The 72,089-nt window shown below is 44.8% G+C and overlaps 2 protein-coding genes across 2 annotated transcripts; one reads left to right on the top strand and one right to left on the bottom strand.

Annotated features, from left to right (window-relative positions):
• Nucleotides 1–23,371: 23,371 nt before the first annotated feature.
• Nucleotides 23,372–24,707, bottom strand: LOC115322869. Its single transcript, XM_040214440.3, has 5 exons — nt 24,416–24,707; nt 24,227–24,283; nt 23,749–23,862; nt 23,549–23,662; nt 23,372–23,454 (listed from the first exon to the last, which is right to left on the bottom strand). Exons 1-5 carry the CDS (start codon nt 24,507–24,509, stop codon nt 23,372–23,374), a joined length of 462 nt encoding a protein of 153 aa, XP_040070374.1. The 5' UTR covers nt 24,510–24,707.
• Nucleotides 24,708–33,461: 8,754 nt separating this feature from the next.
• Nucleotides 33,462–64,083, top strand: LOC115325294 (enteropeptidase-like). Its single transcript, XM_040214439.1, has 7 exons — nt 33,462–33,522; nt 38,778–39,003; nt 52,782–52,992; nt 53,058–53,193; nt 54,533–54,535; nt 59,950–60,197; nt 63,781–64,083. Exons 1-7 carry the CDS (start codon nt 33,462–33,464, stop codon nt 64,081–64,083), a joined length of 1,188 nt encoding a protein of 395 aa, XP_040070373.1.
• The last annotated feature ends 8,006 nt before the right edge of the window (nt 64,084–72,089 follow it).

Below are 72,089 nucleotides of genomic sequence, written 5' to 3'. Positions count from 1 at the left end.
ACATTGCTCCTAAGATTACATCGTCTTTTGTAATCGTAGAAAATGCGTGTGGCAAGATTTGTGTTGTTGGCTAAGTTGTGTGTTAAAGTCGTGATCTTAAAGACGGCGTACTTCATCTTTTTTCTTTTTTTTTATGCATTCTACCCTGCAAGCTTATCCTGAAAAAAAAAATAAAGCTATAAGCTATAGAAAACTTCCTGTCTATTTTCCGTTACGCCAGTGAGTGGCAGCGCGTCCCCTTCTTTTTAGAAGCACCGTGGAAACAGCTGCCGGGGGCGGAGAAGCGATCGCCATGCTGACGCCCCGCTGCGCTTGTTGCAAGTGGAGGAAGGACTATGTACGCGCGGCGCAGAGCGGTCGTTCCGGTCGTTCCGGTCGCTCCGGTCACAACGGACGCAGTCGTAGATAACGCGCTCGTTGCAGATGTCTCGAGAAGGCCTAATATTGACGGGGCACGATGCAATTTAGTCAGTAGTCAACTCGTTTCCGCTTGTTTTTTTTTTTGTTTTTTTTCTGTCGGCATTTCGCTCGTGTGGAGGAGAAGTGGATCGGCTTCGCCTTCATGTCGAGGAGAAAAAAGCGAATTACCATATCGTTGAACAAATGACCATATGCTGAAGCCTTATTGCGTAAAAGGCGCGGTAGTATCGAACTGCCAGTGGTCTAAGTTAACCATCAGACCTCTTCTGGGGCGTGCCGAATTCCCTTCGTTGATTTGGCACCTAAAGCTCACAAATTTGACATGGGACGAGTAGCTCCATCTCGCGGCATGAGGAATAATTGGTCTGCGCCTCGGGATCTCGGAGACCGCAGCTTCCACTTTTGATGGAGATGTACGACTGTGTGAAATTACATAAATAGCAATCAAAATAAAACGCCACAACAAACTCAAGTAATATTGGTTCCTGTCGACGGCCCCATTTACTGGCGCACTTGTGACAGTGTAAAAATAATGCGTTTCACTCAAATAAGACTGGAACACTAAAGGTACTCTCAGTGATTCTATTTGCTGAAACACTACATAGCGTTTTGAGATTATTAGGTCTTCATTTAATTTTGCATATATGATTTTAATTAATACATATAAACACGGCGTCTTAATTAGACACTGATGGACATCACTGGAAACCACTAAATCAGTCAATTTGAAATGTTATTGGTGCGCGTGGTACCCTTTTACTGAGTCCTCAAAATACGTTGAAATTAAAGTTGCCGGGTGGTTTTCGAGTTTCTGATATTATCCGCGTTTTCGCTTCGCCAGCTTTGCGACTCTAGCACAAGTAGTCGCTTTTGTGCACCACCGCAACTCCCACACTTTCTGAATCCTTATGGAATTTTTACTTATCTTATAGTTATCCTCGACGGTCAAAATCTTTCTACCGCTGTAATTGGAAGCGCGAGTATGTTTCTACTAATAACAAAGTTAATAATGCAAAGCCAATTAACGGCAAAATTAACTGTAACGCTCTCTGCGCCGGCTATGTTCTGGACACTAATACAGCTTCAATAACTTTTCTACGAAGGAGTAGTTTTTGTAGGCAGTTTGGCCCGTTTTTCGCAAAACAGCGAGTATATATGTCTTGCTTGTAAACCATGCACAATAGTGCAATTTTCACTGGAAGTAATAAAAGTAGGTGGCGGGCTTCACCTATGCAGATTAGAGCAACTGAGGAGCGGGCGAGGTGCAACATGCACCAAATTTGACTAGAGCGCTTGCGGGGAACCGGCCTTGGGGATCGCTGGGTTTGGTGGAGACATATATGTTTCGCGATATTTAGGTCTTACACGGAAGTTTGACGAGTAGAAAAGTTATTGAATTCTCGGGCGTTTTGTGTACCGCTTAGATATGTGTATGTGAACGATTTTTATAACACAATGACTGTTATAATGCTGCCATGTACAATTAGGCAGCATGACGACCGACGACGCAGATGGCGCTTGTTAGGAACGCGTGATACGCACGACGGCCTATGTGCGGTGAACCGCCGCCTGATGTCGTCGCATCCGTCCCGTCTTTTGTTAGTGCGAAGGTCGCTTGTACCGCCATTCTTCGAGTCAACTATACGAGAGCGTTGCGATCCTCTGCTCCGCATGTATTCTCCCCAAAGCGCGCTGCCCAGACCATGTGTTCCGGAATCAGCACCCCTATTATATTCCAACTCCAGTGCGGGGAAGTAGAGTTTTCAAATATCACATTCCTTTGAACTCTAATAGCATCCTCGATCATCCGCACCGGGGCACTGAGGTGCGCCCCTTCATCTTCGATCAAGTGCACCGGTGCGCACCGTACGTCCTCGATCAACGAAGCGCACCCTCCCGGTGCGACTTTTCGTTGCCCCAACGTGCACCAAGAAAATCGGCGCTGCGCCGGGGGGCAGTCCCATCAGGCATTGCGGCCAGGAGCGGGAATCGAGAAGATGGCGGGAGTAGCAGACGCGCAGACTATCGAGATGGCGATCTTGCAAAAACGAACACGCCTTGCAGCTGCACTGGATGATTTTCTCGGGTATTCTGACGGCGAGACGACGAGCTACTCATCATCGCCGCGATTACTGGTGATTGCTGCGGTGGCAAGGAGTGCCCGAAAAGCACGAACTTCGTGGAAAGCGGCGCGAGGCGTTTTGATGAGAGCGAGGTACGGCTATTATCTGGTGTTTCGCTTTCTTAAACTAATAATGATGGCCAACGTATACATGTGGAATTGTCACCCGCTTCGTGACCCCATCGACAATCACGTCCACGATGTTTATTTCAGTGGGGCCGTCAAATCCGCGAGTAAAAAAATAAAAGAAATTGACAGCAGACGGGCACCGTGCGCTGACCTACGCAAAATAAACGAACAAAACGCGAAGTGACGCAAGGTGCAGCTCGCCGCGGTGCACCGGCGCGGCGCAGTTTGTCCTCGATGTTGCACCGACATCGCGCTGCACGACCGAGGAGCGCTGTGCACTGTGCTGGTTTCAGGGCGATTCCGGTGCTAGTTGATCGAAGATGCTATAAGTAATAAAATATTGGGCTCATTCTCATTGCTGGAATAGCTTAACCGTTCCATTTCATTCCTCTAGTTCATAAACGTATAAACTGTCTCTTGACAGATACGTTCTGCTCCTGGCAATAGTAGGCTATAAAACACCAGACAGCAGCAAAAATATGCAAAACATGTCCCCAAAGCACTGAATCTATTATGCCAACTGGCGTCCCACAAAGAGATAGATTGAACTTGGTACCATTGTAGACATGAACTTGTAATCCAGCATAAAAAGCTCACAACAGACGGTAAACACTAAAACCACCCATTCGCATCAAAAAACGGACGACATGCCCCCTCTCCCCCCCCCCCCCCCCCCCCTCCGATATGAGAGCAGCGTGTTTACTGAATGAGGCTTTAAAAACATCTATACTACCTGTAGGGTGTGCTGCGGTCCATTGTAAGGTGTAGAGTACAGGGGCTTATAGCATCTTCGATCAACACGCACCGGAACTGCCCTAAAACCAGAACCGTTCACAGCGCTCCACGGTTGTGCAGCACGTAGTCGGTGCAACATCGAGGGACAAACGGCGCCGCGGCGTTTTTTCTTGCGTACGCCCGCGCGCGGTGTCCGTCCGCTGTCAATATTTACTGTTTTTTACTTGCAGATTTAGAGTTCACACACAAATTGACGTCGTGGACGTCATTGGGGCTGGGGTCACGGAGCGGCGGACAATCCCACGGGTATATTTTACCCGTGATTGTTGGCTCAAGAAAAAGTACAACATGATAATCACCGTACCTAAGGTGTCATCGGAATGCATTACAACGTTTTCCAGGAAGTTTATAAATATCGGGCGCTGTTTGCCGACACCGCAATCACCGATAATTGCGGCGATGGTAAGAAACAAGTCGTCCTCGCTGTCAGAAGAGCTGAGGAATTCACCGAGTGCCACTGCGAGGCGTGCTCGTTCTCGCAAGGTCGCCATCTCGATTGACTGCACGTCTGCTATTTCGCCATCTCCTCGATTCCCGCTCCTGGCCGCAGTGCCTCGTGGTACTGCACCCGGCACACCGTCGATTTTTTTTTTTGTGCACGTTGGTATAACGAGAAGCCGCACCCGGAGGGTTCGCTCCGTTGATCGAGGGCGTCCGGTGCGACGTTACTAGAACTCACTCAGTTTCGCAGCTCCCTACTTCAGGCCATGGACGCTAGGGGCGCACCTGGTGGTCGCGAGAACTAACGGCGCTGCAGTCGAGTCTTGCGCCTTCCTTCCCGCGCGTCGTCTGCTGCAGCATGCAGTTACATCTTGGTGTGCGCCATATGGTTTCATTTTTACGCTCCCTGTTCCGCTCTGCAACGAAATGCTGCATGATCAGTTATTCACGCTGCTCCATTCAGCTATAAATGATGAATTGGCAGACGCATGATTATAAAGCTTCATTGTTCATTTCGTGAAATATGCGCCCGCCACTGACTGCGGCCCGCGCCGGGTTTCGTAGCTGCACTCGTTCCTGCGGTCTTCTAATATTATTCGCGTCTATCGTTTTCTCCATTTTTTTTCTATTCGTTCAGAAAAGGTTGGCTCGCAGGTGCTCCCGCGCAGGGTTACATTTCCGCCTTTCAGCCAGCCATGCATACCTCCAGTGTCCCCACTTCTCGTTCAAATTAAACTAAACACAATCGATATGCGGCCAATTTATACAAGAACCACCGCAAGCTTGAGGAAGCTGCTCGCTGAAAACGTATTGTATGATTGGCGGACATTTCAAATGAAAAACATGGTTCTATAAAATGGTTAGCATTTCAATTGTATTCCAGGGATTGAAACAACCCGAGCAGGTGCGCTGCACCTTCATAACGAGCCGCGTGATGCAGTAGATTAAATAAGATTGGTAGCTTAGAGTTATCTACCTTTATGACGAGAATTCCTTACCTTAGAGGCAAAGTTTGATTAAAACGATAGTCCTCACCTTAGGCCCCATGCTGCATATAAATAGGACAGGCAATAGACAAAGCAAACACAGCCTTCTTTTATTGCCAAACATTAGGCTCGCAATTATCCAATATTTACACTATTGAAATACGTCTATCAATGTAGTCTCCAATCTGCATGGCATGAAGAATTGTGTAGAAATGTTAAAGCAACTTTGCCTTTTTTTTTTACATTCTTAATCTTTTCAGCAAGTTCCATTTCGCGATTGCTCTTTTTTTCTAAAAAAGTCCATACTCATAAGAATGTAGACCTTTACTAGCGTGTTTCGCTCCTTGTTGATGAGTGCCACAATCTAAAGAAGGCAATGGCGACGCCTCCAGCTTCTCCAACACATGCCAGAAAGGGTCGCCGAACACGGGACTGTCGTCAGGTGCGCGTTCCATAGTCTTCTCCACCCCTTTTACCGTGCTATAAAACCTGAGTGAGGGGTTGCGGAGACAGCTTTCTTTAAAATACTTTATTTCTGTTAGCAGACTTCCAGGTGGCCAACACTCAATGTCATCAAGGTTACCGATGAGAGTCTCTTGGCATTTTTGCATGATATTTTTCTTTCTTAACTTTCTCGTGAACATATCAACATAGGCAGTAAATAGGCATGTCCTGAACATCTCACTTGACATAATCATGCTCATCATGCCACTCAGAGGGCACGCTGATACGCTGGAGCTTTTCGAAGAGTTTTTACTCAATAGCTAATTTGACCTCCACTACAGCCTTAACTTTCTGACGCAAGGTATCCAGGAAAGAAACTAGAGCAGATTCGCATGTGCAAGAACATGAAGTTTTCTTTGATGGCAGCTCTGAGTGGTATATAAAAAGACAATAGTTTGTAGATTTGGCTATACTGGGTGATAGTAGGATAGCCTTCATCGCATCGAAGGAACGGACAAGCCAAAAGAGTCACTGTAAATAAACAACAGATGTAAGCAGGTAGAACACGGCATTAAATGCTTAATATTTCGATTCCGTTACTCATGTTACCTCGGGTGGATCCTGGTTCAGCTTGGCTGTCAGAACAAAGGTTACCGCTTTGAGGGGCTCCTCAATAAGGCCCAAGGCAGAAAGCAGTGCCACTTGCAAGGATCCTACTGTTTGGCGGGAAGCAAACAAAATCATGTCCCGGTGGGAATGCTTGCAATCTGTTTCGTTTAGCATGTGAACGTAGTCCTTGGTGACCTAGAATTTTAAAGACATGCACAGTAAAAAATTTTACAATTCTAATCATACTAGCAACAAGGGTTGAAAGGTTGATGCCGGAATATTTGGAGAATGTTTTCTGATGCCTTCAAAAGAATGTCTTGAATTTAGGGCATCGAAGAGATCATTTCTCATTTTGGTAAAGGCTTCAGTGCCTCTTGAGTCTTGAAGTTCTTTAATGTCCTACTCCCGATAAGCCTTGACTTCAAGTGCCACCGTCACTTGCGCAAACTTTTGAGGACAGTTTCTCACAAATCAAAACCCGGCTTTTGCAACGTTTGAATATGATCCGGGCAGGATGGCGTCATATAAGTATTTATTCAACTTTTGTGTTATAAAAAAATAAGTGAAAAAAACGCCCTAATTGTTTTTGTTTTAATATTAACTGCTAATACCAACTCATACTTTTGCGTTTCGGTAGCAGTAACGGTTGCTTCGACATTTATTTCTGTAAAGTAGCTTCAACTTCAGCAAACAATTTTTTTTTTTCAATCTAACATATGAAGAACCGACAAAGATAAAGAAATTAGCCGACGTCACAAGGATCTCACGTTCGGCAACGTGAAGCAATCTTCAATGATGAAGAATTTCCTCCTCTTTGTTTTGATAGTTCGGGATCATATTCAGATTTGCAATGAATGATTTTATATCTATATGATCTCCGTCGAACGTAACGGGTCTGATTTAAGGCGTCGCACGTTGTGCAGCCAGCTGTGCTCACGCCATAAGCTTGTTTCTTTGCGAAACCAAGGTTGTATTGAGAATTGCAGATGGTGCATTGTGCATTGTTTGTAACTCAAACTATTTTATTTATTTATTTATCTCTTTATTTATTTATTTATTTATTTACACATACTGCGACCTCTACGACGTTATTGTAGGAGTGGTATAAATACAGAAACAAAATAACAAAATAGCAGCCAAGCAACATAATATGGCCTTGAACATAACAGAAATTAAAGACGATTACGTCGTGTATTAGTGAAAAGATATGGCCAGAACCGCGCTAATAAAATCACCATAGGAAAGAGTACGTATTTGCCCATCAATATTATTCAAATTGCCAGTACTAGGTGAAAAAAAAAACGAATATTTAAAGCAGGTTGTTTGAGACTGAAAAAGGAGCAATAATATCACAAATGACGAGGTGACGAAACAAACAATAACCGAGGAAATTGAAACGTTTATTAAGCCGAACTTGTGCCCAAAATTAAAAGGAAACAGAAAATAACAGACAGCCACGGGCGTCGATGTCGGCGTAACAGCAGGATCGAACGCTGACGCGAGACTCCCTACGGCTCGCCACGTGGTGCCCCTTATCTACCCGCGTTAGCTTCTGGAACGATCGGGGAACAAGGTTTGGCGACTAGAAGATTCGGACCTCGAACGAGCAACAGGGTTCTCGCATTTACCAGAAAAATAAACTGAACGAATAAATGAAAGACGGCTAACTCCCAAGAATCAAACCATGAGCCTCCGCGCAAAAGTCAAGCGGTGTAACTACACGGCCATGCACGTGGTAGCTTGTAGACGCTCGTCGCATTACTCGCCTTTTTAAGAAGAGCGTCGTCTCAATGCCACGCGAAAGGAAAAAAACAGAGCAAGGCAAACATAATTATAGGAAAATCCGGAGGCTGCCAAAACACAGTCCTATCAGGCTTTGCCCGGGATCATAGTTCACAGATTTATCTTGCGTAGTACGGCCCGAAGCGCACGACCTGGACGACTTCAGGTCGTGGTGGACGACGTGATGTTGTTCTTGTTTCGTCGGGCATCACCTCGTTGTTTAGCTCCCCGAGTCGACGAAGTACCTTTTATGGTCCAAAATACCGTTTCAGCAGTTTCTCACTGAGGCCGCGGCGACAGATGGACGTTTACAACCACACCCTGTCTCCGGGCTGGAAGTGGACGTCCCTGCGATGAAGGGTTTAGCGGCCCGTGTCGACGCGTTGCTGATCTTGAATCAGGTGTCGGGCGAGCTGGGGACTTCTTCGGACCGCTGAGCGACCACCTGGGTGTCGTCAAACTCATCATCAGCTGCGTCATGGGGCAACATCGCGTCGAGCATGGATGTTACCTTCCGACCATGTACAAGCTGGAAAGGTGTAAATCAAGTGGTCTCTTGAACCGCCGTGTTGTAGGCGAACGTGGCGTAGGGCAACACCTTGTCCCATGTCTTGTGCTCTACGTCGACGTACATAGACGTAATGTCGGCGATTGTCTTGTTGAGTCGCTCAGCCCGTTGGTCTGCGGGTGGTACACAGTAGTACGACGGTGGCTGGTGTGACTGAGCCGACGGATTTCTTGGGTCAGCTGTGCCATGAACGATGATCCGCGATCTGCAATCAGCACTTCGGGAGCGCCGTGCCGGAGGACGATGGATGGTTAAAAAATTGGCGACTTCAACAGCAGTTCCTGAAGTAAGGGCTTGAGTTTCTGCGTACCGTGTGAAATAATCTGTGGCACCGATAATTTAACGGTTTTCCAGGGTCGACAGCAGAAATGGACGAAGTAGATCCATTCCGATCTGCTAGAACGGGGAAGTTGGCGGAGGAATTGGCTGCCGGAGACCTGCCGACTTCGTCGGAGGTTTCTTGCGTCGCTGGCATCGTGACATGATCGGGTGTAGAGGTGGACGGTTTGGGGGGAAGGGGGGGGGGGGGCCTGTGCAAGTAATACTTCTCAGGAATACGGGCCAGTGCCCGACTGCAACCAAGGTGTCCGGACGTCGGGTCGTCATGACATGCTTGAAAGATCTCCTAACGAAGGTCGGTCGGTATTACCAGCAGCCACTGCGAGTGGTTGTCTCCGAAGTTCTCTTAGTAGAGTACACCTTGTCAAATAGCAAAGGTAGGCAGGGCTCGTGAGAAAACGCGTGCTACGGTACTCCCGCGCCCTTCAGGTGCTCGAGTAATGAGCGGAGCTCAGGATCGTCACGTTGATATTGTTCCAGGTCGTCGGTGTTCACTGCTCCTCGGGGGCCCTCGTCGTCACCATCGTCGTCGCTGCTGCCGGAAGGTGTTTCGACAGAGGCCCTGGACAGGCAGTCGGCGTCACTGTGCTTCAGGCCTAACTTGTAGGCTACAGTTATGTTAAACTTTTGTAGTCAAAGACTCCATCGAGCTAGGGTTCCTGAAGGGTTCACAGGTTCGCAAGCCAGCAGAGCGAGTGATGGTCTTTGACTACACACTACATGGACGGGCTCCCGTACAAGTACGGGCGGAACTTCGTGATTGCCCAGACGACCGCAAGACATTCTTTTTCAGTCGTGGAGTAATTTTTCTCCGCCTTGGAAGTGTCCAACTTGCGGGAGCGATGACTCGCTGGGTGCCTTCTTGCACTTGAACCAGTACCACTCCAAGTCCTGCGTTACTGGCGTGCATGTGAATCTCGGTTTCCGCATTCTGATCAAACTGTCTAAGAACAGGAGGAGTCTGGAGTCTTCGTTTCAGCTCGTCGAATGTCTGCTGCTGCTTCTCGGCCCATTCGAACTTCTCGGCGTCCTTCGTAAGGTTTGTGAGCGGTGCGGAAATCCCTGCGAAATCCCAAACGAGGCGTCTAGAGTAGGCACAAAGTCCAAGGAATCTTTGCATGGCGCTGGAAATTCCGCGACGGCGCGAGTCTTATCGGGGTCTGGGGACGCCTTCGTTACTAACCACGTGGCCTATGAACTTCAGTTCGTCATAGGCGAACCGGCACTTTGGCGGCTTGACTGTGAGTCCCGCGATCTGTATGGCTTGGCGGAGAGCTGAGAGTCATTGGAAGTGCTCGTCGAAGTCACTTGAAAATATTACGACGTCGTCTAAGAAGACGAGATAGCCCTGCCACTTCTGCCCTGCCAGTACGGTGTCCATGACACGCTGGAAAGTTGCCTTGAACTTGTGCAGTCAATCCGGCGTGAAAAAGGCTGTCTTCTCTCGGTCCCATTCGTCGACTTCAATCTGCCAGTGGCCGCTCTTCAGGCCCATCGATGAAATATATCGAGTGTCGCAGCCGGTCTAGAGTGTCGTCGATGCGAGGGAGTGGATGGATGTGTTTCTTCGTCACCGCATTCAGCTGCCGGTAGTCCACAGAGAACCAAAGCGTTCCGTCCTTCTTCTTAACCAGTACGACTGGAGAAGCCCACGGATTTCTTGATGGCTGGATTATGTCGTAGCTCAGCAACACTTAAACTTGCTCATGGGTTACATCTCTTTCTCTTATGGAGACTCTGTACGGTAGTCGATGCAGAGGAAGCGCGTCGTCCTCGGTAACGATACGGTGCTTAGCAACAGCGGTTTGGCGTCCCTTCGACGACGTCGCAAAGCAGTCGCGGTATTCGGCGAGGAGGTTAATCAGCTGCCGTCGTTTTGGGCACAAAAGTTTAGGGTCAATGTCGAACTGCGCTGGCGATGCACTGTCTTGCTGAGGTAGCGGGGATTCTCCAGTAATCGCGGCGATTTCGACGGAGTTCCGGATCTCCTCGACGTGGCCCACAGCTGAACCTTTCGTAAGGTGTTGCGTTTCTTGTCGGAAGTGCGTCACGAGGATCATATTCCGCCCATCCCGGAGTTCAGCGATTCCTCTGACGACGCCTATTCCTCTTCCTAGAAGAAATTGAAGGTTGTCTTCAAAAAAAACTTCACCGCAGATAGCTGCGTCGGTCACGACGGGTACGAAAATACTTGATCGCGATGGCAGGTTCACGTGGTCGGCAGTGACTTGGACGGCGGCTAACGCCGTTTGGGATTTCTCCGCAGGCGGAACAAGAGTGCGCAGCGTTAATCTGTTCTCTCCGCGGTGAATGACGGCGCCGTATTAACACAAAAAGTCTGTGCCTAGTGTGATTTCTCTGGCAGAGTCTTGTAGAACGACGAATTTCACAGGGCGCGTCTCGCCGTGAATCTCGACTCGGGCAGTGCACGTTCCGACGGGTGTTATAAGGAGTCCACCGGCAGTTCGAATTTGTCATCCTCCCCAGGGAGCCATAACGTTTTGCAGGCGGCCAGAGAACCTCCCACTGAAGACAGTAGTCTGCTCCGGTGTCCATGAGTGCCGATGCGTCGTGGCCGTCGATAACAACGTTAAGTTTGTCGGGGACCGTAGCATTGGCAACGTTGCGATGCGTAGCGTCGCGAGAGTGGTATCAAGCAGCACACAGTATTGGGCCAACATTAGATTTGATGTGGAAATTAATGGCCCAACAACGGCCCAACTGAGCCATATGTTTCCCAATATTGGAATCACATTGGACAATAATGGACTGTCAAAGCCAATGGTTTTCCAATATTGGTGATACTTTGACATAGGCTGGTCAACATTGCAGTGTCAAAGCCGATAGCTTTCCAATAATGAATATAAACCGGCATAAGTTGTGCAATATGGAACTACCGGAGCCTCTGGCTTTCTGATATTGGCTATACACCGGCATAAGCTGTCCAATATTGGACTCAAAGCCAACAGCTTTCCAATATTGGATATACGCCATCAGAACCTGTACAATATTGGACTGTCAGAGCCAATGGCTTTCCGATATTGAGTATACGCTGGCTTAAGCTGGTTAATATTAAACTGTCTAAGCGAAGAGTTTTCCAATATTGGTGATGTCTTGGTATAGGCTGGTCTATATTGTACTGCCATAGCCAATGGCTTACCGATTTTTGTGTCGCCTAGGCTATAGACCTGCGACATTCCTTTTTTGCATTGCAGAGGTAGTAAAGTGGAAAAGAGTCATTTATTCGCTCGCTCGGGGCGAGAATTTTATTATGCCAACTTCATGGGGCGTACGTCACCGGTGCTTTGTAACTGCGATCACAAATACGTCCTTAGATGCCTATTCGACTATTGCAGTTTTCTGCCGGCTGCTCTTCCTTCGCATTGCGCCTTACCTCGTCGCTAACAACTTAATTCCGTTTTTTAGATTTCATTATTTTTGTCTCTTCCAATGTATTTTGTAAGTATAAGTATTTCGTACCGTTAATGCCGTATACTTTTCCGTGCCCCTGCTATGTTTGTATTTCTTTCTGCGTGCTGTTTTTTTTTATATTTAATAATTCTGTGCATATTTCGTCATTGTCGGCGCAGGTGTCAACAAACATAAAGCTGCCGCTTACGGCTCAACCGAAATAACTTCTACTCTCAGTTTTACGAGACTCTATCGCGCTATAAAGTCGTCGATTGAACTCGAATGAAATCTTGAGAGGTCTACTCCGACTGCCAGTGCACATGTCATCAGAGTAAGCAGAGCAACGACGTAGCAATCACGACACGAGATCATACTGCGCCTCGATCTGGCCGGCCGCGCTCGCTCTGCGAAAATGTGAGCGTGGGACTCTCGAGCCCCGTTAGCTTACTGAAGGCGCAAGACGTAACTTTGTCGTCGCGAATCCTTTGCCCTTGAAACGGTCGCGAAGTTGTCGCGCCCGGCGTATTCTACGCAGCGTCTTTCAAAAGCCGTTCGCGCAGCACAGCAACCTTATGCGTGCGAGCGTCGGCGATTCATCATGTGTTGAAAGTCGGAGGATGTATTGTTCGTGGTGTCTTTTATGTGTAACTCTTTCGTAATAAATTTGAAGTATAAAAACGTGAACCTAACAGTGTACAAATCATTTTAAATTTATTGATAAATATATATATATCTATATTTATTTATACACATCAACTCATGTTTACAAGCAAACCGGAGCGCCCCTAGCGGACGCCACCGGCGCTGCGCATGCGCGGTGGACGGTGGGCAAAAGCTCGCCGTCGCGCATAAACAAACCGTTGAAATGTGATGTCGGCGTCGGTGCGAGTCCCCGTGCACTTTTTTGCGTTGGAATTGTTCATTCTACGTCCTCCTAACAATGTCTGACTACTTGAACGGCTTCAGCAAAATTAACGAGGCTCGTACACCGCAAAACTTCGCGTGAATAATGTGACATACGGCGATTCATTTCACGTGGACGCCGCAGAATGGGCGCTAAAGCCTGACTGCCACGATGAGATTCTGCTCGCTATTTTCAGTCGTGACGTCGCTCGGGCAGCAAAAGCGTGGACCGTAGCTGAGATGGTGGACGTCGGTACTGAAAAACGCAAGATGAATCGGGCATTGCAAGTCGGTGATGGCCACTAGTAACAATGATCAACAGCTTGTATCTACTGTTTACACTTAGCCTACTTACCCCAGTGTTTTGAGTCTTTTGAGGCCTGCACTTCTTATCGCAATTACACTCTTAGTCCAGTTACGGCTAATGAAACGGCTACAGTCTATTTAGGCGTGACACGGTGGATTTCGGCATGACAAGAGAGTGACCCTGAAAGTAGCCATGAGAGTCCAGCGTTTCCACGTCATCTTAGACCACGTAGGCGTTACAACAGCATTTATAGACGTGACATTAAGAGCTCCTCACATCACTGGCGTTACAAGCTGTTTGTCACGCTGATAATGTAACACCGATAGAACGAGTAACGGCTAAATTCAGAGCACAAAAATAATAAACGTACAATTTCAAAGTTCGGGTCTCACCGGAGGCAGCGTGCGTTGGCAGTGCTACGAGCAGAACAAACCGACAAAGCGCCGGTCCCGGGGCCCGAGCACGGTTGACGTTGAATGTCTGGTGCGAGAGCACTCGGTTTAACGACGACTAACATGACGGAACGTGTCAAAAGGGACCTCTCCGTTATACTTTTTCAGGGGGAAGGAGGGGGCGGGGGAGTCGGCGACTCGGCGATTTTTGGACTAACCCACGGCTTCTTTTTTCGCCACGAGAAGGCGCGCAACGAAGTGTCGGACTCGGATTAGGTGCCTCGCCATTGTCTTTGTTTCCGAACTTACGGACCGGAAGGAAGAGTTGTGCTGCGATGTTCACGTCCGCAGACATTCGTGGCGTAGTGCGCGGCCATTGTCGCCATGAAGGTTGCGACTATCAGGAGTTTATGGGAGAGACTGGTGGCGCCAGTGGAAGTAGGAACGTTGCATCTCCGTTCGGCTGGTGCTGATACTGTGGTCACGCGCCTGCAAGCCATGGGCGCCTTGAGTTTTTAGGTGAGCGTTTGGCTGTTTTTAATATATACAAATTGTGCTTAAACCCGTCGAAAACTTTGAACCTCGCGGGATTAATTTGAGGCTCCGCAACATCCTTCAGAATCTCCACCTTCTTCAGAAATAGAACGCCGTTTCCTGCTTCCATTCTGTTCACCCTTAAAAAGAAAAGGCGTATGCATCTCATAAATATAAAGAACGAAATTGCCGTGATGTACCCCACTGTCACCACTAACCATGAAATTAAAACTCTTTTTTTAAACGTTTCCAATAAGCTGTTGAAACTCAGTTATTCTCGTTTTTGACTCTTGTTAATTTATTTCGAGTTGACATACGATTTTTTCATATACACTCTAAAAAAATCCCGTGCGTCAACTTTCCCGCACAACATTCGGAGAGACAATCACCGCAACTTACGGAGGCAGCTCAGCGAATCACAATGCCGAAACATATGTTTAGACAAAAAAACGCAGTCTGAGTTGTGACATTAAGCAATGCAAGCCTGTCGTTTTGCATTGCTTAATGTCACAACTCAAGCTGCGTTTCTTTTTTTTTTTTTTGTGTGTGTGTAAACATATGTTTCGGCATTGTCGTTCGCTGAGCCACCCCCGTAAGTTGCGGTAATTAGCTTTCTGATGTGTTTTGCGGGAAAGTTGACGCACGGGCTTTTTTTTAGACTGATATAGTATCTTATTTGTGCTCCGACCGCGATAAAAAAAAAAGCAATTGCAAGACACTGTGATGTCTTTTTGCTCAAGAAGCGCAAAGCACGCGGAGATAATACTTAGTCATTTGTCCCTTTGCAGTTGGCATTTTGGATTCGAAAGCGTTTACCGACATTAGCATTTTTGAACAGATTAGACATCGAATGCCGCTGTCTTATTATTCTTTATTATTTATTAATAAGTGTATTGATTGTTTTCTAGTATTCTCATATGTTGTTCACTGTGCACTAGTTCCTATTGGAACGATTTATGTACCCCCCTATGTAATACCCTCTCATGAGGGCCTTTAGGGGTATATGAATAAATAAATAAATAAATAAATTTATTCAATACTGCAACCTCATGGAGGTTTTAGCAGGGTGGACACTGTGATACAACAAAATACACCAATCTTCACGAAAAAGTATATGACAGTATAAAGACACGCTGCAAACTATGTCCCGATCACCAGGCCGTTTCACACAAGTCATTGCGATACACTTAGAGAAAAAATTTCGAAACGCCATTCAGTGGTTGAAAATATACATTACCATCACACTAACAAAAGGAAAAACAAACAGGTATAAAAGCCATATTCATCCGTGCCCTTAGTGACATGATCGCCTATCAATGGCCAAAAAGGGGAAGGAAAGAAAGTAAGAATGCGATCGTCATCAACACACAACACTTCGAAAACCTTATTTGCTTTATTGTAAGCTCGGGGAGATAAATGTGATGCTTATCTTTTATTCTTAGTCTGCTTTATCAACTTGTGATGGGAAGGTCGCCAGAGAATCACTGCCTACAACTTCTGGGCCGAGGCAGTTCCACTTATGAATTGTCCTCGGAAAGTATGATTGCGCGAAAACGTCGTTATGGCTGGAATATTCTTTCAATGAAAGCGAACGAGAGCGTCTTGTAACGCGCGTTTGGAAAAATGAAATATAGTCACTTTTATTTATTTTTAGCTGGTTATTTACTAGTAGAAAAAGAAATTTAAGTCGCCCCCGTTGACGTCTCAAACAGGCTTTTAAGATTGGCCGCTGCCATTAGGGCGCTTGGTGATACCGACCAGCTATACGAACTGTACACAAATCGTGCTTCCTTTCGCTGAATACGCTCCAGTTTATCTTTCGCTGTTGCAGTGTAAGGGTCAGAATATTGCCGCGTACTCGAGGATGGGCCGTACAAACGTTTTAAACGTGAGAAGTCTTACTTCTGAAGATGGACAGTCTCTAAGAAGTCGCCTTAAGTATCCCCCACTTTCTTAAATGCTTTCTTGGTAATATAGTCTATGTGGTGGTTCCACCTCATGTCGCTTGTAAGCATAACTCCTAAGTATTTAAATGAATCTACCTTTTTAAGTTGGGTGTCCTGTAAAACGTATGGGTTATCTAAGCGCTGTTTTGTTTAGTGAACGTCATAGTTACCGTCTTTTCAAGGTTCAGTGACATTTGCCAATTCTCACACCATTTAGAAATTCTCGCCAGGGCTGTGGTTAATAGCGCTTGGTCTTCGGTACTACGTATTTTATGGAATAGTACGCAGTCGTCCGCAAAGAGCTTAATTTGTACCGGAATATTGAGGAAAATGTCGTTAATAAAAACTAAAAAGAAAAGTGGCCCGAGGACGGATCCCTGGGGCACCCCTGAGTCGACCAAGACCGGACTTGACCGGGTCCCACCCATACACACTGACTGTTCTCTTAAGGAAAGATAATCCTGGATCCAGTCGCATAGCATGTCGTTTTTTGAAAGCATCCTCAGTTTTAAGAGCAGTTTGGAGTGTGAGACCCGGTCAAACGCCTTTGCGAGGTCTAAGAATATTACGTCGACTTGGCCTCGCCTATTGAGTACTTCTGTAATGTAATGGACTGTTTTTAGTAACTGTGTACTTGTCGATAAATCCTGTCGGAACCCGTGCTGTCTATTGTCAAATAATTTGTTGCTTTCAATAAAATATGCGATGAGTTTGAAAATGACGAGTTCCAGGATTTTTCCAGACACACACAAAAGCGATATCGGTCTGTAGTTCGTTACAAGCTGGCCATCTCCTGATTTTAATACTGGGGTAATTTTGGCACGTTTCCACGTTCCCGTGGTACCTTACACGTCGAGATAGACTTCTCATATATTATACAGAGGTACTTAGCACACCATTGTGCGTACCTCTGCGAGAAAGCTTTTAGAATGTTGTCAATGCCTGGGGATTTTTTGGTATCCAAACTGAGTAACAGAGACAGAACACTTGATTCTGTTATGGACAAGTTGGTTAGGGATGGAGTAGAAGTTTGGGGCTCACTAATTTCGGTGTTATTGCCGTTATCGACCGTGAATACTGATTTGAAATATAGGTTGAAACAGTCAACCAAGGCGGACGGGTCACTAATAATGCCTCCATCCACTGACAGACTAGCAACAGATTCTGTTCTTTTTTTACGACGAAAGGTATCTCCAGAACTTAAGTGATGAAGAACGCAGAAATAAGACCAAGGTTTCCTTGTGATATCTATCTTTCGCTTGTTTTATATGGCTAGTCAGGTCTACGCGTAATTTATTTAGTCTCTCAATGGACGGAGAGGACGATGCCCGCTTACAGGATTTTTGTAATTTTTTAGCTTTCCTTTGCAGTTGAAGTATTTGCCTTGTAATCCAAGGGTTTTTCTTATTTACAATCTTGCTTCTGGTGGGAACACATTGCCTAATACTTTCATGAACAATTGATTTGAAGAATGCCCACAGTTCGTTCACGCTATTACAGTCTAGCTCACGCATTGTTTCGAACTCAGAAAAATAAAGATCTAACCTGTCAAGAACACCTTCGTAATCAGCCTGCAGAAAATTAAGTACCCGGTTGTTTTGCGTGGTTTGTGGGGACAGAGTTCGACAGTTATCGCGAACAAAACTACCTTGTGGTCGATATGCCTGGCAGCAACGTAGTGTGCGTAGCATGACTTGCAAGCCTATCACTGATAAAAGCCCAAATCCAGCGTTGATGCTGACTCGCCACTTTCTCGTGTCGGGTCTTTAGCCAATAGGCCCTTCCCGAAAGTCAGTCAAGCAACCTTGGCAAAGTTAGCCGACGCCATTACTACGGCGTCGCCACGAAAGCGATGGCTGCAGCTGACTGTGGGCCAACCGCTGACAGCGGTTCAACAGAATCAGCAGCTTCATCGTGGAGCACGAGTCTCACTAAAATACCGCAGAGCTTCGATGTAGATAAAGTCGAATGCTACCGTACGTCCAAGTTGAGGTCGAGCCGTCAGGCTGCACGAAGCTATAAGTTCGTAACGGAGGCCTACATAGACCCGTCGTCGATTCAAATGTCGAGGTGAGCATTATTCTTTTCTTGGGCATTCGACATGCATCACATTATCTCTATACTCTGTTTGGCCGTAAGTATGCGCGAAGCCAAAGCTACAAGTTCGAGCAAAACGCCGTAAGCGATCTTTGCGCGCAGTCGTGCCGTCCAAGTGCCGTTAAAGGTACCACGCTGCCCGCTTACGCCTTCGACTTCGCTGGCACTTGAGATGGAAACAGGGGGAACGGAATGTTGTACTTTTTAATTCGGGGTTTGTTTTTGGTTTACGTAACGTTGCGAAACTCAGTAACGTGGTTCTTCGGCGGGGCTAAGGGGCCAAGTCAAGACGGGAGTCACTCGTTGCGTCGTGTCGGTGGATTTCGCTGCTCCACGCCATGTACCATATTGTGGATTAGCTGTTTTACCAGTCTTAGTGCAAGCTGTCTGTTTCATTCGTCTTGTCCTCATTGCCGTGCAAACGTACAACATTGGAAGATTGATTTTGATTTGTTGGGCCATTAGCGTTTTAGTTCTAGTGAAGCTCGTCCTCCCGTGCGCACGGATGAAGGCTGCCACTTCCGCGCGGATCTGCCTCACCCAATTTAATTTATTCACAGCATTGTTGGCATTCAACTTCACAACAGTGACTTACTTTGTTTTCTTGTTCATCTTTCGGTCCTCTTTGGCTGCATAGGGGGACGCAGCAGTGAGTCGGCGTCGCACCCATTAAGCACTAGCCGAACGGTACGAAAAACTGACGCCGTAGTAATGGCGGATTTTGTGTAGTTCGCGCGTTTGGCACCAGAGGCGCTTACTTTTGGGAAGCCCCTATTGCGTAAGGTTATGGAAAACTGCCAAGGTATATGTACATATGGTAGCGAAGCTTCCATAGAACCCCACGTGTCGAAAAAATGGCGGCTCATGGGGCTTCGCTAGCGCCATCTATGTGTCGTGATAGCATTTCCGGCGGAACAAAAAATAAACAGGAAGTTACGTCACTTCCGAAAAAAAAACCAAAAACGTGACGTCACTTTGATGTATTGTTTGGCGCGAAAATTAAATATAACAAGAAACCGAGACTGCAGGCAAAAAGGACGATCGTCCTTTTTGCCTGCAATCCCGATTTCTAAAAAAAGCCTCAAAGCTTTCTGGTACTAAAAAATTTCAAACAAAGCTGTGCCAAGCTATGTTTGACTTCTTTTAGTGTGTTGTCCTTCTTGCCTGCAGTCTCGGTTTTTTTGTTGAATTTACCCCATCCCGTTTGGACTCTTAAATCTGCGCGAAAATAATTTAAGTTTTGTATGCGGCCGCCTTTTTTAGGCAGCTCACTACGAGAATTTTTTTTTTCATCCCACAGAACTACTTTTGCTTTTTTCTTCAGCTTTTCAGAAATGTGGGAGCGGCTTTAAGGTGATTGACCTCACAAACAAAGTGAATAACAATAACGTTTCTCGAGTGTGTTAGCGTTGAAGATACGCAACAGTAACTCAAATGCAGTCCAATGTTGCACTAACATTTTATTCACTTAAAACTGCTTACAATCACTCAACCAGAACGCTCGTCAGAAGCATACAATCATACCTAGTTTTAAGGTGGAAGAAAACTAGATCAATACACAAGGCACATTATGACAGGATAGCACGTAACACACTGTACAATTGGTTGCCTGTTGTGTGGACATTGTCAATTAATAGACAGCCATCAATATAAAAAAATTCAAAGTGTTTGGAGGAAAGCTGTGTTCAACGAAAATAACAGCCGATTTTGCCGTTCTTTGGCAAGGTACCATAATCCAGAAAACTTTCTAACTTGAGTATGATGGTGCTGTGTACTCTGTAACCTCCCTTGTACGCGTAAATAATTTTGGTGCCCTCCAGTACGCTGCAGGTAATAGGCCAGTGTTTCGTCGGACCCTAAAACCACAGGTTTAATTCAGTGACAAAACGACATGAGCAGTCAGTAACCCAAAGCACAGTAAGCACCTTGACTTTCGCGATGACCTAAAATTTAATAATTTCACAAGTTGAAAAACCTCGCGAAAAATGACTCAGTCCAAGGATATGAAAGCAATAAATATTGTTCTAGATCGCGAAATTGTGCGCCCGCCAGATTTTTTCGAGACACGTTGCAAAATATCGAGCAAACGAAAATAGTCTTTTATACCACACGAAAGGCTAGGAAAGCACATATACTACTTTTAAAATGTACGCTGTGTAGTCTCAAGAGCTTAGCCTTTGCACGTGCTGCCTAGTTTTACACCTTGCTGATGCATCAACAAGTTCAGTGTTTTTTTTCGTGCAAACCAGTGTAGCCTGACTCTTGCAAACAGAAAAAACAAGTCGTCATACACATTGTTGTCACACACAACAAGAGACTTTTGGACCTCCTGATGAAAAAGTACACAAAGAGTGCGCCCTATGCCCTCCTTTGAAATAAGGTTGTTGATCCTCGCCTCGAAAACACGCTCACATGCCTCAACGAATGATGTGAAGGAAGGGGAGGGAACTGACAGGTTTCCAAAGTCCGAGTCAGCAGTGCCTTTCACACTCAAGTACAGTAAAACTTGGTTTCCTTCAGAAAAACATGCATTTTCTTTCTTCAGCTCACATCGCTGAGATGTCCCGACACAAGAATGACCCTTCAAAAATCTTGTCGCAAGCCACCCAGAAAAATAAACCATGTTGTTCGCTACCATGGCCGAAGGGTAGTTTAAGGGCGACTCGTCTGCTGCGCTAAGGAAAACTGAGCTTCCCAAGGGTAGAGAAGCAGAGGGTGCCGATAGGCCTACCGGAAGAGTAGCAAGGAGGGACATCATGTCCTCAGCACAGTTTGATTTTTCAGTCAGCTTGAACAAGTTGCTTACCAAAAGATGTCTGAACGCTGCTTGAAACTGACGAGAAGTAGAGTTTGCGTTTGCTCCAGACTTCGAACGTATAATAGCAAAGGTGTTTTCAAGCGTATCCTGGTTTAAGTGGCGGGTTAAAATGTAGGTGAAACCAAAATTAACTGTGAGGTGATTGCAGAGCATCATCAGAGACCTCATTGTTAAGCAAAAGCCACGAATGCAGTTTGGCTGCCGTCTACATCCGAGTACTTGCAGGGTTTCAAAAACTTCAATGCACTCTTTGAAAAACTCTTCATGGACAGAGCCATTATGCATCGCAGAGGCGAAGGGCGTTTTTGCCGATTTGTGGGAGCTATTTAGGCTGTCAAAGAGACGGTCGATTCTTTCAACGAATCTCGCTGTGTGAATAGCTGCAGCTGGCAATTGCTGGAACGTTACGAAGGCATACATTGCAGCAGCACAATGGTTGCTAAAAACTTGGGCCGCTAGTTTCACCGACATCTTTGAGCAGACCGTCAAATCAAAGTGCTTTGCGTTCAGCTTGGGCATCGAACGGATCTCAAGTTTCCGGTCCTTTTCATAAGCTTCCTTTATGTACGAGCTTTTTACTACTTGATCACAAACCTTGAAGTCATACTTAAATAGCATGTTTCTGAGGCACTTCAGGAGGTGCGGAGCATCAAAAAGGAAAAAAAGAGGTTTGCCGTTGACATCTATGTAAGGCTTCTCGGGGGTTATAAGGCTTGAAAAAAGGGAGATGTTTTGGCTCCCCTGATCACATACCACAGCTACTGGCTCCAGGCCAGCATCCACAAGGAGGCTGTAGCACTGGAAAAGAAGATCTTGCAGGACATTCGTAGGTGTGCCTTTATGAGCGAAAAAGTAGCGAAGTGGCTGCTTCCATGGTGTTCGAATTCCTTTTGCCATAAACACAAAAGCCTTGTTTGATAGGTTCGCACCTTGCACACCATTACTATACTCTTCAAGTCCTTCAAACCTGTCAGATGAGGGGTTGTATGAGAGCTCTTTTTTAATATGCATCTCATCAAACACTATGCTGCAGGCTCGATCGGCTCGTGAAAAAGAAGTCGCTCGCCTCTTTACCAGCTCGAAAATTTCGGGGTAAAATCCAACCCTCAGTGGAACACGCTGAAGCCACAGCTGCAGTGATCGGACTGATGGCAATCGAAGCAGTCGTCTACAATACTTATAGCCTTTTGGGCTATGAAAGTAGAGGCCCAAAGCCAAAGACTTGTTCTGGCTGCACCACCGTCGACCAAACCGGCTCACACCCCTCATCCTAAGCTGGGCCTCAAAGAGTGCAGCGACAGCTGGAGAAACATGAATGCGGACACTCTCAACAACTTCAGCAACAGTCCTCATCTGACGCTGTCGTTGCAGCCTTCTTTGCAGCCTCTTGTTTTGCTCTCGGACCTGTCGTACCTTGGCCCTCAGTGCGTCCATCTTTCTCTTGTCAGTGCTGCGGGCCTTGCTTGATGCTGCAAGGTGACAAATCACCCAGATCAGTAAACTGTAAAAATGTTTATATATATGTAAGTGGTGGCCAATAAGAACTTGCATTCCTTGTCAAGTTGCACAATTTTTTTTTTTTAAACCAGGTACAGTGAAAAGTTTGATAACGTACTTCATACGTGCAAATCAAATTTAAATAAGGTTAGCTTCATGCACGTATGGCCCAGGCAGTTTTTAGCTAGCTATAAAAAATGCTGCCTTACACGAGGCTTTGCGAAAAGATTATTGCATTACCATTCAGTGAAACCCATTCTGGTGTTTGGGTGGTTCGTCTGTGAAACTTTATGAACATTTTGTATACATTACTTTAAATATAATAATGTGAAGCACAAATAAATGGTGGATTTTCAACTGACTCCAGTTTGTAGCTGGCTGCCATCCGGCCTTGTGTTCTGTGACATAGTGCTATATGTACCCTTGTATGTACCGCCAACTTTCAGAATAAATTTTAGTATCTTCAAGTCATCTAATACCTATAACTAGCCTTGGTTGTTTATGTTCGACGACTAATAATTTGTGCACTTTAACAATACAAAACAAAAAGGTGCAAGAGGTAAAATGAAAGAACACTTACCTCTGTGAGAAAGTACACCGGCACTGCTAGAGAGAGAGTCCTCAGGTGACGGTCCATAAATCGACGGCGCCATGTCAGCCATGTCTCCGCTGGACTCGTGAGCAGGAACAGCATTTTGAGGAAGGGCGTAGCTATGATCAGCTTCAAAATAAATAGAAAAAATAGAAAGTGCTGTTACAATAACTGTAGTAAGAGCAAACAACACAAAAAAGTCAGAACAACAAGGCGCGCAAAAACGCCCTGCTCTCCCATCACTTACCATGAGCCTCGAGTGGACTGTTCTCTAGTGGGAGACAGGAATATGTGTGGTCCCATGAAGCTGACGAACATCCCTCTGCGAAGGTAATGTGAAAACAGTGAATTAGTGGTTGAATTTCAGATTCATTCTAATTTTTTAACATCTGAAAATGAAAAAAAAAAAAAATTACCTTCTTCCAGGGACAGCCCGATTTCGGAAGACTGGTCGTCAGGAATGCCACAGGAACTCTCCGAGTCTGGGCGGCTGGAGGATGTGCAGCTCGATGAAGATAGAGAACTCCTCCCTGCATATTTAACACAAAGTTATTGAAGGAGTAGCGGTTGAATTCTTGGTTGATTCTCCTATTTTAAAATCTGAAAAAAAAGTCACCTTCTTCTAAGGACAGTTCCATTTCGGAAGACTGGTCGTCAGGAATGCCACAGGAACTCTGGGAGTCCGAGCGGCCCGGGTATCGGTAGGTCGGTGGGGCTGGAGAACTCCTTCCTGCAAATTTAATATGAAATTAGTGAAAGAGTAGCGGTTGAATTTCTCCCCAATTCGCTTATATTTAACATCGGAAAAGGGAAATAACCTTATTTCAAGGACAGCTTCATTTCCGAAAGCTGCTTGTCAACGTGGACAATGCAGGTCTGTGGGCCCATATTGGAGTCGCTTTCTCACCTGAGGTTAAAAATGTAGTAAATGGGGCCTGGAATGAGACTCAATCAATGACTCCTATCTGATTCCCCACATTTGTCCAAGCACACTTTATTCTATAGCAAAATGCTCAAGTGATGAAGAACATGAACTAACACAGTGGTGACGGCATTTGCTGCCTCTTTATGGTAGGTACAGCGAAAAAGCTCACCATTTGCCACTGCAGAAACTGTACAGCTCTCGCTTGAAACTTCGCCACGTGTCGTTTCTGTGAAATTGCATAAATGTTACAAGTCCACAAAAGCAATTTTTCGGGCCCATGTGCTAACTATTTCCCTAATCAGTGGGCCTTGACATGGTTATTCTCAAAGCGCGTCGGAAGGTCTAGTGGTCTGGTCACCTTCAGGGGCAAGCACAGTCGGCACTGCATTGTGGCGTAGGTATCCAGGCCGCAGGAAAGCTGACGCCTTGAAATGTAAAGAGCAAACAACCATGTTTCGTAGCTGCCATGGAGTCTTCCCCTGTAGGCCCCGGTTGTTGGAGAACCGAACCCATGCTTCACGCCTGCGGATAAAGCGCGGTGCTATCTAAGTGTCTTGCGTACTTGCAAAGAGCAAATGTAGCCAATATGTGCACACACCAAAGCAAATCGGAGCGAGGACATTCACAGATTAGTGAGCAAAACTCTCTGTATGAACCACAAAAAGATAAACATGAGCCTTTAGTGCAGAGGCTTTTAAATGTATCTATGTCGTGTTGCATCCTTGATTAGAGCGTCGATGAGTATGACCCCATACTCCTGGGGGGCAAATCGGTTCAGGTAAATTCAAATATCCTGGGCGCTTTCGTAATGAGCGCGAACAACGCTGCAAAGTCAGCGAAAACTAACAACAGTTAAGAGAACATTTTACAAGGGGGGCATGGCCACAACACAGCAGGCACCTCACTGACAGGAACAAAATCTCACTTTCGAGTGTCGACAGGAAACCGGTGCAGCGAGACGCCAGCCGTGCGGTTGTCACTTCGGCATTCTTCCACGGAGCAACGCCTCGTTGCATAATGTGTTGAGCTCATTGTCACGAAGGACGTTGAGCCCGTCGGACGCAGTAGCGTCCAACCGCACGAAGGTGACTGTTCCTATATCACGCTGATATTACGCTCCTGCGCACGTAACTTGCGTAATCAGGCTGAGCGAACGAAACTTTTCAAACTATTTGAAGTGACGGTAGAACGATTCAAAAAGCACGTGGAGACCTAAAAGAAGCAAGCAGACGGACAACAAGAACCTGCCTCTTCGTGCAGCACGATGCCTCTGCAATTTATCGCTATTAAAAGCCAGCCTTGTTGATTGTGCAGTACAGAGGGCGCTAAGGGCAAGTTAGAATATCAGTAGTAATAAAAGCTATTTCAGCGTTCTCGAGCGCGATAAACCTTATTTAAGACCACTAATAACAACATACAAAATTTAAAATTACAATTTAGTATAATTTAAATTAAAGTTATTTTATTTGTATATAGTTTGCCATAACGTCTCCTAGTCGCGCTTCAAACGCACCGTAACCACGTGACCCTCCTGGTTGATGTCGCTGGCAATTTGTTTTGTACCGTGTTTTGGCCCAAGTTTCGCTACCATCTGTACATATACCTTGAAACTGCTATGTCAACCAGTGGTTCTGCTGAAGGCGCAAGAAAATTTGGGACCGGGCTTGTCCAGTCGATGTCGGGGACGTTGAAGTCACCCGCGACTCTGAGGTTACGATTACTTAGAGAATGGCGGCAGAGGTACTCATTCAGTTTAAAGAAAAAATCGAGATCCGTTTGAGGGGGGCGGTAAACCGCACCGATAACAACGTTGCTTTTTCTAAGGACCACCGATGCCCAGACACATTCTTATCTCTCGATATCTTCCAATCTGCTCAGTACTAGCGATTCGTCGTGTACAATAGCGACACCCCCACTTCGACCTTCTTTGTCTTTGCGTAAAATTCTATAGCAAATTAGGACATAGGACAAATTTCGTGATCGCCGATCTCTGGACGGAGCCATGATTCTGTTATTACGATTATATGCGGCGAGTAAGTTACTATTAGGCTTTCAAGGAGTGCGACCTTGTTCACAATACTTCAAACGTTAACACTGATGCAACGTAGCTCTTCGTAATGGTATGTTTGTCATGTTTGGGAATCGCGTTCCCTTATACGGGAAGGAAGCTTCACCCTGGTATTTTTTGTCGCATTCCACGCGAAGAATTCTTTGCTGATCCTCAATTTGTCATGTACCAGGGATACCTTAACTCCGTCCCGTCTAATGTTGGAACTACTGTCTCACAATAACCTTCTTATATGTCTAGTTTCCATCGAGCAGTCTTCACGAATCGAGAAGTCAGTCCCTTTGAGTCTATAGCAGTTTTTCAGGATATTCAACTTTTCGTAAAGTTCATGAAGATTTATTATCACGAGGTATATACGCACAACGGTATTTTAGAGCGCAGCTCTTAGGGGCCCGTTTCCAGCCTGAGCGGCGTCGGCGTCGCCGTCGGCGTAACCGCGCCCCTCCCTCTCCTCCTCCTCCTCCCCTCATTGTGTAGTATGGTCCGGGCGGGTCACGTGACCTCGGGGGGAGGGGGTCACATGACCCGTTTCCAGCCTGTGCGGCGTCGGCGTTGGCGTCGGCGTCGCCCCTCCCCCTCCGCTCCTCCTCCTCCCCCCTCCTCCCCCGCCAAGGTCACGTGACCCCGGGGGGTCACCCCCCTCCCCCCGCCGAAGTCACGTGACGGCCCGCCCAAAATCATGTGATCCCGTCCCCTTGAGGTCACGTGACCCCCCGGACCTCTGCCCTCCTCCTCCTCCCCTCATTGTCTAGTATGGTCCGGGGGGGTCACGTGACCTCGGGGGGAGGGGGTCACATGACTTCAGTTGGGGTCACGTGGCCTCGGGAGGGTCACGTGACTACCCCCTCCCCTCCCCCCCCCGAGATCACGTGGCCCCCGCGAGGTGAAGAGGAGAACGCAGAGGAGCAGGGAGGATGAGCAGGGCGGACGAATCCGAATTTTCATTTCTCGGAAAAATTATTTTAAAAGACTTAACTCTTATCCCTCGGCCGGCTTCGGCTTTCCTGCTGCACGGTTGAAAAACCCTGCAGCAGAAAAATAATAGAACAAAGAGAAGCTAAAAGCTGCTAAAGTGCGTCCAGGAGGGGGGGAGGAGAGACGAGGAGGCGGAGGCGAGGGGAGGGGAGGAGCTTGAAGGACGAGGAGGTGGTAAAGGAGAGGGAGGGGGAGCAGGAGGGGAGAAGGACTAGCAGGCATGATCACGAGGGAGGAGGAGGAATATACCCTCCACTCCTCCTCCTCAAGAGCTGTGCTCCAATTCGGCGTTACAGGGAGTTGTAAACGGCTTTCACTTTTTTGATTGTAACACCAATTTTCATTGCGACCAATTGGCTATTAGGTGCTGCGAGGGGTCGGATGTTTTACGTCAATTTAAGGCTAAAACTGTCAGCCGCCTTCAACGCCTAAAAGGCGTCACAAAATCACGTCAATATTGCCGTGACTTTTGTAACGCCAATATTGGCGTGACATTTAACGCCAATATTGGCATGACATGTAACGCCGCGAGTAGCCGTTAAAAAAAAAAAGCACTTTTTTTACGCCAAAATAGCTCTTACCGGACTAAGAGTGTACTTCGGCTTGTGATTGCCGTGTAGCTTCGGTATAGCCTTTTGTTTATTTGCCCTTGTGAGGACTCCAAGACTCGTTTTAGCGAGCAACTCGGTGCGCCCAAGACTGCCCAGCTGTTCCTCTAAAGATGCCGAGTACAACTTGTAGTGCTGTGGGCTGCTCAAACAACCGGCTGCACAACAGAGGTGCTTTTTCACAAGTTTCCAACGGACTGGAAATTGGAGAAGGTGTGGGTAAACGCTGTTCGACGAGTAAACTTTGGACTTCGGCTTTTACGCGCCCGAAGAAAAAAGAACGAAGAAACAGACGTGTACAGCCCAGCATACTTGTGTTTGGACGCCGCGGCCCACGCCGGAGAGCCTCAAAGCTTCGTGTCTGGTACTAGCCCGTAGCGCGAAAGTGAGAGGGCCCAAAGTACTGGAAGCCCATGGTTGAAAAAACCCCGAGACTGCGGGTAAACCACACAACACTAAAAAGTCTCTAACACAGTTGAAATTTTTATTTTCCAAACCTGGTTATATAGGCACTTCAATACAAAAGAAAAAAAAAGGGGGAGAGGGTGAGAACCACAAAGAATGCCACTTTTTACCAACGTAACCTCTGACTAAACAACAAGGACAACAGACTCTGCGTCATGCACTCCTCTTATCTTTGACCCCTCGCTTCCCGACCGCCAAACACACTGGTAACCCCAAGCCCAGTAACATATATACAAAAAAGAAAAAAGAAAAGAACGACCCATCGTCCCGTCTACCCGAAAACCGACAGACATAAACCTTGAAGGTCAGAACTTTTCACAGCCTAAGAAAACGCCGCAGTTCATGGTCCAACCCAAACGACGGCTTATTACCTGCATTTCCGTGACCTAATATCGTTAATGACTCTTTTATCAACCGCTTATGATCATCTTTTTCCCGCAACTCTACTGAAGTTAGATGCCACAGCGGTACGCAGTTTCTACATTCGATAACATGTTTTGACACTTAGGAGTCCGGGTCTTTTTTCATTATACAACGTTTGTGTTCCATCAAGCGCTCATTTATACAACGTTTAGTCTGTCCAATATAACAGAGGCCACAATCAAAGGGTATCTTGTAGACGACACCCGACGAACATTCTACATCCCTTTCTCTGTGTTTTATCGTGCAACCTGAAACAGTTGAGGCAAAAGGGGTCAAACGGCTCAATCTATAATCTGTAGAAAAGGCACTGGCAGAGTGGCGTAGAGTACGCCGCTCCATCCACGGAACCCCGATGACAATTTAGGCCTAGCGACGAGTACGGAAAACCGCACACACGGCGACAGACGCCCGGTACGGCACCGAACGAGTTCACTCGTTTTCCAGTCGCTAGCTTTGGGGTATACAGGCGACGAGTACGGCATTGCGCACGCACGGCGGCGGCCGCCGAGTACGGCACCGTACGAGTTCACGGGTTTTCCAATCGCTAGCTTTTGCGTATCCGCTCTAACTCTTGCTACATATGCTGGATAACCACCGTGTATACAGAATTAAAACAAGACCAGCTTACCTCCCATCTTTAGACGACTAACGCAACAGAGATAGATACCATGATGGAACTTAACCCGAGACAGGGGTAGAAACAGAAACTTAAAAGTAGAAGGGACAGAGACAAGTGAAGAAGAGAACGTCTCAAACGCAGCTAAAAGATTTATTTAGTCCCACATCCTTATATACTCACAACCAAAAGGTCACCCAAACACTCAACATGCCTTTTTCAAAGACACAACATACCAGGAAAAAAAAAAAAAAAATTCAAAGACAACAATGCAAAGCGACGCCCCCTCAACCAATACTATTGCTTGAGGGGGCGTCCCTTTGCATTGTTGTCTTTGACAGCAATGCAAAGAATCAAGCAATTCCCTTTGCATTGTTGTCCTTGAATTTTTTTTTCCTGTTGTGTTGTGTCTTTGAAAGGGGCATGTTGAGTGTTTGGGTGACCTTGTGGTTGTGAGTATATAAGGATGTGGGACTAAGTAAATCTTTTAGCTGCCTTTGAGACCTTCTCTTCTTCACTTGTCTCTGTCCCTTCTACTTTTAAGTTTCTGTTTCTACCCCAGTCTCGGGTTAAGTTCCATCATGGTAAATATCCACCAGCTCGCTTGTACTTTAACCGTTTTTTTGTACAGAGATAGGTGCCGCTCGGCCTGTGTACTTGTTGAACGAGAACGATCCTGACGTCACGTTCACATAGCGACTGATTTCCAGTGTTGCCGGGGCCTCGAGTGGCGAGTTTCGGTTTTGTTGGCCGCGCCCCAAACAAAACTTTGAGGCGTCGATATCTTTAAGACTACGCACAATAACGAGAAAAAAATTACGCCTTGCAATTCAGGGACGCTGACTGCACTAAAAACAGTCGCAATCCCAATATCGAAAGTATGGCCAGGAGTTGCCCTTTAAACTCCTCATTTGCTGAGAATGGGCCAGGCGCTAACTACGGCGGGTGAGTGGGGGGGGGGGGGGGGGTTCAGGCTCCTCCCCCCTCCCCTCCCCTTAACCCCCTCTTCCGAGCTCTTCGGAAAAGCAAGTACTATCGCGATGGTACTTGCTTTTCAATACTCTCACTGTCTTTGTTCCATTCAACTTCGACATTCATGACACGAAGGAGTAAGGTGGGAGCCTGCATCTTAATACTGTTCTAGCTATATCACAAAAAAGCTATAGTAATTACTATTTTTGTACTAGGACGGAGATATATGCATAGAGCAATGTTCGCTATCAAAACTAACAAGATGACAGCGCTAAATTACTAACCACACTCGTACATTTATTCGTTTGCTCTTGTATCTGGAGCTTGATTCTCATTTCCATGTTGCAATGCAAAATGATTATTTCGAATAATTATTCGCTAGGCAAAATTGCATTCCTAAACTGGTTCCGGGGGGGGGGGGGGGGGGGGGGGGAGGAGGGGTGTTTTGTCGGGCCTTCCCCGGAAATTGGAAACTTTCCGCAAATGGGGCCAGATACTCAAAAGTGCATTAAAGCGCCACGGAAAAACGTACTTGCACCGCGCGTAGTTCTCGGCGTAACTTATTGACCGCTCTGCGTTCGCGAAATATACCGGGCACATTGCAGGAAAAGAAAACCGCTTTGTTTTTTTTGCTGCAATACTAAACTTTTTGTTACCGAACGCACAATATTTGTTAAAATGTAGAGCTAGCAATTGGGATCAGAGGACACCGTTCGTGAAGTTCTTTTGTTGCTAAAATAATTGGACTTGACACCCGGTACGTTGATTTTCAATTTCGAAACAACTTCCATTTTCAAAAAAACTTCCAATTTCGAAACAGTTTCCATTTATAATTTTAATATTTTAGAAAATAGCGTTCTATCTTAAAACTTTCGGTTGGTCCGTATGATGCGGCAAGCTGGTTGGTTCTAATAATCTCTAGTTTCAATCGTTCTTCGGCGTTACAATTGTGCATAAAGCTGATGACGTCCGAATATATATGATTGTTCAGCTGGCTATTCAGCTCATCGTTAAAACAAATTGGCACTGAACAACTGCGCAATGACAAGTAATGAGAGTTGCACAAAATACTAGAAAAATATCCGAGTCAAAAACCAGAGAATAAGATAAAATAGTAACTGAGTATAATACTTGATACCCAACTCTAACAAGCATCTGAGTAGAGTTCGAAATACTCGAAAAAGGTACTTATTACTTTAAGGAACCTCTCAGGTTACAGTTAGCTCAGCATTCACGGCTAAAAAAATTAATGCGAATGAGGCGAAGATAAAAAACATCATAACCCACAATATTTAATATTGCGAGAAGGACGTAATACGCGAAAACATGAACGTAACCGGAAATCATAATTTAAAGCTTTACCAATTCATAATTGTTTTATATTTATAAGCTCAAAATTATGTTCACGTGCTTCTGCAGATTTGAACCCTAAGCGATTCAGGATGACAAAATCTCTATCTTTAGAACGCAAAACTTGCGCCGTAATTCAATGTTTGTTAGTTTCAAACACTTAAAAACAGTAGCGTAAACACGTATGACCTTGGCAGTGCAAACGCCTCGACTGGCGCAGTTCACCGCGTCTTTGATGTCCCTGCTCTGGGTACCCCCTCTCGCGCGAAATACGCGTGTGCATATCGCTTATTAAATGGTAAAAAAAGTTTGAGTTCTGCTGGAGTCGGCTGTACTTAGTGGCACTGTATAATAACAGGGAGGGAACATATAGTGCAATGGCTTCAGCTGGAGTGCCTCATTTACAAAAAAAAAAACAAGTTTCAAGCAAATTTTCTAGAAAAGTGTGGGGTAAAAGGCGCCTTTTCGCGTGTTTCACTATGCGTACCTAACAACAGTGGACAGATGTTGCCAGTAGAGTTGTGCTCTGAGAGCTAGTGAATATGCGGTAATATAAAAAAGAACAGACAGAAGCTATGACGCGAAATGATTTAGCTAAAGGCTCATAAGAGCCTTTTCAATGTTGTATTATTTATCATTTTATTCATTTATTAATACTTTCAGCCCATACAGGGCTCTTACAGGGTGAATTACAATGCGTAATGAACACATACAGGTCGCTGGTACAAGATAAGAATTTTCCCGTGACTACAGATACATGTGTTCTTAAGAAAAAATAAGCGTGTTTTGGGGCCCGTGTAAAAGATCTACGCATTGCAGGAAACAGGTGCTCCGTAAGAATCTGATGCTAGCTGTTGGGATGGAATGCCAAAGTTTGAGAACACGTTACCTTGATCAAAAGATACAATAGCAAAAAATAAATTTCTTCCTGAGCTGATCCCCACCAAAGCCTATGACATCGTCAGAACAAAAGAATGGCGTTGCGGTCGCCTTGGAAATTTATTTCAGAAAAGAAAATAACAAAACGTCAGCAAGAAAGAAAACAACACTTTGTTGCTTGCTGCCAAGAGTTTTTCACTGACAACTGTAAATGCCACATGCGTCCACAACGTCAGCTCTTACTTGGACGATATTATGCTTAGAAAGACATCGGCTCCAAAAAATATACTTGCTTGGGAGAAGAGCGTGTTGGTTTGGGTCATGGATGAAGAAAGAATAAAACAATTAAAACATTAAAATTAAAACAAAATTAAAACTTTCCCTTTTATATTTTGACTCAGGTAACTTCTTGTACTCAAACGTTTGGGCTCTACCCCAACCACTAGCGTCACATCCTCACAGAGTTGCAGCTTTTCGCGGTGCGTATAAATTATTTACGCAAGCAGAGTAAAGAAAAAGCACGGTTATTTTGTTTTGACAACACCCGGTACTTGAGTAATTTGATGTAACGACATAATGAATATTTGGTGAATGCAAAGGTTTTTGAGAATGCGTTTACCCCTTGCCCCCTATCTAATTATTTTAACGAAAATCGCAAGTGACATTTTAAACATCATGAAAACGTCGGTACACCCTCGGAAGGAAGCAGAATAACAAAACCCACATGTTTCTCTAGATTGGTTTCTGCAATCCCTCTCACGTCAAAAAAAAAAAAAAACAAAAAAAAACAAAGAAAAACGGAAATGCAACAACAATAGACATGGCCAATGAAAAAATAAATAATTCACACTGACTTCTCTGGCGAAAAAAAAATCAACAAAACAAAATGCATGACGTAAACCGGTTCCTTGAAAAGGGCAAGGGTTCACTCATTGTCCGTAGAAGGCCCATTGGCTGTTTGCTGACCACATACCCCAACGGTTTGATTTTGAGGAGGCATTTCGTCTCTCTAGCTAACCTGTCACAAGCGCATCTGCACTGCTAAAATATGCTGCTTAAGCTGGTTCTGATTGTGCAAATGTGCAGCACCATACATGGATATAAAGATCGTGAGTGTAGGTTCATTGCAGTTTACAAATTTGGATTACAATATCTCAGTGCGAATATATGAATATTGTTCCCCTTCGAACGGCATTGATTTCAGGCATATGCAGGTACAAAATATGCAACAGGGTATTTCTGAAACACCTTCTTTATAGGCATTGCTCAAAGACTTGCATGGTCCTTTGGGTCATTCAAGCAATATTAGAAATAACGCCAGGAGTTATTTACAAATGGATGCACAGTTAAAAAACATAATGCGAGCGAAGTTATAATGATTTTGTTTACAAACTTTTTAATTTAACTTTAATTAAATATCTTAATGACCCACAGTAGCTTTTTATTTATTTAACACGAACGCTTTTAACTCCATTTTGAACGGGAGGAAGCATTGGGGCTTGATTTTTTTAAATTTGATTTAAGCATTTTATTTGATGCTTTGTCTGGCTGGATAGCATACAATTATGCGTTCAAGATCCTGCCTATTCGTAACGTAAGTTGGTCTGCTTTTTTTGCAGGGATGTGGTGTCATCACACGACGCTTAGTTCTGATTGGCTTTGATTGAAGGGGGTCGACCTTAAAGCAAGCTACCTTGAAGTGTACCCACTATCTTTCAATCAAGGCCAATCAGAGCCCTGCGATCTGATGTCAATACAACCCCTGCAAAAGAAGCAGACGAACTTGCGCTCCGCATTGGTCTTGCCTTGCGAGCCACCCAGAGTACGAATAGTGTTGCTGTTAAATATTATTATTATTATTATTATTATTATTACTAAAATGCAACCAGCAATGCACGTCCTAGTGCCACATTTATGTGTTAAGTTAGAATGCCCTATCATAAAAGTCTGATTTTTTTAATTCCTAAAAGTTAATTGAGTCGGCTTGTAGAGCCATAGATATCATAGTTTTTCTTCGATTATCATACAGAACACCTGTCATGGTGAAATCTTGGATTGGACGTATTGAACACTGGTATCAGGCGGCTATCATTCCTTCATCAAAAAATATACATTTTATTACATTCTTTATACAAACTCTCTTGAAGCTTTTAAATATATTGTTACGAAAATCAAGACGGTTTAAAAGCCCTGCTTTTGGCGTTCGAAGTTCTTAGTCATTCACTTTCTTTCTCGCACCTTCATCGTGTCCTCCTTTTCGTCGTCTTCCTATTCGTAGCACCGCCATGACACTGCCCCCTGACAACGCATGAACCTCGCCCCGAGGTGGTACAAAAACTATTCAGTCGGGTTGATAGGGAATTAGCCAATCAAGATGAACTACGTGAACTCTCTGGCTCAGCAGATGCCAAACCCGGTAAACGACGTCGTTTAGTCGCTTGACAACTTCGTAGGGGTCTTCCCAATCTGGCTGAAGTTACGGGCAGCAACCTTTATCGCCCAGCTGCTCTGAACGATACATGGTACGGGAAGCCGACACTGAACGTTGCTCGTTGACAGACAAAGAAACCGGTTTTCTTCAAGAGAGAGAGCAAAAAGTCCCCCTCACATTTGTTCCACGCACCCAGTGGAAGGGAGAGAGGGTGCATGGGGAAACGAATGACAGCCGGTGAAACTTCCAGCAAAGCCGGGTCGTCTGGTAAACGAAGGTGGCTGCCGGTGATATTCCAGCGAAATCTGGTAACTGATAGTAGCTGTCGGCAATTTTTCCATTAAAGGGCCCATGAAACGATTTTTGGGTAGGGATAAATCATTTTAGATTGGGATTTTATTAATAGAACATCGTTCAGTGGGCCAAAAGCAAAAAGGTAGAAAGTCAAAAGCCTGACATTCAGTGCGAAAATTTGAAAACACAGCGGACTATTTCGTTCCTCCTTCCCTTCGTAACCGCTCTGCCTTTTCACTGAGATACATCCGCCGTCCCAAAAGCGTGTCATCGGGTCCAAACTGACGTCACACAAAACCTGACCTCATTTAGTCCCTTCACCCCTAAGCTGACATTGTGGTGGAAGCTACGCGCTTGCCGGACCAATCAGCCACCTCCGTTTCATCACCTGACTTCATTCTCTGCAGCCACATTTGCCACGCTTACGTGGCAAAAGTGTGGCTAGCCCAAGGAGCACGTAGCTTCCACAGCACTGTCAGCTTAGGGGTGAACGGGCTAGGGAAAGCAACTTTTGTCTGAGTTTTGAGCGACGGGCTAATCTTCTAGGGGGACAATGGCTCTCTTCGGGTACGCAAACCAGGCTCCGAGCGAGAGGGGCCTCCCTTCTTTTCGTCTTCTTGAACTGTTTGGTGGAATGCGCGATTTATGAGTTGAGGAGGAAAGCGAAACAGGAAAAAGTTGGAAAGGCGTTTCATGACCCCTTTAAATACTAGTAAACGGAGCTGGCTTCAGATGAAAACGGGTGAAACTTGAGCAGTTTTCACCGGATGTCACTGGAAGTTCTCTCTGAATTTTTCAATAGGGATGGGGCGTGGCCTCCGTACTCTTACTCCTCGCTAACTTTAGGCTTGTCGATACTGCCGCTGTAGGTTTGTGTTTCAACGAAGGCTGTCACGAAGCTGAATGGGTGCAATAAGCGAGCGCTTAATTAATTTTCCTGCAGTGCTGAGAAGACGCGGCGATCGAAACCGAAACCACGTCATTCGTTTGCCTGGCTAAGGTGTGGTACACCCTACCATGTCCAAAGATGCTCCATAATGCCACACTCGAAGTGTTGCATGCAGGGAATTTCGGATTTCGGAAGTAGCCTATTCTTTTTACAAAATATCACTACTGTTTTTCTTTTCTTCTTAAACCGAAACTAAACAGGAACTCATTGGGTGCACAAATAAATTATCCTAATATCATGAAAACCTAGTTAAATGGAGATGCGCCTTGTACACAACTGGAAGATGTCAAAGGAAACAATATGCCGGAGGCGAATAGCATAATGATGATAGTTGGCAAGAATTTTGCATTTTGCCTATAGACGCAAAGCGAGGTGACTTTGTCTCTACTACCGTGGTTTGTTAAAACTGTTTGAACGCGAGCACCGGCTTTCGGCGGTATTTCGTCCACATTCGAAACAGTTCACTGAAATTTAAAATAAACAAAAAATAGAAGACGTTCCCACGAGCACATAAAAACGACAGCTACAATAAAATAAACGAAATAACCAAAGCAATAAGAAACTGCAACGTCCATCACAAACACCGAAGAATTGCGCGTAAACACATTCTGCTTTTATGACTTCATCCGTAGTATCAAAATAAATCAAGCATTTTTTTCTTACAATAACACGCGCCTCGACTGAGCACGTCGACAATTAAAGGGAGGGGCGACCCTGAGAATAATTTGCGCGTCTCGGGTTATGGAAGCGACACCTCTGTGCACTCATATCCGAACGGTTTATGAAGCGGGCCTGCCGACAGACAAAGGAACAGCAGGTGCCATGCTTGAATCAAGTTGAATCACCTATACGCCATAATTATTCTAGGACTGTTTCGCCTACATTCTCCAGTTCTGTTTTATAATAGAGATCGTTGTGAAGGTGATCTAAGTTTATGGCAACTAGGTTTGCCAGTGGAAGTCATTTGTGTAGGTGGTGAAGGGCCCCTAGAGAGATCATCGCAGAATTAAATTTTTACAGAGAAAGATCTAAGCGAGAGGACAATATTTTCGTTAATAATATATATATATGTATAAATAAATAAATAAATAAATATATATATATAACTTCATCACTTGCTTCTCAGCTTGTCAAAAATTTGCGAAAATAGTTAGTTTACACCCTGAAATTTGTTTGTGTTCTATTCAAGACCATTCATATTGAACGTAATTTGAGTGCTGCTCAAAATGCGTTTTGAGTTCGTATCCTGTCCAACTGGGTTTTGTGACGCCCGAGTTCCACTAGAGCAACAAACAGAAACAAACAGCCACAGGCCTGAGGCCAGTCTTTTGCGATTTGGCAGGCTTCGTAAAATAAAGATGGCTATGCTCAAACACGAGCAGGATGCACGCGAGGGTGTCTTTGGCAGGCTTGCAATCACTCGTGTCTCCTTCGCGAGCACCGAACGACTAAACGCCTTCCGAAAGTACCATCGTGAGCATGCTATCTGTGTTTGGGGCTTGTCGCTCTCTTTTGTTTCTGTTTGTCGCTCTAGTGGGGATCGGGCATAAGTGACCTATACAGCGCTCTTACGTTCATTTGAACACTGTCACAGCCCTGAAATGATATGCTCATATGTACCGCATTTATTTATTGTGGGCTTTGTTATGGACTCCTAAAAAGAAAAGGCTCAGGTCAAAAAGAAATGTTGAGAGTGCCTACATGGGCATGTATTACAAATTAATGTTTCCACGAGGAGAATAGCAAACTTAGAAAGGTCTCGGGAATATAAAATGCACTTGATAACACAGTGTGATCAACCTCCTTTTGTTCACATCTACACTTCCTTAAAGGTCATTTGAAAAGAAAAAAAAATTTAACAGTCTGGTTGGGGACACGCGTGTTGACAAGTACACTTTATGACAAAAATATTTTAGAGCCATATTTGGACTTCTGCGCGCGAAGTCTATGACGTCACGGGTAATTCCAAAATGACCATCTCGGTCGTGAAGGCGAAGCCGATCCACCCCTGCTCCACACCCGAAAGGCCGATAGAAAAAAAAAAAAAGTGGAAAGGAGGTGACTGCCGACACAAACGCACCTAGCGCTGCAATATTGCTCTAAAATATTTTCTTTTTTTTTCGCGTAAACATTTTTTTGACACGCGTGTGCCATTCAATTTGTTAATTTGTTTATTTCCTTTCAGTGGATTTTTTAAATAATCTGCTATGAGATGTTCACTAATGGTGATACCGCGATAGAAATCGTTCTCTATTGTGATGTGTTCTTCGTTTATTTAAGAAAACTGTAACTTGCTTAAGATTTTTCTGAAGAAGATAATCTTATTCATAGTGCATTGCTTTTATCCTTGTTTATTATATCTCTGCAAAACTCACAAATATATGTAAAATTTATCATATAAATTAATGTAACAGGAAGGATTTAATCAAAATGTGACTATATTTCTCAAGAAACCGATGTCAACCTTTTCGGTGAGTGTCGTGATATTGTTTAGAATTCTTTCGTCTAGTCGACGTTGAAACATTTGACTATTCCTGCACAGCTAAATTTCTATGAAAGCAGTGTCAGTGAACTGATTCACGTCAGCCCAACAAACTTTCCCAAACTATTTTTAAGTAGTTATTAATAATAATTGAAACCGCCTAGATCTCCTCATATACACACGGTTATCTCCTACTTGCCATTTACAGCAGGCGAATGCTCAAGATACGCAAACAAAGGGAAAGATGATTTAACGGAGATATGTGGACGACGAGGAGTGCAGGATACGGTTTCTGAGCGAATTATTAATGGTACCGAGGCGATTCCGGGCTCCTGGCCGTGGATGGTGGGGCTGTATACTGCAGAAAACCAATTCACTTGTGGTGGCGTTTTAATAAGCCGCGAGTTTGTTTTAACTGCTGCTCATTGCTATTGGTATGTATACATTTGCTCCATCGTCTTTTTTTTTTCAAAAAGAGGATTAAGTTTCGAGAACCCGCGTTGAGTTCCGGGATTTGACATTAGTTTACGTAGGTTTATGAAAGTCAAACTGTTCACGAAGTATGTCAATGTCAATAACCGTAAGCGGGAATAAAGTGCGCGTGTTCTCGGGTACTGCCAGAACACCCTACCAGCCAAGCATATCTGCAGATCGTCCGAACCACTATGCTGCAGCCTCGCCATGCCGAATGCTCTGATAGCGTCTGATGTCATGCGTTCCCCTGTTCCCAGTAACTGCAATTAAGACCGTACAGAGACTAGGCAGACAAGTTTTGGGGCTGCGATTACGTAATCCTTTACTGAACCATTCTTAATTTTAATGTCTGTAAAAACAAAAAAAAAATAACCAGTTTCCGTAACTGCACTCTTAAGCCAAGATATAATTGGATACGTAGTCGCTCCCTTTTCTTTAAAATTGAAGTGGTAAACATTATGCAAACTATTAATGTCTTGTGTTCGTTTGTGCGATGTTTGCCGTAATAAATGTTTCCGTGTGTTAGTCGCCAACTCTATAGAAGTGTCACCCCTCTTAAACAGTCGTTTTCAGAGAAAAGTTGAAATATAAACCGCACCCACCCCCCATAAACGGATTGTTTTTCTAAAAAAAGTGGGTACATATCTAAGTTGCACTTTAATTTGTGCACCCTAACACGCGGCCCTCGCATCACGCCGCAGGTATTGGCAGCGCGCATGCGCAGAGCTCTACTTCACACGAATCCGGTTTCTGCGCTGGCGTGCTCGTGCGGGAACTGCGCCTGTGCCCACACTTGGTGGGGGCAACGGGCTCGTTGGCCTATAGGGTAACTCCACGCCAGAAGATCCAGGCCTAAGTTTCAACCTCACGGATCGTTTAAAAAAAAGAACATAGACTTGTATGTGCTATTGGTAGGATTCCGTATTTTCGTAGTTTATTTTTCCTGTACTTCGGAGGGTGTTTTTCGCCGTTTATTTCTAGCCAAAAATTCGGAGTTTACCGAAGTTTATTTTTCATTTATTTCCATGTCTATAAATCTATAAAACTCAAAATTTAATTTCGCGATGATTCCCATTAAAAATAAATAAATACCCAAGAAATATTTGGGTGTAAACGTATGCTAGATAAAAAAAAAAATAAACAAAACTCTCTTGTGTGAAATAATATCTAAGAGTTAAAAACAACGCGAATAGACGAGGACAAGACGAAGAAGGAACACGGACCGCAGCGCTGACTTACAAATGGATTTATAGATCGCAAAATCGCAATATATATTTGCGTTTTCACGAGCAAAAGGAGCAAAAGAGAGGAAACTAAAGAAAGAATTCTGCTCGCCGATACATCACAAACAACAAATAAAAACATAAAAAAGCCGCTATTTCACAGCCGTATAGAGCACGTGTTAAAAAAAAAAAAAACGAGCAAGCCAGAGATCGAGAAAATTCATCTGTTTGCCAGATAGGGCTACAGATGTACTGCTTACACATGCAGCGTCCAACCTCGCTTTCTAAGCATCCTCCAGATTTTCACCACTAAGCTGGTTCTTGTGACGCTTCCTCACACAGTTTGAAGTCGGGTAGGCAACCACAGTCGCAGCAATGAATGCCCACATGACCAGATACGAAGACACTGTAAGCGTGCTCTCTTAACCTGTCATTGAGACAGCGTCTGGCCAACGTAACGCTTGCCACACGTTAAAGGGAGAGAATAAACCACCCCCTCAGAACACACGACGAAACGATCGCGATTCCTCTTGTTGCAAGGCTCTTTCAAAGAGGGCTTAACAGTTCCGCACAACCTGGACAACTTGTCCGGAGAATAAAACTTCGACGTTACACCTCCCCGCAATGCGTTTTAGGTTGTGGGCCAAGCCGTGTATATAGGTAATGAGAACAAAATTTCTTCTTTTCCTTTCATTTGTTTACGTCTCCTTCACTTGTCACAGGCCTGGCATTGATATCTTTGAGCAGAGACTCGGCGACCGCTGTTAACACGTGGGAGGGGAATCCAGCATCTGCGAGGTGTTCAGTTTTCCTGTCACAGCTATGTTGGACTTTGTGGCAACAAGACTTCCGCAGCGCATGCGTATAGCAAGTCCTCGCAATTGCCCGCTTAAAAATGTTTGAGGGAGCGGACGCGAAGGGCAACAGCGGCTTTCCAGCATGCGGTTCATTGCTCTCACAAACATGGGCTGGACAAATAGTTAAACTGAAATCCATGAATCGGAAGCATCCTGCCTCAGGCACCTCATGAGTCAAAAGAAGTGCCGAAGGGCAATCACTGAAAATGCCTAAAACTTGAGTCATTGCCGAAAAAAAAGGACAAGGCATCGGCCTCTAACAAAACCAGAAAATCATCTACATACCGGAAGACATTTGCAACCTAATATATTCTCAGCTGAATTTTGCGCTCTTGCCATCGCTCTTACTAATTCGTCCAAAGACAAGAGTTGCACACAAGTGTTGCTTTGATAAACGTCGATACCTTAAAGACAATAAACTACTGGAAGTCGTTACTGAGAGGCTCGTATTCATCCCACCCTATTCCATCAACCTACCCCGTGGCCGACCGAGGTGAAGTGGTAAAGTGTCTAAAAGAGAAGTTTCAACTGCCCTTTTTGCCCATTTTGCAATCTCTATGGTGCACAGCTTTCAATGTTACATAGGACCCACCTCTCCTTCCTCTAAAACAACAATATGATGCCCCAAACTAAAACAGTGGCTTTTGACGCGACCTAAATGACATATGTTATCCTGAATGAACCTTGACGATGTAATCCGAAGGCCTGCTTCTCACAATGGTCCGAGATTAGAAAGTTGACTGTGGTGGCCATTTCCCAGAACCGCTTACCATGTGTGCTGATCAAGCCTAATTCTAAAATACGTTTTCATTTTGGGTGGGGGCACTGGCATATTGATGTTTGGTGTTTAGCGAAAAAAAATCCGAATTGACCTAAAATTTACCGGAGGGAGTTTTTCGTAATTTTTCGGATTTATTTTAAAACTCAGAACCCTAGTTGATATTGGCCATGTAAACATACTTTTTCTATGATATTTTTTTATATTTCATTTTATGACACTATGACACCTTGAAATTTATGAAAAACAGATCCAGACGGAGTAATAGCCCTATTCGTTCACAGAAAGCATTGAAACGAGAGTGCAAAATAAAGACCGCTTTAGTAGGTTTATATGTTCTATTAAATTATCCAGCGTGTTTTGTCACGGATTTCCAAGTGTTTTTAAGGAAGCAGATTTGTTAAAAATGGCCCAACATGTTTATATTCATCTGTTATATTAAACAACACGCCAATATATCAAAGCAAAACTGATGTGTGTTAGTAGTAAAGGAAGCTAAACATATTTTAAAAAAGTATTTTCACACATTACTTCTTACTGTTGTTTCTAAATGCAAAATAGTGAACCTATAGCAAAAACTCATTTATAAAAAATAGAAATCCTAAGGTGGGTCTAGAGATTTATCCTCAAGACGCTTTATACACGCGCCAGATTACAGCCGCCATTGCTGACCTTTCTGTGTCTTAACGAGATACCGAGTCACTGAAACCGTCGCTGACAAGCCTCCACAAGGGCGAATGCTGGGGAGAAGGACACAGTAGAATATAAAATGACAATTACCTCACCTGGTATGGCAATGATGAAGTGAAGTAAGCGGAGTAAAGGAAAAGAAAAAGTGAAAGACGTTTAAAAATTCTGTAACGTGCAATTAAAGCGTAGATCTTGAGGAGGAGGAGGGGAGGGCACACCCCTCCTTTTCCTTCATAAATCCCCTTTCGATCCTCCTCTGCTGCTCCTCCTCCCGTTCATTTCTCCTGCTCCTTTCCTCCTTTTTTCATCCTGCTCTTCTCCCCTTCTCCTCTTCTCCTCTTCCCTCCTTCACCTCCGTACCCTCCCCTCCTCCCTCTCCGTACCTTCCCTTTCCTCCTCCGTACCCTCCCCTCCTCCCACAGTTCCCCGCTAAATTTATTTGGAAAATAGACGCCACGTGACATCAACACCAATTCAATTTCCCGCTAAATTTAGTGTGAGAGTTCGGCCGACGGCGACGGCGTCGGCGATCGCCGAAGGCGACGCCGTCCAGCAACAAAGGAATAAACATAAAAAAAAAAAAATTAAGAGCGATTTTTTTATATGGTTTATTGCCAGAATGGACAATACTTAAAATCGTCAGTTCTCAAAACGAAAAAAAAAAATGGTTCGTCTAAAAGTTCATTTGAGCCTAATGCAGCTTGAAACTCGGAGAACAAACGAGCAAAGTTTGAAATATTATCTTCTAAAAGCGATAAATAATATATATATATATATATATATATATATATATATATATACTTTTTTAACACTCCCCGAATGCAACCCCATTGCGCCTAGTCTCTTAAAGGCCTTTAGTCATAGGGAGCACGACTCAAGATGGTCTTCTGGAACAAAAAAAAAAAGATATGTTTAATAAAATCTTTCTGGAAGCGAAATGCAACAATAATGCTCGAGAGCTTTTCTTTTGTCCATTTTCAAATGACTCAAATATTTAAAAAATAACTATTTAATTTTGATAAAAGTGTAGGAGGATAAGGTAAAAGGCGTCTAGAGAAGCCCTATTCCCTTCAGGGTTAGCTCTGTTATTATGCTTATTAAACGTACAAAGATAAAACCAAAATGGCCTAAAAAATAACTTGAGACTCTTGGGCAAGACAAAATCCGTTTCCAAGGATGAACGAAAGTTATTTGAAATATAACACAAAATAACAGAGAGGGTGTGAAATGGCACATAAGAAACGCAGACGGCAGCATTGCCACCTGATATCGTCGTCTTCTTTATGCATCTGACTCGATGGTCATTGACAAGCTAAGAATGGCAGGGACGAGCATCAGTTGTGCCACCTCCAGCTTCCTAGCCTCGATGCACTTAGGCGTCACGTGCACCTCGGCCAGGCGTGCCTGGCCAAAGCACGGCGGAGGTCGCGTGTTTGAACGGAAACGCCCTACTGTTTTCACTACGTCACTTACGATAGGGCTGTCCATCTCTACAGGGTGTCACAAAAAACCTTTACACATTGTTTTTACCACAAAAGTAAACTAGGCATCACCGAACGCTCATTCTCCGGCCAAAGGTAGCGTTAGAGCTCACAACCAGATGCCTAAGTTTCAGCGCGATCCGATATCTTAATCAAAAGTTATAAGTGATTTTCTGAAAATTTCAATGCGAAAATGGCGGCCGACGGAGTTTTCAAATACATGGGGCTCTATGGGCACCAGAAAACGAAAACGGGAGAAAAGGGGCTCCATTTTCCCATTGAAATTTTCAGAAACACTTATAACTTTTGAATGAGGTATCGGATCCGACTGAAACTTTGGCATCTGGTTGTCAGCTCTTGCGCTACCTTTGGGCGGAGAATGAGCGTTAGGCGACCCCTAGTTTATTTTTGCGGTAAAAAAGAATCTGTAAATTTGTTTTCGTGATACCCTGTAGTTTCGCCGCGCATACGCAGCGCGACTCCTCCCGCTGGCGAGGCGCGCCGAAACAAGTTAATTAAGGGCACGTGGAGCAGACGATGCGGGAGTCTGGTGCTCTTCTCGTGCTGGCCTCGCGCTTCGTAATGTATACCGAAGGCAAAAGGGCACGGGTGTACTGGTTATTGTTGCGTGCAGTCATATGCCACAGAATCGTATTAAACAGAAATATGTGTCTGCCGAAAACTGTTATTCGTTTCCTGGGAAGCGATTCAAGAAAGATCGCCAAAAGCATAGATCGCGAGCTAAGCGGACGGCAGGGTTGATCGTTGTTTCCCTACCTTGTCGCCTGCTTCAGTAGTGCCACTACGATTGTTCACCTTGGCTGTCGACAAAAGAAACGTGAATGTGCAATTACCATTTTTAAACAACTTAAACCGTGAGAACCAAGCTCTCTTTGCTTATTTGCGAATTTAATTTGGCTGCCCGATGGTTACATGAGAAAGCGAGTAAGCGACAAAAGACGCAAGAGGTAGAATGAGTCAGATAACCGTAGTCCGTATTTTGCATTAATTTGATCGAATATTTGGCAAAGAAATTGACATTGACGGCTAGCCGTACTCTATTTTTATATTATTAAAATGATGTAGTTGACCTACAACTGAGATAATTACTTTCCAATTAACTCTAAAAATAAATACTATACTTGTTTCCATCCAAAAAAAAAAAAAGGCAATATTCGCGCATTGATAATATGCCGCGAAAAGTAGTTCTTTCAATGCTTTGCTGTTTGAGGAAGAAGTTCTGCTTTTGGCGTTTTCAACAAGATAACAGATATATCGTCTAAAGTGCACTCGCATATATGTTACCTCTCCACATAAATGGGGACATTTGTAATTCTCTGCAAAGAGTCAGACTTTTTTACTACGGTTCTTGAGGTAGAAACGAGTACAGTTGGGCAATTAGAGCGTGTTGGAAATGTTAGATATATGAAAGAAAGGCAACAAGAACAAGACCAGGACCGGATTTGTCAGAAACTAAAACACCCCAAAACAATGGCTTAAATTTAAAGTAATTACATTTTTCCAAGATACAAAGACTTAAAATTGACGTGATTTTCCTGACGCAGTGGTGCTATAGTATGTTAAAACGTTTTTGAGACACTTTACACGGCCCGAAAAAAAATCGGTTCCTCAACATATCGCGCTCCAATTGATTACACGGGGGCAAATAAAGATACAAATTTACAGTTGGAAAAAAAATTATCTGGTTGAAAAGAAGAAAACAAGAAAGATACCATTTTGTGCAATCTATGCCCGTACTTCGGAGCCGATGCACGCGTAGGAATATGTGCTGCCGAAAGATGGCGCACGCTGCTTCAGGGACGGCCGGACGATTGGTGCTATGATAGTAGACCAGCCCGCAAAAGAACCGGAATCGGCTGGGGCTCCCTCGACTTGGCGTAAGCCATCTCTTTGAAGCACTTATCCCTACACCTGCAGCTTCTTCGAAGTTTCGGCGTAGATCGCCCAGAACAGGTATCTACCTTTTTTTTTTTTTTTCTTCTTTTGAACGAGGTGACTCCATTCTTTTAGTTTTAGAGCGCAGTTCTTAGGCGACCGTTTCAGGCTTGAGCGGCGTCATCGTCGGCGTCAGCGTCGCCGTCGGCGTAACGCGCGTTGCGTTATGGTATGTTTCTCATAATGACGTCACACGTGACGTCACGTGTGACATCACGAGCGCCATGAGTGACGTCAGTCGTGGCGTCACCGCGCTTTGCATTACGAGTAAATTCTCCCGTTAAATTTAGCGGAACACTTCCGCCGCTAAATTTCGCGGAAACAATTCCCCACTAAATTTAGCGAAACACTATTGGAAAAACCAGCATGATAAATCAAACTGACCAAGATAGTGACTAAGTAGTTCAATCTGGTCAATGTGGTAGTCAAAATGGTTTAAGTGGCAATCAAGCTGGTTTAAGCTGGGCAAGGTAGAGTTTAATCTGGTCAGTCTGGTTTAAGCAAAAACCAGCATGGTGTGACTAGAATCTGGTTTTAGATTCAATCTGGTGTGGATGGGAGCAAGTCTGATCCTAACTGGTCAAACTGCAACAAGGTTGCAGTTTGACCAGTTAGGTCTGGTTGAAGAAAAGGTTGAAGAAAAGGTGACGCCTGCTGGCACAGGCCATTCCCGTGCAAAAAGCTGCAGCGCGTGTGTCTGATGAAAAAAAGTGCATTTTGGCACTCTCGAGTCTCGCGCACTTCATCCTCTTCTGAATAAATAGCATCAGTTGATAGTCAGCGCTCGTCCTGTCCTCTTCTCTTCTATCTTCCTGTCGTCTTTGCGCTGTTCAAACACTAAAAAATGGTCAAACTGGTTTTCCATGGAGCCAATGTGGTCAAGCTGGGAGACAAGCTGGTCATGCTGGGAGACAAGCTGGTGAATCTGGTCGAACTAATGATCGCGGTGGTCAAGCTGGTCATGCTAGGAGCGCGCACACCAATGTCGACTAGAGATAGCCGAACTGGCATTGCTGGGAAACGCGCGTCAAAGTCGGCTTAGGCTGGAACGAGGCCACGTCCTGTTCTTTGTCCTCTCGTTTTTAGTAGACGACCGGGCGCTTCAGGCGCGCTGCAAGCTACCTTAGTGTGCGAAAAAAGAGAGAGAAAGAGAGTGGTAGGAACGGAGATTTTGAGACGCGTTTGGCTATCTGGGGCAGATTTTCGAAGGGACGGCTGTGTGCGCGTTGTTTGGAGACCACTTGAACGACGGTGCAAGCGAAGCGGGTTCTGAGGAGACAGCGAGCGGCAGTCCGTTCAGTGCGGGAAGGTCTCGGACGTCCCGACTGAGGCGTCCCTTCGTGTCTTCGAACGTGTGTGTGCTCGTGAATGACGGTGGTGCCGAGGAGTATCGCCAATGCCATCCAAGCCACACGGATTTCCTCGCCTTTGCCCTACACCCAAGTTGCCCCTTCGCCCCACCACTGGCGAGACCCAGGTTCGCTTCACTCATCCGTGTAGTATGTGTTTTGCTATTGCCTGTTTTTGGCGTGTGTGTAGTATTTTTCGTGTTGAAAGATACGCAATCTGGTTTTATTAACATTGTTGGCTTTGCACCAAAAACCACTGTCTGTGCGTTGGTTATTACTGTGTCAGCGTCAAGGATATGTTGCATTTGAGTTCATGTGAGGCGGCTGCAATTACGAAAATAATAAATTGGATGCCGAGTTGGCTTTTCTGAATAGCTTCGCTTGTTTATCCTGTGTATTAATTTAAACAGGTTAAGCTCGTGGGGAAGTCCACCAGCATGACCAGTTTAACGAGCATGACCAGCATGACCAACTGGGAATGCTGGTGCAATAACGCGGCTTGAAGCTGGATCCAGATCACCAAACATGACCAGAATAACCAGATCAACCACCATGACCAGTATGCCAGGCTGGGCATGCTGGGGCAATAATTCTGGTTGAAGCTGGGACCAGCTTAAGCTGTGTTTTTCAATAGGGAAGAAACTCCGTGATAAATATCGCGGAACAATTTCCTCGCTAAAGTCAGCTAAATAATTTCCCCGCTAAATTTAGGAAAAAAATCCCTGCTAATTTTAGCGGAACGAATTCCCCGCAAAATGCAGCTAAAAAATGTCCCTGCTAAATTTAGAGAAAAACGTTCCCGCTAAATTTTGCTGAAAAGATATCCCCGCTAAATGTAGCAGAAAAATTTCCCCGCTAAATTTAGCAAAAAAAATCCCTGCTAATTTTAGCGGAACGAATTCCCCGCAAAATGCAGCTGAAAAATGTCCCTGCTAAATTTAGAGAAAAACTTTCCCGCTAAATTTTGCTGAAAAGATATCCCCGCTAAATTTAGGAGAAAAATTCCGCGATAAATTTAATGATAAAAATTTCCCGCTAAATTTAGCGGGAAAATATTTCCTGCTAATTTTAGCGTAGAAATTGTGACGCTAAATTTAGCGGAAAGCATTCCCCTCTAAATTTAGCGGAAAAAAATTCTTGCAAATTTATGCGAACGAAAATTGCCCACTAAATTTAGCGGGGAAATTTTTCCCAGTAAATTAGCGGGGCATACAGCGCGAAATTTTCCCACTAAATGGGAAGGGAGCAGGCGAGGATGAGGGGAAGGTACGGATGAGGAGGAGGGGCATAACCCGCTCTCCGTACCTTCTCCTCCTCCGCCTCGAGAGCTGCGCGTTACAGGAGATTGTAAACCTCTTTCATTTTTTTTTTTTACTGGTAGCTTCCTCCGCTTGCTTGTGCCTCTGTATTAAATTGCAGCGTGAGATTTTGAGAAGCCTATTTTTTCGGCCAGTGTAAAGGGCCTTTAAATAGTTTACACGCGGTAGATATACCAAGTAATTGCGCACAAACAAAAACAAAAACAACCATGCAAAAAAATATAAAACTCTTATTTGTAGACACCCGCAACAAAGTTCAAATATATTATGTTGGGCCAGGGTCACATAAAAAAAAAAAAGCTACAGTATTGGCGCAGATGAAGTCGATCGGCGATCACTCTTTTTAATCAAAAGAATATAACAGGGTTACTGCCGCATGTGAGTGAATTACGATTCTAACGCTTTGACGGCTGCGGTACATGTGCGCAAACCCAAGGTGTCGCGGCGTGTAGTAAAAGTTATTGATCTTTTTTATTCTACCCGTTCAAAATGCCTGCTGACGGATGAGCGGTGGCCTATTTCGCGACCCGCTTCGACTTTAGAGCGATGGGTTTAAAAAGCTCGTGTCACAAAAAATCCGGTCTTGGTGGGACTGCAAAATCGGGAGCGCTCAATTAGTGACTCAATCACCTCAAAGAAAAAAAAAATGGAATAATTTCAGGCGGAGCGGGATCAAAGCACGACCCGTCGGTTGTGAGCCTGACACAATATACACCATCCGTTTTCTCTTTTTTGTAACTTTTTGTGAAAGAAGTTTGTTTCTTGGTACATACCAGTGACATGGCCAAGTCAATGGTTGCACTGTGTGCAACCATTGACTTGGCCATGTCTTACTTGGCCTACTTAGGCGCACCCACCCGTATTCTAACATATATTGTGCTAGGAAGCTTTTCTTTGCGGGCCACGACAATGTTTTTAATTGCTGCTTTATATTGGTCTAGACGTTGTTGACGTCATATGGTGCTGTGCTACCTGCGCTCAGTGTTCACTCTGCCCTCTCCCGAAACAGCTGCCACGCGGTTTTCCGCACACGCGCTGCCGTCTCATGCAGTGTCCGGCCACAGCGCGTGGAGAGCTATCGCAACCAACGACTCAAAATACGCTCTCAGTTCCGCAACAAAGCACTAAAACTTGAGAGATTCCCAGCTTGGCTCAAGGATACATTAGAAAATATAGCGAAAATCAGCCCAGAAACAGAAGGCACCCTTACAGTCCAGAAATACACAAGGAAGGGTCTTTTGCTCACCACAGAAACTGCAGTTGGTTCCGATCGGAACGTAGATGCCCTTGTTTTCCAACCAAGTGTTTACTGGCAGGGTTTCTGTGTGAAACCTGATAAAGAATATTTTGGGTTTTGAGGAGACAAGGAGGCTGCGCAATCGCATAAGGAAATCTTTTCCACCGGATGATTCGGAACCGTTTCTGTAAAAAGGAGCTGGACATGTGCTGCTGACTGTGTCCCTAGAGTTTTTCCTTTTTCACTTGATGGAGATACTCCCACGAGTACCCTGACTCGAAGCATTCGATCGCTTTGGCGATTTCCTTATATAATCGTAGGCACTGAGCTGCTCTTGGTTGCTCCGATATGCAAACCACCCACTGGCTATGGTGCCCGCTCCCAAGGCTCTGGAATGGCCACCGCGTAATTTCATTATTCCTTTCATTCTCCAAACAAGAACACAAACAAACAAAAAAAGCGGACTTATTTGCACTTTAGGACAACATGCGACAATCAAATCCCACAGCCTTGAGGTTAAGAAAGAAGGTTGTGCTCCTCGTTTTTTCCCTTGGTGACTTCCAAACAAATGTTGCGAAGAGCCGATGTTCCTTCAATACTGTGATGACGCCGATTGGGTACCCTAGGCCGCGTACATCAAACCAGGGAAGGGAACAGCGTTACACACAAAGCTTCGCTGGATAAGAAGAATTCGTATTTTGCGCCATGGTAGGTGCAACGCTCTCATCTTGTGTAGTTTGACCGACCATGTTTTACGTCTCGGGTGCGTCAACGCTAGCGGTATGCCAAGGTGCTTTTACAGCGGTGGCGACCACTTCATCCCTAACACGTTTAAAGGCGCGAAGACCCAGTTACTCATCCAAGTACTTGTAAATTTGTCGAGATTAACAGGAGCTCCGATACGGCACAAAACTCTGGAATTATGTACATTGCCCTCAAAAGCTCGTACTCTTCAGAAAATATAACGGAAGCATTATCCGCGAACGCTTGGAGTTTCAGGTGTTTAGTTAGCAGTTGAAGCCCTCTGATTCCTTCATCCATTTGGATAGCTTTGCACAGTGGCTGTAAGTAGAGCGCAAATAGCAGTTAGTACAACGGGCACCCCTTCCTGACTGACCATTGTGCGCAATTTTTTTCGCTTTTTTTTACTAATATTTTGGTAGATATTTTATTGTAGCGTAAGCATACCCGATCGAGAGAAACGTTGCCTACGTTGATGCGTTTTAGTATCTCGAACAAGAATTCATGGTCCACTCGATCGAAAGCACGACACAAGTCAATTTGAAGGGCCCCCAGAGGCGTGTTCGACGCTTTGCTGATTTGCCTCCAATGTTGTTTGCAAAAATTCTTTTTTTATATGTATATAAAACACATTTTAACAAAGTGCTTCAAATATTGATTTGGATAACATGAAACGCTTAAGCTCCGAAAGCACGGACCTAGAGGAATGCACATTTGAATAATAGCGACCTGAACATATGCGTGAAAATCAATACCGCAATGGATAACGTTAACAAATCATACTATATTTCGCGCATTTTGTAGAATACATTTTTGGCGACGGCAATAAGGTAAAAATGCAAGACGCAAAAATGAGAGACAAAGCCAGATGCCTATTTGAGACGCAAATGCTAGACGCAAAAGCGTTTTTGGGTGAGGGTTGGTGTGAAAGAAATCTTTACATATTTGTTTAAAAAAAAAGAAATTCAAATCTAGAGTAACTTGTTCGATGTAGGTGAGTTAAGCGACCAGGGGAACATAATGTTCGGGGCTGAGCCTCACGAAAGGTTGAGTAATTAACTAAAATATGTCAAATAAATTTGTAATTAGTGAAACGAAACATAGTTCCAATGAGAAGCTTGCTGAGTGTTATCAAAGCATTAAGTCACTCAATGTGAGCAAGACTTCGAGCACCTGAGAAACGCGGTGGTGCGTTTAGGATACAGCTAGTGCAGCAGGGGCAACGCTATCCCCGACTGCTTTCAGGCCCTCACGGAACAGCATCGTGCTTTCACCACCGCGCAACCAACAATCCCGTTGCGTAAACTTTAATCAGCGCGAAACCGTCACTGGGTAGGCTCGAATGTGGAACGATAGGCGCCGTTTGTTTAGTTCGAGTCGCGAATAGTAGCGCGAAAGCAAGAGTATATATAACGACAACGTCGCGCACCTAATTCACACCCGCGCTTTCCACTTTTTCTAAAATTTGATGAAGAAATGGCTCTCGATGACGCTCGCCAAGTTTATAACTGAAAGCATATGTTTCTTTTCACTAATTATTAAGTTCATACACAAATCGTATTTAAATTAATTTTTGTTTTAAATATCGTGACGATTAGACTGATATATATGTCTCCCTCGTGCGACTCACGTGCAAAAACCACGTCAATGTGGATTTCACTGCTTGCTTTAAGAAAAACTCTGGATACTAAAGACAATAACAGTTTAATTATGTGATGTGACCGCGATTTTTATTGGCGATAATTATTGCGGTTTTGTCGGAAGTAGCTGTATTAATCTCAATTTTTTAATAATTCCTCCGAGAGTAACTGACCCCGAAAAATACATTTTCTGCGTGTGAGGAGTTCAGTTGTTATCAAAGTGCTGCCGCAGTTTTTTCCTCCGTCTTAGAAGGAACCCTCGGTAATTACTATAGTACATGTTTCTTCTATTCTATAGTTATCAGGACTTAAAGATATGTCGTCGTGAACTCACTAACCGTTTTTGTTTTGTATTTAATACATCATTTGAAATGGTGGAGGCATTTTGTGTTTTGACATTGACTTCAGCAGTTCAACATCAAATACATATTTTCGCCGTTCTTCTTCCATTTCCCTAAACTTTCAAGGGACAAGACCAATACAGACTTTCTTTCAGTACGCCTGGGAAGTACGAAAAAAAACAATCATACCGTACATTGTCAACGCAACACGGGCAAAAATTTCCATCTAGGAACAAGTGACGCAACTGTCGTCCATGAGGATCTGAAAGATAAGGTTGTTTGCATTGAAGTGGATTACGTCTGTGTACCCCTTCAGGACAACTGTACCCTTTTTATGGTATGTATTCTTGTTTTAAAAAAACTGAATTTGTATTTGATAAAATTAACCTATCTATTTTACAGAAAGACCTTGCACTATTGAAACTAAAAGAACCGGTCAATTTTACAACGTATATTCGGCCAATCTGCCTTCCTGAACACTACGAAGAACCGCCTCCAAATGCCAGCATCTATGGTGTGGGCTGGGGCCGAGTTTATGGTAAATGGTATTCTCGTGTTATTTTGTTCTAGTTGACAATTATAGTAAACAAATCAGAAAGAACGACAAATGTTTAAGAAAATAGAAAACTCAAGCCTCTCAATTAAATAGTTTCCTGCAGTACGCGACAGATTCCTGTCAATGAGAGGCCGCGGATGCTTAAATGCTAACAAAATGCAACCAAATGCGGGTGCTTCCATATATTCCCTTAAACTATTTCTTTGGAACGGCGTGGAGGCACACGCTAGTTTTTGAAATATCTGATGCAAAGTTGATGTTTTTTACATGTTAGTGTTTATTGATCGGCGATGTGGATATATCCAATTTGAAAAAACGGGAACTAGCGATAAAACAAAGAATGTCCTTATTGGCACAGTCACTATATTAGATCTTATATGTATGTATGTAATATCGAGTGGATATTTTATATCATGTATATTCCAAACCAATACTATGAAATGCCTTTATACACACAATATTTCAAGAGACACGGCAGCACGCTCGTTCATATCATAATGATGGCTGTGAATGTCATCGACTAACTTAACTCTTAACACAGACGTCGCCGACAAAGTTTTTAAACTGATAATTGACCAAAATTTAACCTTTTTGTATGAAATTTACATGCATGATCATAGAGTCATTGCAAAAATCAGCATCAAGAAAGTTAACCTTGACGCAAGTCGGGTTCTCAGAGTACAGGGCGTTCATCACAGCACAACTCGCAGTTTCAAAGGTGTTCACCGAATGTTTGGTGCGTAACTAAACTAATTTTTGCAGCTAGAGCAATGAAATGAATGCAAATTGTCAAAACAACTTAATATCACTTGTTTGTGTTATTTCATATAGTCTTGAGAAAGAATTAGTGCTGCACGATTATGTGTCCAGAGTACTTCGTTCACCGGCGACCGTCGGCAGCGAACAATACTAAGTCCATAATCCTTATTCCACAGGTGACTGTCGGCGGAAAGTCATACTTTGTCCAGCAGTTTTCAGGCAACATTATGTGTACACTCAAATTTAGTTTAGCGAACTTAGTATATAAGCAGCCGTCGGAGGCGAGTTAACTTGGTCCAGCATGATAGCCGCAGACGACCATTGGTGGCGATTCATATCTTGTCCATCATACTTAGTCCGTAACCTCAAGTCGCCGGTCTGTTATACGTAGTCCAGCATACTGAGTCTACAGACCATCGTCGGCAGTAAGGCATGCTTAGTAAAGCGAAATTAGTGTGCAGGCAACCGTCGGAGGCGAGTCATGCTTAGTCCTTCATACTGAGATCGTGAGAGTTTGTGGCGTCATGCTTAGTTCATTATGCTTACCCTATATACTCCGCAGATGGTCGTCGGCTGCCAGTTATACCAACCTAATTATGCTTAAATTAGATAATAGCCGTCACTATGATCCAGTGGAGCCAGACAAGCACTATAAGCAGTGCGAAATCAAGGCCATCGTTTTCTTTGTAAGTTTGCTATCATAGGCTAAGCTTATCCCGCGGCCAACATTCTGGGACATTCCGTGGAATGAAACGTTTTCAAGGAAGTATCATAAATTTATTTTCAACTTTCAACTTACAACTTTCTTGATTCTCTGCAGGAGAGAAGGAGAGAGAGAAAAAAAAACAGACTGTTGTGGAGTGACAGAGTTTCTCATCCTCACCAGCAACAATGTGAACTATTTTACAGACTCATGATCCGTACAGCAAAGTTTACATAAAAGCAAAACACAAGATTAAAGCGAAAATGACCTGAGATGCATTACAAGCATTTCTTGAAGGTCAAAGGTCCAATCATAATAGACACAGATAAAGGTATATGTAGGAACTTCAGACCACTACGGCATCGGGAATCGAACTCTTTAATTACGCGCTCAGCAGAGCGTGAGCACGCGGCGTGGTGCTCCCGCTCAAAACGAAAAGTAAACATAAGTTTAAAATAACATTTTGAGTCACGCTAGCGCGGGCCACTACATTAGAGAATCGAAAAACGAATATCCCTTCTGCTCAACATCATGAAATCCTTGCCAAATCTATGCGTACATATTCATGACATCAGGCAACGAGAACTGCAGCATCTGGAGGCCGTAGCCTCATCTTGAGCGAGAAGCTGACCACGTGTCAACGCAACGCCTTGCATCTGCACGCACCCTCCGCTTGATATTGGTGATTGATAAAAAAAAAGAAGTTTATTTTGCATTACAGACATTCGATATGTTAGAAGTTTATAATTGTAATGCTTTGTAATTGGAACTATTTGAAGGTTTTTGAAATGTTGTAATGTGGGAGCGTTGGACTCCGCATTGCACATAATTCGTATGATTCTCTTCTGGAACACCTGCAGTGATGCATATTTGTAGTTGTGCTACCCTAAGCAATAAAGCAGTAATTATAGCAAGAATGAAACAGGGAGTTATAAAGAAGGACTAGGACCGAAAGGTGTAATATATATATGTCGCCATTCGTGAAAAATGGCAACATCTTTTGAATGTCTGCGATCTATAGACTGCACTTTGGCGTCCCTGCTCATGTACTCATTAAATATTACACCGAGTGCCTTCACATTTGTACAAAATCAGTATTCCGTTCTTACAGAGAAAGCCCTTGATAATATGAACACACTATTCTTGGATACAAAAAGTATTTCAATCGTCTTATTTGTATTAATTACAAGACAGTTTGAGATTTTCCAGCAACTTATCTTCCGCAGGAAGCTATTTGCCGTACATGAAACCTGGTGGACAAATTCACCCAACAAGAATAAACTAGTGTTGTCTGCTTTACTTATAAAACCTAGACTGTCGTCAATATTTACTGAGTTATTTATGTACAAGTTAAACAGAAGTCCAAGGAAACTCACCTGCGGCGCCACTGACGTGAATTTCCTTAAGCTAGATTACTGACTATGTATCACGACACACTGATGCTGATACTTAAAAAAAATATACTCTCAATCATCGTTGAGGCTACTCCTTGCATCCCGCATGCATTTAATTTTAGAAGCAGATTTTAATGGTTTAGGTGGTTGAAAGACTGAAATTCAATGAAGACCCCAAGGTAATCAATTTATTTTCGACATTGTTTAAAACTAGTTATTTTTGTTTTAATAGCGCGATTTCCGTCGAATTCTCTTTCCTAAAACCAATTGGAAATGTGTTAGGACAGAGTTCTTTTATCGAAAGGTGCATCATCTGGCGTGTGTTTTTGTCTATAGCAATTTTCGAAACACTTTCAGCACAGGAAGGGGTCTGTAATTTAATTGGTTGTTTTTATGCTCAGACTTGAAAATAACCGCGACTTTAATGACATTCATCTTTTTTTTTTTTATTCTGCGATAAAAGGCAATTACCGCAACTGAGAAGATTAAGATATTTTGTCAGCAAAAGCAGAAATCAATATTTTGCGAATCTGGCCTACAGAATTCGATGCAAAGAGCCTGTAGAGCCGCGGAATAAAAACTGTACGCGTCCAAAATATTAATTACTGCCTTTCGATAGTGTATGACTGTCATCTTAAATATTCTCAGGAAACATTGCGATGTCTATTGTTGTTCAGGTATTTTCGGACATTCGGAAGTCGTTGATGCCCAATAAGTTTTGTGATGCGCAAGATAAAAACCGCAGGCTCATCGAGCCTTATTTGAACGTGATTGGTTTAGTCTGTGATACGAAACCAGTAAAGGCGATTAGCACTCTGAGAATGCAGTTTTGGTACTGCTTGATCGGCTCTGTCGGTGGCTGTGGTGGGACTTAAAGTCAAACGGAGTCCACAGGCCACCGTTGGCGGCGAGTGATACTTAGTCCGTCACACTTAGTCTATGGGTGACAGTCGGCGCCCGTAGCTGGTTCGTATGTAAAGCCTCTACCTCCTTATGTGTAATTACGGCACCACGGGTGAAAGATGAAAGGTGAGGGTGCAAGGAAGCTGCTGCAAGTTCATAATTGTAGAATTACCTGAGACCGCGGTGATGACACAAAACAACAGGAAGATGGAAAGAAGTTTCGAACACGGCTCACATTTTATTGCAACAGAATCCCTTTAAAGGGGCTGCGCGACAATTTTCAGAGTTTGGCCAATTAACTGCGGAAATTAATCTGCGTCACCTATGGAATGAAAAGCCGAGAACCGTATTTTCTTGCCAGCACTAGTTCTAATTAAAAAAAATGTAACAAGTCGAAGGTCAAAGTGCCTGTCCACTCTCCACGTCGACTTTAGAGTGACGTACTCTGGGGGTTCACGTAGTTTCTCCTTGGGTCTTCCCTTCAGAGACCAGCCGCCTCCTCCGCGATTGTGGACTTTTAGACGATTAGCATCGTCGTAGGTCGCTGCACGCGATCGACACAAAGGAGGGTTCGCCAAGGGCCTGACGGCGAGTGTAGCGGTGGAGGGGGACAGGTTTTGTCGACTTCCGCGTATGCCCCAGAGACGGCAGTCATTTTAGTTCGCGTAACCCCGACAGGCGGCTGCATATCGGAAATAATTTGGTTTTTGCTTTGCGATTACGCAGAAGAATAGTATTTTTTTCGGCAAAAGGAGACGCGTTTTAGGTCACTTGGGCTTGCATAAACAATATAAAAAATGCAAACTGCCAATTATTGCAACATTAAAATCATTACACTGCCCCTTTAAGTATAGTTTGAATTAGAAAGGACAAAGGAGAATCCGAGGAAAAGGGGAAAATTTTCGAATTATATACACTCTGGGGTAAAACACAAAGAACGAACGTCAAGTATATCTGTCAGTTTGAGGTCAAAAAGATGGTGAAGCTAGATGATCGACACGATAGTTCACAGTCCGAACAACACATACAAAACAGACTACTTCAAAGCCGTGTATTCTAAAAAACACGCGTTTACACAAAAACGTAAAATTTGCAACAAAAAAAAAAAAAAAAACACGAGAACTACACAATTTTTATTACAAATATTCTCCCCCCCCCCCCCTCCCCCCAAACTGAAGTTAGAGGTTAAGAGATATTTTCTACACGGCCTCCAAACACAGGAACAACTTATCTACAGCGTTTCCATGGTTTCCTTTCACAATTGACTCTTTTACGACATGTTTCTGGTCCTTTTCGTCTGTTAAAAACACAGAAGACGTCAAATTTCACAACGATACGGAATTGTTATTTTCTTGTGCGAGCTTTGAAACCTCCAAATACGGATCCCTATTGTGGACGCACCGTCTATGTTCGGTCAAACGGTCATTGACGCTGCGCTTCCATTCAGATGCGATTTTGTAAACAATCCCTGAAATACGCGCGAAACTTTTTTTTTTTTGGCAGTTAGATTGGTCCGAAGTAAACGGAGTCAATCTTTCTAAGGTATAGTCTAGGCTAAATGCCGTACAGGGCCGAAGTTCAGCGAGATTTGAGGTTATGGGGTACACAAAGAAAAAACGGGAAGACAGCATGCTTTTCCTGCCCGGAACATTTTTTAGCCTTTTTTTTTTTTTAAACTATGCAGCAAAACTGCTTGGACACACGTTTTTTAGAGTATTTTACTTCGTTGAGACGGCTGAGCATATTTTAAATAGACTCCGCTATAGAGTGAGGACAGGATATTTCGACTACGTTACTTATTAGATTGCGAACCAGACCCGACTTGGCAGTTTTTGAATGGCAGCTGGTGTGAAGGAAAGGATTGGTTTTGCCGTCGTCTGCACGGTTGTGAGGTGACCTCTTTTGTATGTGTTTGTTCGGACTGTAAACTATGGGTTGGGCAATCCAGCTTCAGCATCTTTCTCAGCTCAATCTGCCTGATACAGATCGTGTTCGTTCCGTGTGTTTTGTCCTTAAAAGTGTGCCATCGGCGTTTTTTTTTTTTTTTTTCCTTTTCCGTAGCTTTCTCTTTCTTGTTCAGGGAGGCCGTATATAAATGGATTCTATGGCAATAAAGTTTCCGCTTTGTTTGAGGCATCTTTTCTTCTTCCTGCCGTGCTGTTTGCCTTCAACGCAGCCTTGGTTAATTATACAATTATGAAACGTAACGTATCAAGAAATATCAGAGCTTACAATCGTGTCAAAATTTCGGGCAAATAGGAAGTGATAGAGTAAATGACGCTATAAACCTTCTCCCTCGTGATTAACTTGAGTTGCCACAAGCAGATACTTAAAATTTAAGAGTACTAAAGATTCAAGGCCGTACACCGGCTCATTAAAAACAGAAGTCAACAAAATGTTATCATTAAACCGTGCATGTAACGAGCTCTACTCTTCAAGAAGTTTAAACTTGTCTTAATAATTCTGATCAATCCGAAGTTCAAAGGTGTATGTTGAGTGTGCACTGCATCCGAAACCAGCCAAAGCTCCCCGCAACCAGTAAGGAAATTCATGACGCACGCATGACTCTCGCTAGACACATTCTGTGTTCACCGTTTTTCTTTTTTTAGAATGATCAAGGCAAGTTTAATTCTGTATTGGACCCAACATATTATAGAAAACTAAAATCCAAAACGTATTCTTTTTACTATTTTTTTAAAAGCCTGTTTGTATTGCATACACTTTTTACGAACCTCTAACTCTTTCGTAAACAATGTCTTCCTTTTTGCGTGGCTAAATCTATATACTCATTCCAATTTTTTTTTGTCAAATGTAGAGTTTTATATTTTTACTTTAGGTACACACGCTCAGTTATATGAGCCTCGGCGTTGTAAATATTAAACAATTCCAAATCGAATATAGGCCACCCAAAGAACGGTGAAAAATTCTTCATCGGTGCACATTCTTAATAAAAATCTTGGGTTTTATAATTTTCGTCAGATTATTATGAGATGGATGAATCGTTACACGAAACGAACGAAGACGCCGAAGATTTTGTGGATTATAAGACTTCAGCAGAAGAAACGAACGATGTGTCATCAGCGGAACTGGAGCGCTTTGTGGTACATTTTAACCCAGAAACCTTGATGGAAAGAAATATATCCTTAATTACTAATGAACAGTGCGTACGACAACTTGCCACAACTGTTCCAAATTACATCCTATGCTCCAATGGGGGAGTATGTTTGGTAAGTATAAATTATTGTATCATTCCCTGAGAATAAAATTCATTTGGTCGGCGACTGCACGAAAAATAAATGACTCCTCGTACGATGAGACACGCGCATGCATTTGAAAATAAATTGAAGAATGTCTTTGTCACCTGAATAAACCTAAAAAACTTTCACCTGCATTTTAATAAAAAACTCCGAAATGCGACATTTTGGTTCAGTTTCCCGCTGAAAGATTTGTTGATGGGAAAATCAAAAAAGTCAAATTGGACGTTTAGTGATTTATACAGCGTAAGGTTGGTCTGCCAGTAGGGGCGACACTGGTTTACACTGTAGATGAGCAATTTAGCCAGTGCAGTACAACCGCTAGCCTGGGGTCTTTAACGTGCACCACGCAGTAGTGATACACGACCGCACGCCGGTACGATGCTCATCCAGATCGAAACGGGCAGGGGTGGGGCTCGAACCCAGGATCCCTGGGTTCTGCAGCGCGAGCTTTCGCTCCACGCGCGTCGAGCTGGGTGTGCGCTTCAGCCCACTCGGCCACCGATCCCCCCTTTGTTGATGGGAACTTGGGATTAAAAGACATTCATCGCAACTTGTGTTGAAGCTCTTTGAAACTGTATTGGACTGATCCCTTCTAAAACAAGCTGAAAACGCTCTGGTTGTTTTTCGTACTTTTTACCCAGGAGATGTTCTCCAAATTTGCAAGTTAACATTGTGATATTCCTGGCTCCAGACTTCGAGTATGTATGAAGTGTAAAGAAATCTAAAGAATTGCACAGAGCTCGTCTTGCGTTACAGCTGCTGATCAAAACGGTTGCAGTCCTTATTGAAGAATAGTTTCAAAACATAGAATAAAAACGTCCCATAAAAACAAGAAAAAAAACCCCGGGATTTCAGCCCAGATAAATGAATTCTGCATTGTAGAAAGCCGGAACTCAGTGAGAACATGACGCTATTGTGCGATAATCTATAATGTTAAAAGCAGGACCTTACTTGCATAACATACTTGCAGGAGATGAAAAAAAATATGGGCTGACGTCCACCTGAGCTTAATAATTATAAAAGCAAAAATTAACATCTTAAATGCCTGTAGCATTAGTGTCAGTAATAAATAGATAAACTTGTGAGCAAAAACAAAACAGCAAACATTGCTTTATTTGACGGGAAAAACTGCTCAGAAAACGCAACCTACGAAGAGGAACATACACTAAAGGACAATGCTGTATGTTGTGTATGTACATTTTCGTAGTCTGTGTTTTCTGAGTTGTTTTCCCTATCACATATAACGTCAACCAACTTGTCCAATTTACCACCTTATTATTGTTTTACTTGTTGACAACTCTTAAATAAATTGAACAAACGCCCACAGTCCCATATCCTTGAATTTACAAATATTTCGCTTTGGTAGGCGTCGGTTCACAAAGAAATTTAATATTTCTCTCGTTTCTTTTGGTGAAGGTAGTGCGATCTCAAACTTTCGTGTTCTCTTATTAGCACTAGCGTTGCATTGCCATGAAGTTTTAAATTTTGGCGATGTGTGGTTTATTTGCACAACCCCTAAAAGCGGGTGCCGCTTTTCTCACTTGAACCCGGTAGAATATAGAGCGAGGGTGAGCTCCCTTAGCTGTTAAATGTTTCCTATGCATTTTGTGAAGAAGAAACCAAGCAGAAACTTACAACATGATAGATGCGAACGGAAATGATAAATGTAAGCAAGGCTCTGCCTCTGAATTCAGCTTTCGACAAAGCTTCAGTGAAATATTCACAATCCGTTGTGGCAACCACTAGAGGTGGCCTAAGCGTACATTTGTGAACGTCGAAACATAGAAAGGAATATACTTGTTTTTAAACTCTTCCAATATAAAGCGTTATCAATGCAGACCCTTTCTTGAGCCTTTATGAAGGCGAACGAAAATTTACAGTACATCAGCAGATGGGGCAGAAGTAGGTAGGCCATTATACGTGTTGTTCGATTTCGATAAAAATATACTTGTCTTAAACATAGAACGAGAGTCAAGCGAGTGCAGTCTTCCCCATTTAATTACAAGGCCTGGCGGGCATCAGATAAGGCAGAAACCGTCACGGCAAGTTAGCTAATTCACTAAAATCTAATATTTAACTTTTAATTATTTGTTTTAAGGATGTTGCAATCGCAGTATCGGCGGCAAATAATATAGGAGGCCACACACTTAAAAGAAATTGCGAAAATATATTGGCTTTTTAGGCGTCGATCAATCTTTCATTTCGCTTCCTGTTTTTTTTTTGTTTGTTCGTTTGTTGTTGTTGTTGTTTTTTTTTGGGGGGGGGAGGGTGAATGGAAGGGCAGTTTTGAATCTGCGCGAAGGAATAACGCCGCAAACGTTCACAATGACGCTAAGGAGAATGTACGTGTTCATTTCAGTCACATCATAACTGGTTCAACAGCACATCCACGATGAATGCGCCGTCGACACAGTACCGTTAGAGTGACATTTAAACACCCTCTGGAAGAAAACAGGAATTCATCGGAGTTCACTCAGAGAAGCCACTTCACACATTCTCCCGTGCTTCCCCCTGCTTGGACAGGTTGTCGGATAGAATCGCGAAAAAGGATTATGTTGTCTTTTTGAACCATCGGTAAAAACAGCAATGACGTGTACTTTGGAGTAGAATTGTGGTCCTTTTAGCCTCACCTAAAGGGTTCGGGAAACTGAAAGTCACATGGTGACATGACCGGTATGTCATCTGGATAGAGGAAACCTCCCACCCTATCTGAGCTAATGCATTCAGTACAATGGTCGCAACATGATGACCAGCGTTATCGTGTAACAAAAACATAACAGAAGAGAGCTTGAAGCGTTTAATATTCCCAATGGCTCTATGCAGCGTGCGCAACGGGCCACTAAATGTAGCGCTTATCACATGATTTTCAAGTCAGGCATTTTGAATTTTGCGAGAACAAGCCCTTCATGATCAGGCTCACCTTAAACGGACACCCAATCGCACCTACCATGTTGTCAATGGCGTCCACTATAAACTGGAATTGCGGAGAAGTTGAATGATTTCTCTCATGTACGTTTATCTGTGCTCATCAAGATGAGTTCAACTTTATCGGACTCCTCGTTCGCCTTTGTACGTGACGCGACATAAACAGGTTTCGTTTAGTCACGCCTTAGAAATAATTTATTATGCTTCTTTTTGAAATTTATAAAACCGCACAGAGTACGTTCGGACAGTTTTATAGTGGTATTGGCGTATACCCCAGAAAGCATGCTATCTCGGCAACACCATTCTTGTAAAGAAACACACAATTGATGTACAATCTTATTCGCATGCAGATTGCAAATTGGTGTCCCTGAGCGGAACGTTGACCTAGGGCGGCAACCGTTTTTACTTCAGCAACTGTTTTTTTTTTTTCACCTGAACGTAGGGGCCAAAAACGTATACATATATTCCAAAAATAATGTTACGAAAAAGTGAAGTTAGTTAGTATGGCGTGAGACACCAATTTGCTGCCCTGAATCAGCTGGAAGAATTTGTTCCGATGATGTCTCCGCTTTATTTAGATAAGTTTTCCGAAAATAGTTTAATAATAAATCTTTTTTTTTTTTTTCAGGGAGACAGCGGAGGACCTTTGATGTACGAAAAAGACGGACAATGGTTTCTTGCTGCTATTAATGCTGTGACCGATGAGTGCTACAACCCTCCTGGGCCATCACTACATGTTAGGGTGTCACATCTTGTTGACACGTTTATTCTACCCCTCATGCAGCAATATCAGAATTCGGAATCAACTAAACATCACTTATGTATGAAGGACGAGGCTCGAAAGGAATGTGTGACTACATTTTTTAACTCGTACAACGTGACACTGGCTGATTCAGTAGTAGACGACGAAACTAGTGCATTAAAACGTTAACAGGTTATCATATACTATTCTCTTGTATCTTCAATTCACACGTAATAATGGACCTTTTAAGCAAGCGTTTCGGAACAAATTGACACTAGGGCCAATTACAACACTAAACGTCTAAGTTTACTCAAGGGTTCTTGTGGATATTTTTGGAACGTTCTTTATCGCACTGTTATATATAATATATGTATATGTATACCATAAACACATATCATGCACCATTGTCGTCTGCATCGGTGCGGGCCTAAGGATCCGCCATTGCCGTCACGGCGGTCTGGGTGGGTGTTGGTCCCAGCGCCTTTGGCTGCTGCAAAGTCGTCCGCCGGGGCCGTCGTCGTCGTAGACGAACTCCGCCTCCTCGACTCCACAACAGGGAGACGAGCGCCTTGTCACGACCGTTGGGCAGAATCCAATCGACTTACGTCCACGGACGGATCTCGTCTGGGAGTCCCTCCAGTTTCGTTTTCCGAAAGCCAGCGTGCTGCTCGCACTCCGAGACAAGTGTAGTCGCAAGGCTACACTCGCTCCTCGGTAGGTCATTCGGCATCGGCTTAACGGGACGCAACTGCTCGTCTGGGCGTTCCTCCCGTTCCTCACGTAGGTGCCGCAGGGTTCTCCGCCTTCGCTGTTTAGCACTTTCCTTGACGGCAGACGGGGCAGCCGGGCCGGCTGCGTCGCTGGCTGAGTTTGGAATGCGTTCGGAGCGGATGCCATCTGGGGAACTGCTGCTTGCGCCTCGCTGTGGGCCTACTCGTTTCCGTCGATGCCCGCACGGGCAGGCACCCAGGAAATAGTAGCTTGGATGTTCAGCTTGTTTCGAAGTTCTAGGAACGCGGCGAGCGACTCGCCGACTATTTCCGCGTACATTGAGGGGCTTCCGTACGCTCGTCTGTAACTTTCGTACGCGCGGGTCGAGTCGGTGAACAGTAGGAGGAGCCTGTGTGGGATGTCAGTGCAAACGTTTGAAGAACCCACTGGGATGCTCGGGGGAGTGCTATGAGTTCCGCTTGCGTAGTGTCGACGTCTTCAGTGGTCGAAAGTGGAGCCGCGTTCGGAATGCCATGGGTGGTGTCGGCCCTCGCGATCGCCGCGGACGTGCTTGGGGGAACTGTATTTTCCTTTGCCGTCGTCGCCGGCAGTCGCCAGCAAGGTTTCCGCCATACCAGTGTAGATGATGGCGTGCGTATGCGGTGATTTGTGCGCGACGCTACGTGTGTGCGCTTTGGCAAAAGCGTTTGCGTCGCTCCGAGTTACTCGGTCCAGGTCGCACGTTTCGAGGGAGGGGTTTTCCGTCGGTAAGCGTGACCGGGCGGCCCACGGCGGAGGCGAGTGCGCGTCTGCCGGGCGGACGTCCAGACCGGAAGACACGCGGAGCTCTTCCAATATGGAAAGCCCAGCTGTCGAGCTGCTGAGGCGGTCTCTCTAAGCGAGGAGCGCCTGTTCGGCGAGTTCCGACAGGAGGTTCATGCCGCAGTGGGCGTGCAGCTCCCAGAGAGGCGTGTGCTTAGGCAGTCTGATGAAGATGCGAATGGCTTCGCGATGGAGTTTCTTGAGTCACTCCGCCTGCCTGGACGTGAGGCCGTAATAGGTATAGCCGTAGAGGAAACGGGATTCAATCAGCGCCGTGACGAGCTGGAGCGTTTCTCTCTCGCGCGTGCCCCAATAACCTCCGGCCGTTTTTGAACTCATTCGGTGGCATGCCCGGTTTTGGGATCGGTATCACCAGGGATTCGCGCCAGGAGCTCGGAAAGTTGTCCGTCGCTCAAATTTCGTTGATCGCGTCAGGGAGATGCTGGAGGTGGAGTTCATGGAGATTGCGCAGTTGCGAATTGGTTATCAGATGGTGATTCTACGAACGAGGCACAGGAGGGAACTGCACTGCAAGGCAACTTTCGTCACCCACGTAGTGCCTTTCCCATCTTGATCTATGTAGGCCCCCAGGATTCGAATGGAGGGTTTTCGGAGTATCCTTTGGCCAGCTATGCTGAGGGCGATTTGGTTACGGACCGCTTCGGTCTTACTGTGGGGCCCGTTGAGAACCACGACGTATTTGGTCTTCTCGACCGACGCGGTCAGGCCCACATTCCGAAGAAAGGCCTGTATGTCGTCGAGGCCAAGCTGAATCGTGTGCTCCTGTTCGTCTGCCGATCCTGTCGTTACCCAGATGGTGACATCAACGGCGTATACGGCGAAGCGCAGCGACGGAACCGCTTCAAGGAGTGGGGGAAGTATTGCTATGACCAGGTTGAAGAGGTTGACGAGAGGACCGCGCCCTGCGGTGCCCCGGTCCTGTTCGGTTGAGCGGGTCCGATGAAGTCACCGGCTTTGATCTTGTACGTTCGGTCGTTGAGGAAACTCTTAACGCTAGAGCGACGACGGTACTGCGGAAGCGCGCTGCTAGCGGAAACATTGCGGAGCTGCGGAGGCTAGCGGAGGCGCGCTATTAGACGAAAATAGCGAGGTGCGTAGCGCGGCGTGCTAGCGTGGGTCTCGTGAGAATGAGTCTTGACGAGATACGGGCTGGGAAAGCCAGCGAGGGATGCAATTAAAGATGGCCGCCACGCCATGCCAGTGCGGTCTGTGTGCTTCGCGATCGTGGTACTGAGGGGTGGGTTATATCTTGCTGCTGCGAGAAGTAGCCGCGACAAGGCCTTTTCACGACTGCAACAGGTAGCGATTTATGACTAGCATCAAGGAGATTCTAAATAATAGGAGGGGGCACGTTGCAATATTTGTGAAGCCTAGTCATCAGAAGTTTAAACGATTTGTGGCCAACGTGACTGTAGATCTCCCTGGCAATTTGTGCGCCTAACATGTCACATGCGAGATGGATGGTTGATTGTAGAAGCATTCCTTGCAGGCTTGCGCGCGCTCCGTCCGGTAGGTTTTATCAGATCAAAGGCTAGACGTGAAGCAAGCAAGCAAGCAAACAAGTGGTTGAGGCGGATCACGAGCAGACGGCGCACCACTGCTGGTACATGGGACCTGTGCACGTAACGATCAGGGCAATCAACGCAATCACAACGGAGAAAACGAAGGCGTGGCGTCGTCGGGACACAAATTTCCGCCGGCTAAGAGATGGGCGCTTACAGCGTGGTTGGCTACCGAATTCGGACTGGCTTTTCTTCAGCGGGGGGTTACCTTTCACCAGTAAGCCCTGGACGCATTACACACAGAATTGGTCAACAATTCTCTTAGATTTCCGGCGGTCGCCGAACTGCGAAAACGATGCATTTTGGCCGTTGGTCGCGGCGGTGGCTGGACCCCATCAAAATGGAGTGTGATGTGCTCCGTGCACTTCCAATAGTCAATAAGACATCTCCCAACCTCGAGTCAAGTTAAGCTGGTTCAATTTTCGTTGCGGCTGCAACGAAAAGAAAAAGCCAAACGTATTGTAGTGTGATATAACATGAGAGCGATGAGAGTGCAGCTATCATTTGCAGGCGAGCGCGGAAATCATCGCCGTAAAAATGCGTAAGTATTGGGCAGGGCCGTACCCAGGGGGAGGGTTTCGGGGTTGGAACCCCCCCCCCCCCCCGCCCCCAAAATATATTGGAGCCACCCCCCTTCCCCCCCCCCCCCCCCCAGCTCCCTTTCACTGTCGGCTGGGGAAGGGAGGAGCAATTTCGAAAGAGGCCCGGGGCGGTCTCGATTTTACTAAAGTCACTGGATCGGGAGACCCAGTGGGGGACCCGCTGGAGTTCCAGCAATGCTGTTAGGGGTGCATGTGTAGTCCTTACTATTACTACTAACCAGAGCCGCGTGAATTCCAGCGCGTCTTCCCCGCGCCCGGAAAACCGCCGGGCATCCGGCCCCGAGCGGTTTTTTCAGAACCACTCCGATAGCTCCCTCCTGTTTTGCCCTCTCATCCAAACGCCTGGGTGCCATCCCCCTCGTCAGAAGATCCCCAGGCATTTCACTTCCCCCATCCTCATACCACGCTCCGTTCCACCGCACAGTGGACCTAGCGGATGCTAGAGGCTGTCTGCGCCAATCGAGGGCTGAGAGAGGATCACATGACCTTGAACTTCGCATAGCACACCGCAGAGGATAAAGTGACACTCTCTCAGCGCTGGATTGGCTGGGACGGCTCGTAGCGCCCTCTGCGGTCTATGATAAGTTGACACAGAGGAAATCTTCGCTCGAGTAATAAACACGTACAGTGTGCTCGACTGTTAAACATAACGCGGGAGCGGTGGCCGAAACTGATACCAGAGCTGTCTAGCGATTAAATCAATGATGCGGCAGAGAATAAGAAAGAGAAAGAGGCGAGGCTATAAGGGAGCATGGCTTGTGTAGGGTGCTTTCATCCCTATGCTTGTGGAGGCTACACCGCTGACGTCATGCCCCCTCCCCCTCCTCCCCTTCTAATCTAGCTCCTTGGCAAAGATGATAAATACGGCCACTAAAAAAAAAGAAGAAAAGCTTAGCAGTTTGCGGTGTTGCGAGCGAAGGGTGCGGCCTCCTGCTCGGCCGCTTTGTCGTGAGGATAAAACTGACCAAGGAAGCGAGCGAGCAGGAGGATATGAGGATTTCCGTGGAATTTCATTTTCGTTGAACAACACAACAGGAGAGCCACGGTAATTGTCACTTATTTATGAAGATTTTTCTCGGTGGCTTTGGCGCTTGACTGATATCGGACTAGCTTCGACAGCTTGGCGCTTCATTTGTATTCAATTACAAACATAATAGTCATTTACTTACAAAAGAAGCAACGATTAGCACGTTATTCAATAAAGAACAATATATTTTATTAAGAAAACGACGTTAATAAAATTATTGCGAAGAATTGCTTTCGAATACTATTTTACACAAGTCTAGTGTCCGAAAGAGCCGCTAGTGGCGTTGCTTTAGCTTTCGTAACGCTGTAGTCCGTAGAGGGTTTGCGAACGTTCGACTAAAACTTAAAAGGGTGGTTCCGCTACGCTACATAGAACGGAGGTCGTAGCGGCTAGCGGATAGCGCGTAGGGAGTGACTGAACGATATACTAAAACACTTGAATGGCTCAACCGGATCGGCCAAAAAAGTTTCGAGTGCCTTCGGAGGGAGGCTATGCCAAGTAAGTCATTGTAAAACTCTGAATCGTATTACCTGTCTCTTTCGGTCTCGCCGGTGAAGATCGACTAATAAGAGCTTGAGACGAGATAAACACGGAACAAAATTACCGGCACGAAGAACTTTGGCACGTCTTTTGCCCCGTATTTGATAATGAAAGCTGACTCAATCGCTTGCACTGAGTCGGCCGAATTAAGAACAACTCATGAGAGACTGAAGTGATACTAATATAAAAAGGGTTGTAGTGTTACCAGGAGAATATTCCGTCAGTGAAAGAAGAGTCACCAGCGATCGAGCAACTCGCACTTTTGTTGTGCAACATATTTCCGCGATCGATGCTTCACAAGTGGCAACTAATAATATGCAATCCTGCATTTATTTTTCAGGTTCACTTCACGAACGATCAGTTTGAGCCAGAGACCTTGGCAAAGACTGGCCTCAGGAAACTCATGCCACTTACAACTCCTTCCATTTTTTCACACCGATCTCTTCCGAATATGCAATATTTTGCCTTGTAACAATATATATTTTCTTGTCTTCATCTTTGTATGGTATTTGTCATCTGTGATTAACAAAAAATTAGTTATTGATGATGAAAAAAAATTGCTATTGTCTTTTTAAGGCTTTGCTGAAAGATCTCTCTCTCCTCATAGGTAACGCATGCAGTAAGGCACGCCCGCGGGTGTGCGGCAAAGCTTATATGCCTTGCAAGTGAACTCAAGGGCGTACCTTGCGCGTGAGGACGTCAAAACAATATCTCGAAACAAAGTAAGGATGAAAAGGGCCTCGCTAATCAATGGGCGAACAAAGAAACGCACTGCCATAACAACCGATTACGCTATTTTTTTTTTTTTTTTAATTTTGATAGAGGCGATACAAGGGAGTGTATTTGGTGGGTAGTTATATGCACGAGGCGCATAAATAGTTCGTCCCATGTGCACAGCCTTAGGTAGTATTCGACGTTTATAAAATGTGTACGAAGTAAACCAAGCTGCTGGTTTCCCAAAACGAGCGGTTTATTGCTTAAAATTACCGAAAAGCCCTGGTTTTGCAGGCGCTGTACTGTTTTTTATTTGCCCAACTCGAGTGATGCCGAGTCTGAAAACACATTTTTTCAAGAAAATGAAAAGTTTTAGCAGAACGTACGCTATGGACTCCGAGTGTTGCGGGCGCGTGCCCAATACATGCTCAAAGCGACGGCACGAGCTCCCGCCAGCAACGCAGTCCTCCTACGAACCTCTTTACACTCAGGGAGAAATGCGGTCTATCGTGTGCCTGCTCTCAGCTCTTGCTGCAATAAACGGGTAAGCAAATATATTTTTGCAGTGCATGCTGGATGTCCCAAAATATTTAAGACTACATTGGCATTTTGTTTTATGTTTTGTGTTTAGCGGAATCGGAGAAAGCTTGTCTTCATACCCGAGAGATTCCACCTCTGCTCGCGTTGCTATATTAACTGATCAAGACGTCTTCGCGTGCTTTAGAGCTCCAATAAATGTGTACAAACGCTAGTTCCTTCACGTTAGAAAGCAAAACTTTCCTCATAAAAAAAAAAAAAAAATTCTGGTCCGCCGTTCAAGTACGACCCGGCACGGAGGCGCACGCGCCTTGCGGGCGTCGCCCAGACATGGCAGTGAGGAGCGTGGCACAGAAGGAGGGCAAGGAGGATAGCTTTCGATGGAAAGGATTAAAACGCGGGGAGAGGAGGAATTAAACTAAGTACGATAACAGATCCACCCTTTAACGACGTGTTGAAACAGGAAAGTTGCTTCATATGGCTATCTGCTACTCACTGAATGTTCCCAGAGTTCGACACTCCCAGGCACGAGGTGCCAAGATGACGGCTCAATATTTTTTTTCTTCACCGTGGATACAGTTGCCTAGAGAGGGGTACTTGATCCACTCGGCCACAAAACTGGTCTTGACACGGAAACCAGCAAACGTAGAAAAAAAAAAAGAACAAAAAAAAAAAGAAGAAACAGGATAGCGCTAGCGCTGTAGCCGACTTTCCCTTAACAATATTCAGTTTTAGCACAGCGTTGCTGGCTCGTCCGTAGGCGGTACGCAATAATATAGCGTGCGCTAGAAACGACCTGCTCGGACCGAATTTAGTTGTGTGTAACGCTTCCGAGTGAACAACTCGCATGACCTTGGTTAAATTCGCCCGAGCAGTAGAATTCTCCGTGCTTATAAAGCAACCATGCTCCTCACACACACAAAAAAAAAAAAACGAAAATGATAACGTGGAAAATTATATTATTTCAAATTAAACCAAGCCGCAGCTGCCACGTCAAGCGAGCTTTTCTTCAGGGTACAGAGGCTACGAGTACGTGTGCGTTCCGAATTCGATCACAGAGTTTCCGTCAATCGTCCCGTGGACGATTGACGGAAATGCTATCGCGGAATGAAATTCATGACCTACTGATGTCCAGTGCATCGCGACCACTTCGGCGATTTCTTGAAGTTCGTCCGTCGGCGATGAACTGTGCGAATAGGTTTAGCGTTGACGTACATTGCGAGCGGTGAACATTTTCACTGTGCACTCCTTCAGCTGCACGGCGATCTGATTCGACCGCGGTAGGTCCCGGAATGAATTGCCGAACTGAACACCCCACAATTTCACGTAACACTGTACTTCTCGAATACCCTGTCGCCCTTGCTGCGCCAGTCGAGCTAACTGCCATCTTGAAACTGGTGCTCTCGTTGGGCCCCAGATCTCTCGAGAGCTTCCCGCAAAGCCCGCTAGCCCGGAACCCCAGATCCCCAGCGTTGCGTGCGTACGCAATACGCTAGCTCTTCAATTGCGTTCTGCGCACGCGCTAACGAACCGCAATTTCCTTGCGTACGCAAAGCTCTAGAGTACGGTCCACTAACGGCGGAATTCATAAACGGGCCTCCACTCGAACCTCCACCTCGACTCAGTGGAGTGGAGGAAAGAAGCGCGCCTCCACTCGAG

This window comes from Ixodes scapularis, unplaced genomic scaffold (assembly GCF_016920785.2).
Source record: "Ixodes scapularis isolate PalLabHiFi unplaced genomic scaffold, ASM1692078v2 PGA_scaffold1__304_contigs__length_218370807, whole genome shotgun sequence".
In the NCBI taxonomy this organism is placed as follows: Eukaryota; Metazoa; Arthropoda; class Arachnida; order Ixodida; family Ixodidae; genus Ixodes; species Ixodes scapularis.
This window is presented reverse-complemented; position numbering and strand designations above follow the sequence as displayed.

Coding starts and splice junctions, on each gene's coding strand:
- LOC115322869 (XM_040214440.3), bottom strand. CDS start 24,509: ATGGTTGTTTGCTCTTTACATTTCAAGGCGTCAGCTTTCCTGCGGCCT. Junction 24,284..24,415: donor GACTGTGCTTGCCCCTGAAG/GTGACCAGACCA, acceptor GCAATTTCACAG/AAACGACACGTGGCGAAGTT. Junction 23,863..24,226: donor AGTTTCTGCAGTGGCAAATG/GTGAGCTTTTTC, acceptor TTAAATTTGCAG/GAAGGAGTTCTCCAGCCCCA.
- LOC115325294 (XM_040214439.1), top strand. CDS start 33,462: ATGCTGCTTAAGCTGGTTCTGATTGTGCAAATGTGCAGCACCATACAT. Junction 52,993..53,057: donor ACAACTGTACCCTTTTTATG/GTATGTATTCTT, acceptor TCTATTTTACAG/AAAGACCTTGCACTATTGAA. Junction 60,198..63,780: donor CCAATGGGGGAGTATGTTTG/GTAAGTATAAAT, acceptor TTTTTTTTTCAG/GGAGACAGCGGAGGACCTTT.